Raw genomic sequence first — 72,089 nt, 5'->3', positions numbered from 1 at the left:
ATTTGAAGACGAAGAGGAAGCTGAAAGGAATAATTCCGCACAAGAGCATGCAAGGGATGAAATAGAAAGACGCAAGAGAAGAAGAGAGGACCCTGAAGAGAGAGAGAGAGAGAGAGAGAGAGAGAGAGAGAGAGATAGATAGATACAAGAAGCTATGCGTCAAAATAACCATGTGTTGATGGTGGTTTTTAGCTTAGGGTTAAAATCGTATAACCCTAGTCAGACAGTGACGTCACAGAACTTGAGTAATAATGTCTCCACCAAGCGCATTTATTGAATCCTTTAATATGTCTGCGAGAAAATTACCAGGGTACCTTTTTTAATGCTAATTAGGGTTTCGATAGGCCAAACCCTAATTTCCACACTACATGTTCCAATGGCATGACGTGCCAGCCACATCTCCTCGCCAAGGCATGCCAACCATGCCAGCCGCACCACATGTTCCAATGGCATGCCGTTCCAGCCACATATCCGCGCCAAACCATGCCAGACGCACCACATGTGCCAATGGCATGCTGCGCCAGCCACATCTCCGCGCCAAGGCATGCCAACCATGCCAGCAGCACCACATGTGCCAATGGCATGCCAAACCAGCCACATCTCCGCGCCAAGGAATGTAAACCATGCCAGCCGCACCACATCTCTGCGCCAAGGCATGCCAACCATGCAAGCCGCACCACATGTGCCAATGGCATACCACGCCAGACACATCTCTGCGCCAAGGCATGCCAACCATGCCAGCCGCACTACAGCGCCAATGGCATACCATCCAGCCACATCTCCGCCCAAGGCATGCCAACCATGACAGCCACACCACAGTGACAATGACATACCATGCCAGCCACATCTCCGCGCTAAGGCATGCCAACCATGCCAGCCGCATCACAGTGCCAATGGCATGTCGTGCTAGCCACATCTCCGTGCCAAAGCCATGCCATCCCCACCACATGCCTCTGGATGCCAAACGAAGGGTTGCAACAATCAACGACTACCCTTCCATATGAGATGCAGATCTCAACCGTCCAAGTTCGCCACCTAACGCATGGCAACTTCCGGACCAAGGCCAAACATTACGGTTTATGCCAAAACCCTAATTTTGGCCGCGCCTAAGACAGGCCAAAGCCATGCGGCCCTACCACCATATCGTTGGCTGCCAAACGAAGGGTTACAACAATCAATGGATACCCTTCCATCTGAGATGCGATCTCAGCCGCCAAAGTTCGCCACGTAACGCATGACAACTTCCGGCCCGAGGCCAAACATCATAAGTTATGCCAAAACCCTAATTTTGGCCGCGCCTAAAACAGACCAAAGCCATGCGGCCCTACCACCATGCCGCTGACTGCCAAACGAAGGGTTGCAACAATCAACAACTACCCTTCCATCTGAGATGCAGATCTCAGCCGTCCAATTTCGCCACCTAATGCATGGAAACTTCCGGACCAAGGCCAAATATCACGGTTTATGCCCAAACCCTAATTTTTGCCGCGCCTAAAACAGGCCAAAGCCATGCGGCCCTACCACCATGACGCTGGCTGCTAAACGGAAGGTTGCAACAATCAACGGCTACCCTTCCATCTGAGATGCAAGTCTCAGCCGTCCAAGTTCGCCACCTAACGCATGGAAACTTCCGGCCCAAGGCCAAACATCACGGTTTATGCCAAAACCCTAGTTTTGGCCTTGCCAAGAGCATGCAAGCGCTGCAACCATGTCGTTGGTTGCCAAACGAAGGGTTGAAACAATCTACGGCTACCCTTCCTCCTGAGATGCAGATCTAATCCGTACAAACCTGCCACCGAACGACTCGTGGAAATGTCTTCGCTGCGATGCTAACTCTCTGGTCACTTCACCAACTTGACTACAAACGCAAAATCCTTTGGCCACGCCACACGTAGAAACATGCTACACGTTTTCCACGAAAACATTTGAGACATCAAAACATGTTACAAACTGGGGGATGCTCATCAGGGTATTGGTCTGGCGGTTTACAGCGTGCAGTGTACACTACGCCCATTACATGAAAGTGTCATAAGAGTGAGGCGGTTAGTAAATACAAGAAGTAATGGTGAAACGTTTCCTTCATTATGGAAACATAAATTCCAGGCGTTACCCGTTACCTCTTTCTTCCATTTACTCAATCGTTTTCACTTCTTACGAGACCAGGGTACGTTTCGTTGCGACTTGTATAAATGGGTCTCACCTATTTCCACCAAAGGAAAAGTTTTGGTTAGTAACATACAATACTCAGAAATCACCTGTTAGCTTTCACATCTGTTAGCACTCCACTTTCTGATACAAGTCGTCAAACAACTACTCTTCCAGAATCAACTATTCTGGTCTCAACACTCTCTTCGCTTCCCTCCCCAAAACCAACCCTTCTCCTTCGTTTTGTGCCAGAAGCAAGTCTGGAACGACCATTTCTTGGTTTAGGCCGGAGTTGTACAGATTGATCTCTCGAATCAAAGTACTCCTTTGCAGTACATTGTTTAGGGTTTAGACTCGTTTCTCACCCACACACCCGAAATTACCAAAATCAGCATAAACTGTTTTCACCCTCAAACAATTGGCGACCACATTTGGAGATTAATCTCTCGGTTACAATACGAATTTCCAACTATCGATCTCATACTTCGACCCAGACATCAAGGCGGTACAAGCAAACGATTCACTCAGGGATCGACGACTCAGTTACCAGACGGCCCGATTACCAGTCATGACACGATAAGGGATGACTGGGGACTTCCGATAGGTTAAAAGCAAACGATCCGCCCAGGAATCGAAGACTCTCTTATAAGGTGACTGAGGGACGATTGGGGACTCTCCACAATCGCGGCGGCGCTTCCCACAAAACTCGGACTTACACCCGGAAGATTCATTTTTCGTTAGGAGATCCGAAAAACCGAGTAAGTCTTACCTAGAAAAAATACATGGTTTACTACTTCAAGTTTTCACGGGAATCATAAAACCGATAACCATGTCATGTTTCATCCCATGATATCTACTGACACGCAATGCTCGAGGTCTCATGGTTCTTCTGGGATGTTTGCGTCACTTGCAATAGTAACCAGGACAACATTGTTCTAAAACAATTCATTCCGAAAAGAATAATCCAAAACCCTCATAGATAACAGTTAACTATCAATTCAAACCAAACCATAAACTGGGCGTTTCATCTGCCTTTCAAAAAAAAAAATCTAAATAAAAAAGTTCAGAAGACGGGAGTGCGTTCAAGGAAAACTATCCAGAAACAATTTGCTCTTCTTGGAGAAAGCCTCCCTCGCGCTTTCGAGAGCCACTCTTTTTAGGTTCAGTTTCCTGGACAACCTTTCAATCTCAGCCTCCTGCTGTGCGATCTCGTACGCGGCCGCCTCGACCTGCAACTTTTCGATCTCGGAGAAACCTTCAACAAACCAGGGAGCATTAAACTCGTGATCTACACACACATTGTGATGAAACCTCCATCTTGAGATCACGTCCTCGGAAATGGTATGGCCAGTCACTTTGCACATGTCGTCAATCGAAGACAAAGCTTCCTCCACACGCTTGTCCAACGCAAATCGGCTAGTGACCTTCTTGGTTGTGGCGATGTGTCTGTACTTTTCCCATATTTTGGTGTATAGTACTTCATATTTAGCTGGCACACTGAAACCCCCGATCAACACGTGGTCTGGGTAAGGAACCAGGTATGGAGGAGTGAAGATAGCGCCTGCAACTGAATCAACAACCGACAAAGGATTCCCAACTACAATTGCGTCAACGATAACTGGAATGTTATCTGTTGTTTGAGTCGCGGCAACACCTCTATCCCGACCAACCTCCCTTTCGAAATCACCAGGTGCAGCTGTCATGATTAGGGACAAAGCTGTGTCGCCACAAGTATCCATCTCGGAGCCATCTTCAGGAACGACTTCTCCCCGCGATATCACGAATTAGGCGTTTCCCAAAAAAAAAGAGGGGGGGAGGGAGGGGGAAACGTCCAGGAGACTCACGGATTCACTTTCAGACCTAATAGAAGAATACTCGGCGCTGCTGTCGGAAGAACTATTCTCATCATCACGATATTCTGTGCTTTCCTCATTTTCAGGCTCTTCTTCACCATGGGAAGGTTCAACACTTCCACCCACCGCTTCAAGAGACGCCGCTTTCTAACGACGTGCAAGTTCGACAAAGGAATTCACGTTGCTGACACCCTGAACAAAATTACACAGAGACAGATGTTCATAAACGAAATGAAGATTTACACAATCCAGCTAAGCCAACGATAAGATGACGCATACGCGGATATTGGAAGAGCTGAAAGTAGCGAGAGCCGCCGGATCTTCCGGACCTGACCGAAATCCACCTGCACGATTCTTTAACCTTTGTTCCTTCGCTTGGGGACTGTCCGCATCCCGACTAGGGGACTTTCGCTTAGTTGAAGAAGGATCCCTCAGCAGTGGGTGCTTTTCCAAAACCTCATGAGAGGGTTTACCGCGGGTATTATCCACCGTATTATTCACGAAACCATGGATAGCAAGGAAATCATCTTTCCAGAACGCACTATTCTTGGAAGTCGTCGACGGGTTTCTTTCCAAGGGAAAGAAGGGGAGACTTTTACCTGACACGAGAACATTAGCGTCGAGAACGGCTGGAAACGGATTCTCTGAAGCAACCGGATGACGAGCAAGAGGAACTCCTTGGTCAAAGCCCATATATCGAGCTGCCCGATCAATATTGTAGGAGACTACCTTGAACGATCCTCGAAAGAAAGACGGTATACAACCAGGCACGCAACTTCGCATGAATACAACCTCTCCAACACTCATATTCCTTTCGTCAGAGAGCAAAGACATTTTTGGAGCAGGAGCAAAAGTGTTAACCTGAACTATGGATGCACACACCGGGATTCACGGACGAAAGTTGACCGCGTACGAATTGTCGAGAAAATCAACCAGGTTTGAACCGTCTCTTGGGAGCCTATTCGACCAGCGAAGTATCCTCGAACCTCCACAAGCCTCGGGAAGTGAAACCAACAATTTAGGAGCGTAACTCCCGAAATGCTCCCATAACCATGCCTGGAGGAAAGCGGCATGGACGTACGAGTCCACTTTCATGTAGCCATTTGAAGCGCGCATGTCTGCAACCAGATGATCCAAGTGTGTGTACATAAAACCGAGAAATAAGCCGCCAATCAGGAGAACGACGCCTTTCGCTAATTTTATGGCAACTTGATAAGTTCCGACCTTATCTCCTTCCTACCATAGCCATCATCGAAAATATCTCTGGATAACCAAAGTGCCAAGAATGTCGCGACATGAAGCGTACTATTCTTTTGATCCGACTCCAACTCATCAGGAAACCATTGAGACACCCACCAGCTGTAGAAACACCTCGTCTCGTTTTCCTTCCGAACGAACCCTTTCGACTTCGCAACCAGAGCGTCGCGCGTCTCTTCTTCATCTTCTGACAACTTGATATCGAGGATTCCTGTTATGGGATGATTCAGCAGAACGGCCACACCTTCTAAGGAGATAGTCATTTCGTCCCGCCTACATACGGCCGTGTGAGTATCTGGACACCACCTGGAGATGAAAGCAACCAAACCAGGGATATCTTTCCTGACTTGAAGCGTTGCATAGGCTACGACAGCATCAATGATTTGCGCCCCGGTCAAGCTAGATCTTACGCAGTCTTGGCTTATCATGAATCACATCCATTTGTCGAAAGAACGCAATGGAATCACACTTATTTTGAAGTCAATAGGAGAAGCAAAGTACTCTCCTCTATGGAGACATAACCGTATTACACCCTCTGGTCGAACCGATCGGGTCCTTCTTTCATCTTCTGAACCAGTCAGAAGAATCGACACATACTTGAGATGATTTCTCCTAGATGTGGCAGAAGACATCGTGAAGAATTCATCATCCATGTTTGGTTTGGATTTGCAAACGTCTTTTGGTACAACAAGACTTTTCTCAAGTGACATCCTAACGAAAATTTCTTACGTTTTCGCTATCGAAGTAACTACACTGAAAACAAAACAAAGAGAAGTTACTACAAGGTGCATGAAAGCTATTTTGTCAGCAATGGAGAATCCATTTTAGGCGTGATCCAACTTGTTTTAAGTTGCAAAGTCATAACACGCATAACCGAAGAAATGAAGACTACCAAACCCTACGAAGCCACGGAAAGCACACCCCTTGCAAAGCCGCACCTTGCAGCGAAAAGTACGCACCCCACCAAGAAAGCATGCTCCACCGCACACGCCCGCACCAAGGAAAGAGGAAACCCTAAACAACTAAGTTTTCATGGAAAAGGAATTGGTGGTAGTCACCTTCCCGTGCATACCTACTATTGCATAATAATTGAGGTGCTTAACACTATTGAGGTGTTTACGCTGAAATATTTCTACAAGTTCATAGAAGATATACCTATGGCTAGGGATTGCGCCAATAATTAAAAAAAAAAGATTGAAAGAGAAACCCTGGAGTACATACCTGGAATGCTTACTCGCTTTATTTCCACCACTCTGCCGCTAGCACAAGGACGTGAGAACAAAGGTACAAGATAAAAGGAGAGCGACCCCTTTTATAGGCATGACACTTTTAGAATTTGAACAAGGAAAGAATTCCCAATGGAAGCCGCGAATGGAAGAAAGGCAATTAGGCCCGCAAGAACAAGTATCACGGTATCCAAACAGTCTGTGCCATGCCTTGCCTACACGGTGCCAACAATACGTGCTACTCCAAGCCAATTCTGTACTAAGAAATCCGCGCCATGCTATGCCAGCACCGTGACAAGCAGTCCACGCTGCGCCAAGTATATGCCACGCCGAGCCCAAGCCAACGTCCAAGTCTAAGCCACTTCCGAGCCAATACAGCACATGTGGCTCTTTTCCAAGCCGCACGATATCTGCGGATCCCATTCCAAGCCGATCCAGTGCTAAAGGCTCCAACTCCAAGCCGACCAATGCTGACGGCTAATCCCAAGCCGATCCAATGCCAGCGTCTTTCCCTTCACACCAAATATACATTAGCGGCTCCGTCCCAGCCTAACCTGCAGTACCACGAACAGAATTTATGCAAAGCCGTAAAATACGAGGATCACGAATTCTTCTTTCTACCCGAAAAAGGTTAGACGGATTTTCCTGACCATCTTGCATAAATTACGTTTCGCTTCTGTCCTTCCCATTCACCATCTCATGCTTACCTCGCAACAATGCCCCTGTTCCGAGCTAAGCAGGAAACTTAATGTTGATGGTGGTTTTTAGCTTAGGGTTAAAATCGTAAAACCCTAGTCAGACAGTGACGTCACAAAACTTGAGTAATAATGTCTCCACCAAGCGCATTTACGGAACCCTTTAATATATCTGCGAGAAAATTACCAAGGTACCTTTTTTAATGCTAATTAGGGTTTCGATAGGCCAAACCATAATTTCCACACTACATGTGCCAATGGCATGTCGTGCCAGCCACATCTCCGCGCCAAGGCATGCCAACCATACCAGCCGCACCACATGTGCCAATGGCATGCCGTGCCAGCCACATCTCCGCGCCAAGGCATGCCAACCATACCAGCCGCACCACATGTGCCAATGGCATACCGTTCCATCCACATCTCCGCGCCAAGGCATGCCAACCATGCCAGCCGCACCACAAGTGACAATGGCATGTCTTGCCAGCCACATCTCCGCGCAAAGGCATGCCAACCATGCCAGCCGCACCACATGTGTCAACGGCATGCCGTGCCAGCCACATCTCCGCGCCAAGGCATGCCAATCATGCCAGCCGCACCACATGTGCCAATGAAATACCACTCCATACACATCTCCGCTCCAAGGCATGCCAACCATGCCAGCCGCACCACATGTGCCAATGGCATGCCGTGCCAGCCATATCTCCGCGCCAAGGCATGACAACCATGCCTGCCGCACCACAACGCCAATGGCATACTATGCCAGCCACATATTTGCGCCAAGGCATGCCAACCATGCCAGCCGCACCACATGTGTCAATGGCATACCATGCCAGCCACATCTCTGCTTCAAGGCATGCCAACCATGCCAGTCGCACCACATGTGCCAATGGCATGCCGTTCCAGCCACATCTCCGCTCCAAGGCATGCCAACCATGTCAGCCGCACCACATGTGCCAATGGCATATCCTGCCAGCTACATCTCCGGGCCAAGGCATTCCAACCATGCCAGCCGCACCACATGTGCCAATGGCATACCATGCCAGCCATATCTCCGCGCCAAGGCATGCTGGCCCCATCACATGTCGCTGGCTGCCAAACGAAGGGTTGCAACAATCAACGACTATCCTTCCATCTGAGGTGCAGATCTCAGCCATCCAAGTTCGCCACTTAACGCATGGAAACTTCCGTACCAAGGCCAAACATCACGGTTTATACGAAAATCCTAATTTTGGGCGCTCCTAAGACAGGCTAAAGCCATGCGGCCCTACAACCATGTCGCTGGATGCCAAACGAAGGGTTTCCACAATCAACGGCTACCCTTCCATCTGAGATGCAGATCTCAACCGTCCAATTTCTCCACCTAACGCATGGCAACTTCCGACCCAAGGCCAAACATCACGTTTTATGCCAAAATCCTAATTTTGGTCGTGCCTAAAACAGGCCAATGCCATGCGTCCCTACCACCATGTCGATGGCTGCCAAACGAAGGATTGCAACAATCAACGGCTACCCTTCTATGGATATCTCAGCCGTCCAAGTTCGCCACCTAACGCATGGCATCTTCCGGACCAAGGCCAAACATCACGGTTTATGCGAAAACCATAATTTTTGCCGAGCCTAAAATAGGCCAAAGCCATGCGGCCCTACCACCATGCCACTGGCTGCCAAACGAAAGGTTGCAACAATCAACGGCTACCCTTCCATCTGAGATGCAGATCTCAGCCGTACAAGTTTTCCACCTAACGCATGGAAACTTCCGGCCCAAGGCCAAACATCACAGTTTATGCCAAAACCCTAATTTTTTCCATTCCAAGAGCATGCAAGCGCTGCAACCATATCGTTGGTTTCCAAACGAAGGGTTGCAACAATCTACAGCTACTCTTCCTCCCAAGATGCAGATCTCATCCGTACAAACCTTCCACCGAATGATTCGTGGCAATGTCTTGGCTGCGATGCTAACTCTCTGGTCATGACACCAACTTGACTACAGATGCCAAATCCTTTGGCCAAGCCACACGTAGAAACATGCTACACGTTTTCCACGAAAAAAATTGAGACATCAAAACATGTCACAAACTGGGGGATGCTCATCAGGGTATTGGTCTGGCGGTTTACAGCGTGCGGCGTACACTACGCCCGTTACAAGAAAGTGTAAATAGAGTGAGGCGGTTAGTAAATACAAGAAGTAATTGTGAAACGTTTCCTTCATTATGGAAACATCAATTCCAGGCGTTACTCGTTACCGCTTTCTTCCATTTAGTCAACCGTTTTCACTTCTTACGAGACCAGGGTACGTTTCGTTGCGACTTGTATAAATAGTCTCACCTATTTCCACCAAAGGAAAAGTTTTGGTCAGGAACATACAACACTCAGCATCACATGTTATCTTTCACATCTGTTAGCTCTCCATTTTCTGATACAAGTTGTTAAACAACTACTCTTCCAGAATCAACTATTCTAGTCTCAACACTCACTTCGCTTCCCTCCCCAAGACCAACCCTTCTCCTTCACTTTGTGACTGAAACAAGTCTGGAACGGCCATTTCTTGGTTTAGGCCGGATTTGTACAAATTAATCTCTCGAATCAAAGTACTCCCTTGCAGTACATTGTTTAGGGTTTAGACACGTTTCTCACCCACACACCCGAAATTACCAAAATCAGCAAAAACTGTTTTCACCCTCAAACACCATGAAAACAGAATAAGGCAAGAAAGATTGAAAAGACCCATGCGGCAAGACATAGACCAAACCATGAGTGATGAAATCCTTAGAGAGTTGGCAGAGGTGAGAGAAATGATGAAGGCGCGAAGAGATGGTGGAAGGCGGCAATTGGATGAAGCAATAGAGAAAGCGGGAAAAACGCCATTCGTAAGACAGATACAACTCGCTGCACTACCAGCCAAATGCACCTTACTTGTGTTTACTAACATATTTGATGGGAGCACCTGTGCAATACAACATATAAGAGCTTATAATCGATCCTTATAATAGTGGGAAGAAAATGATGCAGTGTTATGTAAGTACTTCCCGGCGAGCTTGATAGGAGAAGCTTTGCAATGGGTTGAAGGATTGCCAGTAGGAACCATCCGATCATTTCATCACTTACAAAATATTTTCTTAGGGCAATAAATCAGTAATAACATGCTAAGACCAGGTATTGAAAAAGTGTTCATCTTACGCAGAAGGATCAATGAGAGCTTGCGCAGTTTAACCACGCGTTGGAGAAGAATCTGTAGAGAAATGGCCGGACGAGTTGATGAGAAAAACCTTATACTAGCTTTCATCAATGTACTTTTTCCCACATATTTATTGTATACGCAGATCTTCAGGATAAAAAATACAATAACCATGTCGGAGTTACACGAGTTCCAAGAAGAATACATAGCTCTTGAAGAAAAACAAAGATAAATGGAGTCTTACCCAGTTGCGGTAAAAAACGAAAATGAGGAGAATGCAAGCCTACTTCCAAGGACAAGAAATGTTGTTGCAAGTACATCCCAAGGGAGTCAAGGAAAGAAAGTATTGGAAGAAGGGCAAAAGCTGGTATCCATGGGAAGTAGAGACCAAGAAGAGGTTCGAAAGAGAATACGGAGAAAAGCAATTCAACAATCATGGAGGAAATAACAAGATTTAAAGGCTTTATTACCAACCATAAGGTTATGGAGGGCAAAATCAATATCACAACCAAGGCCCAGGAGGTAGTATAGTAGTTTGGGAGCACATAGGGATGCCACATCTAAATACCGCGATAGACAAAATCTGGGAAGCTGTAATTTTAATGGAAAACATCCCAGAACCACCAAATATGGGAAATGAGCCACCACCAGGGAGAAGAAGTAGAGAATTATGTGCTTACCATCGTTTCCACGGTCACACCACCAATAATTGCATAAATGTAAAGAAAATTATACTCAGAATGATTGATCAGGGGAAGCTAAACCACTTTCTAGTGCAGCCACAAAAGAATCTACCACCACCACCGGAAGGACCTACACAAGGTATGGAGGCAGGAAGGAATACATATTTGATCGAAGTAGGAGCGAAGGCAAAGAATTTATATTGTAATTCGATAATACACTCATTCAAAAGCATAGAATATTTCCACGATAATGTCCTAAGTCGAGTTTATGTAAGAGATAGTGATGGAAAAGAGATACTCAACCTTGTGAAGATATCGCCATTGAAAGATTAGAAGAAGAAACCTATCTCATTTAACGCAGAGGAAGTACCAGGAGGAGGAGAACCACACGAGATCCTATTAGTGGTAAATCTAGAAATCAATCCAAAAACAAAAGATGATGAAGACGAAGAGGATGACGCGAACACATGGGCTATAAACAGAATTCTTATAGATCATGGCAGTTCAGTTGATATTTTGTTTTATCACATATACAAGACTATGGGTGGTAGAGATGAGGAGCTCGTTCCCTCAACTTAATTACAAAATTTATGGTTTCAGCGGAACATCCAACAAGCCAAAGGAAGAGATAACGATGGGAATTCCTCTGAAGAGCATATCAACAGAAATCCTATTTTGCGTTGTTGACGTAGAATCACCATATAATGCTCTGATAGGAAGACCCTGGTTACATGGTATTCTATGAGTGGCATCCACCTTCCACCAGTGCATCAAGTTACCTCTACCTCAAGGTGCTGGATAAATAAGAGGAGATCCGAATGAAGGAAAAACCTGGCACGAGATTGATGTTGACAAATGCGAAGAATGCGCAAGCAAACGAAGACATTGGAAAAAGCAGATACAAGAAAGTCAGCAAGGTTAAAGATTAATGATAGATGATGTACACAAGTAAAGTGAAATACAAAGAACTTATGTAAAAGAGACAACAGCCTCGCAAGAGAACAAATACAACAAGTACTTTAGCAAGAGAGAATTCCAGGAAGGAGACTTGGTATTGAGGCAGAAACCGCACTATCATAAAAATGGTAAAGGAATCATGGAGAACATATGGGATGGTACGTATCGGGTCAAGAAGGTCGTTGGGAATAGAATGTATGAGTTGGAAGATGAAAAATAAGAAAAGTCGTCTACTGAACTCTGGAACCAAATATATCTGAGGAAATATGCTCCATGCGGCAATCATAGCACACCAGAAGAAATGAAACGCATGCGAGCACAGATATTGGAAAACATATGCGAACTCAATGAGTAATGTTAAACCCCTCACAGATATTGGAAAGCACAGAAGGCGAAAGAAATAATCAAGATATCTCAGAAGTGAAGTCGTTTAAGTAGTTATCATGTGGGAAAATAAGCAAAAAAAGAAGATATCAACATTGTATTAATCAAGAGTATCAATGCAAATGAAATTTTTTATTTCTTTATGATAACAAACATACCAGAAAAAGGCAAAAATATGACCTTAATAGAAGGCAACAGAAGTAAAGACTCCAATTAGGGAGGCTAGGCATCCAATTGTGGAGTGCACCCTAGATAGTTCGCATACAGCAAGAGGAAATAATAAGACCTACCGCGCTTCATTATTGGGGAAAACCTGGTTAGCATGGCTCAGGTGAAAGCTACACCGACCCTGGAGCCTGAGTCATGGAGATTTAGGGTGAAACGAAAACCCATCCAGGAGAGGCACCTAAATCGAAATATTAAGGTGACAAGGTCTCTCCTAAGGAGTACAGAAACTCGATCAGGGCACCGAGGTACACGGTTGAGTCAAGAGTGCCTGGGGTGTCTGGAGCGTAATGGACGCTCTTGACAAGTCTTGACTATGATGCACTCGGTCCGAAGAAACCCCACTTAGGGTGCGGTCTCAAAACCACAAGCCATATCGGTGGAGGGATAAGAGGTCGCGAAAACAAATGATTGTTGCATCACTGGATGGGAGGAGACCACCCTAACCCGGTAGGGGTAAGCTTCCTTGAAGGGACAATCAGGGGAATATAAGGACGAAACCCTCCCTTAGGGAGCTTAATTGTGTCAAAAGACGCAAATATCATGAGGCTTTTTACTCAAGGGAGTATTAAAGCTTGTCATATTTGCGCATCAATAAAACCTGCAGAGGCAATAATACAAGAATATGATAAGGCGAGATCAATGGGTCGTTACACTAAAATGTAAAGACCGCTTGCGATCTTGTCGCACAGAAACAAAGTCATATACCAAGAAAAATAAGACCTTTAATTAGGAAGGCCAAATAAGGCCTCATCAGAAAAATAGAATAGAAGATAATATTGTTTTGCAGGAAATAATGAGAGACCAAATAGCTTGCGAATATAATCGCACAATGAAAATACAAAGGGTATTTCTCACAAGGAGAAATAAGTAGATGAATAGAAGCGAAACAATAAAAAATGAACATAGCTGAGGCAGAAAACAAAGACAGATTCATAAGGTAAGATAAGCAACTCGGACGTGATGTTAACATGATTGAGTTATATAATAGACGCATGTGAATAAATACATAATAGATCATCGTATAAGGAAATACCTCATATAATACTACATAATATCTGCATAACTCAATCATCTTGTGGCGACTAACAGAGGCAAGAATGGGAATGCAAGCATGTAAAAAAGTGTTACTCGCCCCCATATGATAGACTAACGCACATGTTATATTATCACTAAATGGTGTTATATATGTTATTACCATTAGATTGACTCCAACTGTTGGAAAGAACAATACTTTGTCTTTTATAAATACTGATGCAATCCAAAGAGAATTTATATTAAAGGATCATCAAATGCTTAAGAATTCACATTGAAGAAAAAGTCTCAAGATAAGGAAACATTTGATATAGAAAGAACTTGCAAAGAATTTACAAGTGCGAAAAGGGAGAAAAGGTCTTCAGAAGGAATAGATACTTCCCACCCATATCATCTTCATTATCCTCCTTAGCCTCAGAATTACCGCCCTCTTCATTGTCCTCCTCAGCTTCACTAGAACCACTAACATCTCCAGCTTCAACCTTCACACACAGATAAAGATAAGAAACATAGACAACAAGATTTGTTAAAATATGAGAGGAAGTATCTCTTACTTCATCAGTGATCGAACGTAGCGCCTCCAATGTGCTTTGTCTCCCATGAGTCTTCAGATCCTTCTTCAGCTTGGCAATCTGAAATCAAGAAAGTTAGCAAAGCGAGGAATAGGGTGTACAATGAAAAGTAAAAAAGCGAAGTTATGAATGACATACCACAATCTCTCTCTCTCAGTCCATTTGAACTCCCAAGGATTGTACGCAGGAAAATCCTCAGGTTGAGGGTTCATTGATCTGTCAGGATCAAGACCAATAATGTAAGGACCTTCCAGAATGACAGGGAAAGCATACCAACGGTCGTCCTTTGATTTGCGTGCGGTATTATTAGTAGAATCATGGAAATCAACATCCCGCATGATCCTATTCTCTTCTGCGATGTCGTCCTTCCTCTGCAGGCGTACACCCCAACGAGATGACTCATTCTTCATGATAACAACATTATAGTGGGCGAAGAAATTCTCTAACGTATATTCCCCAGGGTTGATCTTTATATTCACATACTCCGGTTTCCTAACTTTTTTGGGATAGAGGGACTCTAACCCAGCCACACGTCGAGCGTACTCTTCCATAATCCTGATGCTATCACCGCTAAGCTGGAAGACCGCACGCGAAAATCTCGCATCCGAAAGAATTCTATAAAACAAATAAATCTGAGGGTTGTAAAGAGGAATAAGAAGGCCAGCGAGAATTTTCCCAACTGAAATGATGATCTTTTGGTCATTCCATTGATCGAGTGAAAACCACCTAGGATTAAGAGTAGAAGTGGATTTTGATTCGGGAAGAACAGATAATGTAAAACCTTTATATTTAAGTTCTTCCTGAATCTTCTCGAATTCTCTTTGAACTTTTCATCCTGCCTGGAGAACCATTTTTATAAGAATGGGAATGAGGATAATCGAAGATGATCAAATCAATCAAGATCAGGATGAGAAAGAGTGGAATAAGCCACGAAAATGAAGAGAGAAAAGAAAAACATAAAATATGGTGATCAACTCAAGGTTTTGACCAAAAGAACAACAGCAGAAGAAAGTAACAGTTGCAGAGAAAAATAGGAGAGAGTAAAAAAGAGGAAAGAAGAAGAAGAATGAGAGTAAATAAAAGATTTACTCCCGATTCCCAAGAAGTTTTCTATCATCAATGAGTTGATTGAAAGTGGACGGATAAGAAGAGGCGGTTATTAGAAGATGTGTCAAATAACTGGTGGTTGAAAGGACAGCGTAGACTATCATGCCGAAATCACGCTGAAAAAGCGGGGGTCTAACAACAACACCCAATATTTCGCTTAGCAATCTGTATGGACTAACTCCGAAGTACTTTCTAGAGAATCAACTAGACAGTCAGACTCAATATAGGTAAAAGTATCTCAAGGAGTTAATATCTCTCTCTTGTTTTGATTTACTCGAGCCAATAGAAATCAGCGAGTCTTTAATCAAACACAAGGAATAACTTGGATGGTACCAAAGACCAATATCCAAGGATCAATCAATGACAATCAAAACCAAAGGTTGGATTACTCTAATTGATGATCTAACACACAACCTGTATTATCTCAATTATAAAGATAAAACAATATAATGCGGAAACTGAAATAACACAGACACTAGAAGTTTTGTTAACGAGGAAACCGCAAATGCAGAAAACCCCCGAGACTAGTCCATATTGAACACACACTGTATTAAGCCGCTACAGACACTAGCCTACTCCAATCTAACTTCGGACTGGACTGTAGTTGAACCCTAATCAGTCTCCCACTGATCCAAGGCACAGTTGTACTCCCTACGCCTCTGATCCCAGCAGGATACTGCGCACCTGGTTCCCTTAGATGATCTCACCCACAACTAAGAGTTTCTACGATAAAAAATCACAGGCTTTGACAATAAACAAATATGTCTCACACAGACAAGTCTATCAAAGGATCAATCTGTCTCCCACAGAAAAATCCTAAAGTTTTTGTTCCATCTTTTGATAATAATCAAGGTGAACAGGAACCAATTGATAATCCGGTCTTGTATTCCCGAAGAAAAACCTAGATAAATCAATCACCTCACAAAAATCTTAATCGTATGGTAGCGAAACAAGATGTTGCGGAATCACAAACAATGAGACGAAGATGTTTGTGACTACTTTTTATATCTTGCCTATCGAAGATATTGATCTCAAGCCGATCAATATGATTGTACTCGTACGATAGAAGATACAAGATCATATCACACAACTACGATAAAAGTAGTATCTGTCTGGCTTCACAATCCCAATGAAGTCTTTAAGTCGTTAACCTGGTTTTAGAAGAAGAAAACCAAAGGTTAAAGGAGAAATTACTCTAACACGCAAACTAGTATCACACATGAGGTGTGGGGATTAGTTTTGCAGAGTTGCTAGATGTCCCCTTATATAGTCTTTCAAATCAGGGTTTCGCCTTGGTCACAAAGCAAACAATATCTACCGTTAAATGAAAACCTGATTTAGATTCAAGCTAATATTTATCAACCGTTAGATCGAAAACTTAGCTTGTTATACACAATAAAATGTATGCTTCTAGGTTTGTTAACTGTACCCAAACGTGTACATTGTTGGTTCAACAATAGTTAACCAAAAGGTTAGCCATATGAGCATTTCATACCAACCATTGATAGACGCATTTATGTGTCTATTTTCATCTCTTTTGTGTATTTTGTTAGTACTCGTTTTCGTCCTTATTATGGTGTTTTGTGTGTTTGTAGGTATTTTTTTTGGAAATAAATAATTTTGGAAAAATCGGCTCGAAAAATTATGCGGAGCATCCCCGGAGGACATTTGTTATTCGGACTCTCTGCTTTGGATAAGGGGCACCCACTTGATAAGGGGTGACCACTTGCTATTCGCACCACTGAACTGGATAGGGGGAGGTCATCTTCTTTGTTTGAATTTGGTATTGGCGGGAATACTTAATGCAGACGCTGCAGATTTTGGAGTTGAATTCTCGGGCTGTTTTAACGAGATTCAATCGCTGTAAATGATTGGGCTGGACTTGTATTGATCAAACAAAGTTAGTTTGGGCAGTTTAACTAATCAAAATGGGCTGGATAATCTGTTGGAGGAAGACAGCGTCAACAGCAGGAGCGTGAACATATTTCGAAGATATGGTGATTAATCAGTAGAAGATATCATAAGATTTGCTTCTATCCTATCTTAACAAAGTTTGGAAAGTTATTAAAAACCAAATATCTGCTATTAACGAGAAATCAGAGTCCACAGGGAAAGAAATAACGGACGAGGCCGTGAAGAATAATAGAAGATATTCGGGATTAAACCAAGATATTTTTGGGCCGAGTATAAAAAGTTTTGTGGGAGTTCAGAGAAGCTTTATCAAGAGTTTGGAGAGCTTTGGGACGCAGCAGGAGCAAAGAAGAAGAACCAGCAGCAATGTCCACCTGCTGTTGTTGAAGAGGAAGAAGGAGCTGAAGAACACGAAGAAAGGACCAGCCAGGTCCGTCGTTCTTCAGCAGCGTCAACAGCACAGCGGAAGTGTCGTTGTTTACAGCGCTGAGGTGGTATCGTTCATTTGCTACACATCAGTTTTGTTTTATACAGCGAACTGTAACGCTTATAACTGTTGCGAATCTCTGTTTTAGCATTTTCTCATCTTTTAATCAACTTTTTGAGCTATAAAAATGTATTTTGAGAACATGATTAATATGAGTAGCTAAATCCCAACACTGGGATGATGGAGGAAGCCGTTCTTTACGCATACAATAATTATATTTAATTCTTTTTTGACTACTTGCACTTTTTATAAATTTTTTTATGATTTTTCTTAATTGGTTGTGATATCGTATGACGATGTATGCTTGGTCTTAGTGCTTTTGATGCGTCATGCTAGTGATATATAATAAATCTTCTAAAAATCTACTTTGGCAAGAATAAGAGTCGATATCATTTGAGCTATAATTGTTTGGAATAAATATATGAATTGTGTGAATGATTAATGGTGGAATCCTGAGTCCTAGTGTCTCTTGATCCTATGACAAATATTGTGTATATATTTTTATTTATAAATCTTTTCAAGTCCGAGCAACGAACTCTTATTTACCGCACGAAAAATACTACAACAACCATATTCTTCTTCACCATAACTAGTTCAAGTGACTCAAATGAACTAGTTAGAGAGTTGTTCAATTGTAAGGAAATCTTATGTACTACACAAGACACAATTGAAGCAAAGATGATTTGATTCACTTGAATCGGTTCATGAACTTTATAGCCACGATTTGCAATTTACATTCTTTAGTCATTATAAGTTTAAGTTCAGAAATCATCTTCAGATATATAACCTTCTTAAGTTCGCACACTAGGTTCGCGGACTTAAGCAACCGAGCAGAGTTTACAAACTCCAGCAGAAAATCTCGGCAAAGACTTTCCGCCGGTTCGCGGACTGGGTTCGTGGACTGGTACTCACGTAACAAGTTTGTCAACTCCAGCAGAATTTCTCGGGATGAGAAGTTCGGCAGTTCGCGGACTGAGTTCGCGGACTTGGAAACAAGCCATTCTTCTAGTTTCTCTTGATCAACAAAGTTCGCAGACTTTGGTTCAAGTAATAGGACTTATGCACATATGTGTGACTTATGTCTATCATTGGTTATGTAATCTAAACTCTCATTCCAACCATTGAAACATTCTTAGAGGACGTTATATAGTTGTTACACCTTTTCTCGTCAAAGCAATTTCCAAAGTGATTTAAACATTTCATGACTTTCTTCACTAGGTAAAGATAAACATGATCGAATCCACACGCTTACCAACACATATTTCGAGATATATATAGGCGAGGTATACTCGGTTCGATATACCAAATGTGTATAATCTAAGTCTATATATAGCATACGACTTTTTGTCTCAAGAAGTAGGAGATAGAGTAGATAGACTTTTGACTGATAAATAAGTTCAAGTCTTCACATACCTTTTTGTCGAGAAGTTCCACCGGTTCCTTGAGTAGTTCTTCTTCTTGCATGATGAATCCCCATGAAGTCCTTGAGCTCAACTACACTTTCTATCCTAATCCGAGACTTAGCTATAGTAAACTAGAAATCAGGACTTATAGTTTTGATCACTAACATTGACAAACATGCTTGAGATAGCAACGCATGGGAGTTCGACTGAGCAATGCTCTAACAGTATCCCCCTTTGTCAATTTTAGTAACAAAACTATCAATACATATGGAATACAAAAAGATAAAGAAACTTTAGTAGCTCCTATTCCACATGTCTAATCTTCAACATTCCTCGAAATCTTCGTCACTTCCAAGTACTCCAATGATCCCAAAGGTTGTAAGTTTAGCATCACCGTTGTTGAAAATCCGTAGCTATAACAATGAGAAAGCATCGGTCTCGATCATTGTTATACAGTGTCATAGTATTATTATATAGTGTCAAAGTCCAATTGTATTAAGACTTCAACAATAATATTATGGTGATATGTATCACTCCCCCGTAGTCAATACTCCATCTCACATGGAAACCACTCCCCCTTACACAATGATCCAAAAACCATATGTATTTGTAGTGTGAACTACATATTAATTCTCCCCCTTTTTGTCAATAAAATTGGCAAAGGTACAAGAACGGGATCATAATGAAATTTCCGTAAGAGACATTTCATGACTCAAATAAAAAATACATACCATCATGAAGCTAATAGCATTCATCAAGGAGTTTTAAAAGATACAAGATAACCCCTTTAAAATTCCAAAGCCGCACACCCCTCAAGATATGACCATTAAGCACAAGTTCAAAAGAACTCTCACCCGTTTGATGTCATTCCCAAAAATCATGAGAATGATTTTCTATATCCAAAATCTCAATCAAATTAATCACAAGTAAACCCATGATTAACTTAATCGGAATATGTAATCAAATTAAACACAAAAGTGATCAACTTAATTGATTGTGCTCGACATAAGAGAATTTATGGAGCATACGACTAACATACCCATCAAAAAATGAATAGCATAATCGTTCATATACTCAACATATTAGGAATCTTACGGCGTATGAAAATACTCAACTAGATTAATTATAAAAGAAGCCATAATTAATCTAATTGGAATACACAATCAAACTAATTACAAAAATAATCAATTTTGCTCGACATAAAAAAATTTACGGGGCAATGACTAAATAACCGAAAAAGATGATTAATTTTAATATATTATCCCTTTAATAAAAAAAAATAGTAGTGCGGAAAAACCAGATGTTTAATTTAACATGGCATAAAGGACAAACAAAAGGATCCTGACCTTTGCCAAACGCAATAGAGTAAAATAGGGTGGACCTCTCATTTTCCCAGTGTTACCTCATTTTTGGACTTCATAATGATTTATGTAATGTCCATGTCTCATTGGTTGTCCCTACCATGTAGACCTAGTACCTAGATTATCTAACCGGTGGTGCAAGTAAATAGACTGTCGCCCACCCCCTAGAGTAGGCAGGCAAGTCAATGAATTACAGGAAGCAAGATAGTTTTATTTCACATTAATAGAGATGATTATTACATTAGAATAACAAAGAAAAAGGAGTACAAATTTAATTATTTCAATCAATAACAATGCTAAAATGAATTAGCACATCCAGACTCCTAAAAATTAAGAATCTGACTAACCAGTTTGTCTAAATTGACAAAAGAAGACCCATTTAGTGAACTAATTGCATCTTCAGCACTGGATTTCCATTCCATTACTCTCTTTTTCAACTCCTTACCCTTTTCACCGTCCATCAATTCTCTAACTAGCTTCTCAACTTCATTTCTTTTCACGTTGTTATCAATCTCCATTCCGATACCCCAATCAACACAGGAGTACTTGCAGTTCGTCTGTTGTTCGGCAAAAAATGGCCAACAGATTATAGGAACACCACCAATCACAGTATCTAGAATTGAATTCCAACCACTGTGAGTTAAGAAGCCACCAATTGATGGATGTTTTAGCACATGTTCTTGTGGACACCAACTTGCTATCATACTTCTATCTTTGGTCTCAGTTGTAAACTCCGGTGGTAATATGGCCGAATCTCCTCGGACTAAATCCGGTCGAATTATCCACAAGAACGTATGCTTGCTGTTAGCTAACCCGAAAGCGAATTCAATCATTTGCTGAGCAGTCATGACAGTGATGCTTCCAAAGTTAACGTAAACAACCGAATTGGGTTCTTTAGTGTCAAGCCATTTTATGCATTCAGTCTCCTCTGCCCACAAATTTGATCCAAGAGATTGAACTTCACTTTCTTGAGGTACTAGATTGAGGAGAAGTGATGATAGAGGACCGATACTATAAACTGGTGGTAAAATAGATTTCATTCCATCTAAAACGTCGCATTCGAACGCATCAAATGTGTTAAGAACAATCGCGGATGCTCTTTTAGATCTTTGTGCTTCGCTTGTTAAGAAGTTAAGCATGATGTCGTCCGGGTCTGTTGTTCGAACAAAACTTGGCAAATCTGTAAGTCGCAGTTCTTTCATTCCTGGGATCCAGTCGATCTTCGTCTCGTCAAGATAACCATTTGTAAGTTGACTTTCCTCTGCACACAAAGAAAAAGTTGACAAAATGATTTAGTTCTTGGATCTTAACGATTAGCAATTAAATGTTAAATATATAATTTGTACTTACCTTTTAAGGGAGTAACGCCTCTTTCAATGAGATCTTTGTAATGAAAATAAGCCATGAAACCACAACTACTAGGTGTCCAGAGCAATATTTCCGGGATGTTGAGTTGTTCAGCAGCATCAAGAGTGAAACCCATACAACCATCAGCAATAATACACTTAACCTGAGACGAGGACGAACCATTGAGTTTTTCGAGGAGGTTGCGGAACGGGACTAAGCAAGTTTTGCTAGTGGAGTCGCACAAGGCAGTGATATCTTGAGTAGCGTTGATATTATCAGTTGCTGGAAGACCATCTGGAATGGTTTCGAACTTGAAATCCGATAAACCGTTAAGTGCATCGGGATCTTGTGAATTAAGCAAACGTTGATGATTGTATTCTGTGTTGACAAAAGTTATGTAAAAACCTTTGTGATGAAGAAGTTTTGCTAGTTTTAGCATAGGATTTACATGACCTTGTGCTGGGTATGGTATGCAAACAACATGAGGCTTAAGATCACTCATCTCTTTCTATCTAGAATGATTATCAATTCTCACTCTTAGATCTCTCAATTTCCTAGCTTCAGATTTCTAGACCAAGCTATGTTTTTATAAGTGAAGAAGCGAGTGCAAGACTGTACTATCTCATTAAATTAGTGAGAACTGTGTACTGGATCTGGATGGAAAGAACGGTTATTTAGGTAAATATTTCCTTGCATTTGGGAGTGTGTTATTGGTGGCAATAGTGGAGTTGTTGGTTGGTCTTCTTTCCCCATCGTTGTGGGGAGTGTGTTATCGGTGGGCAATTTGAGAAAAAATTGGTGGTCAATGGATGGTTGCATAGTTACTGTTAGGCAACAAAATGTTTTTAATATTTTTCTTTTCACTGTATTTTTGATACCCGGCCTAATTGGGGTATATCATAATTTAAATGGACCTAGAACTTTGGCTAAGGGGTGACTAAAAAGAGTAAAGTTACGAAATTGCCCTTGTCAATTCTAATTAAATTAACCCTTTTGTAAAGTCAATTTCATTTATTCTTTTACTTCTCCTTCTCCATCAATCTAGTGATTAATTCTATTCAAATTCAAATTCAAATTCAAATGAAAAAGATTTATCGATTAGAGTTTTTCTATTATTGATTAATATTTGCAAACCCTATCTAGGATTGTAGTTTGTTGTTTGAATAGCGTATTAGGTCGAAAAATCAAAATTATTGAATTTCATTTGTGGGTCGGCAAAGTACCTATTTATCGACCCTGCCGACTAGTAATACTCGTGATGACTTTTCAATTCTGAAAGTAACACTTTACAGGGTCGTCGCGGTATTCAACCTTATACTTTGTCGACTATAATTTAGTCGGCAGGTTATGAAATTAATACCCTGCCGATTAATCATGCATTTGTAAACACCTTTCTTTGTATGTCAAATATCCTATAGTCGGCATTATGATTTATTATTATCATGCCGGCTATGATTTCACATTTTTATCAAAAGTCGGTAGGGTATTTTTTGTCGACTTTGCCGACTGGTATCTCTGTATGTCAAAATCATACAGCCGGCAGGGTATTTTTTGTCGACCTTGCCCACTATTATCTTTATATGTCAAAAATCACATAATCAGCAGGATATATTTTTGTCAATCTTGCCGACTTTTCATACTTTTAGAATTGATAGTGTTGATTCTTTCTTTAATTTTGAATATGAAATCACTCAGCAACTTTGCAATCCTCTTTATAGAAGTGTTTGGCTAGTGTGGTTTCATTTCTGTTGCAAAAAATATTCTCAAAACAAAAAAAAAATCATCAAAAATCTTCCCACATAAGTTCAATCAAAAACAAAATTGCATAACTTAAATTCATAATTTCAGAAGTTTTAATCTACTCAATTAATTAATCTAAATTCAATTAATTAACCTAATTTGATTTTTAAATGTTAATTAAACAAGGATATATTAGCCATTTAGAAAATAAATAGTTAAGATGTCATGTTTTACTTCAAAATTACTTAGACTTTGTCTCATTAGATATAGTCCAATTAATCTGGATGTACCCCAATCTCGTTAAATTTTGAAAAATCCATTGTATATAGTATAATGATAAAGTTATGGTGACTATAGTTCCAAACTCGCCAATCTCAAATTTATTACTAACAAAAAAGAATTCTTTATAAAAGATTTACCTATAGCTCTAATGCATTCATGGGAAATTATATGTTTTCACATGTAGTGTCCGAAAAAAAAATTGAAAAAAAGAAGTATTTTAAAGGCCAAGATTTTGCTTTGAAAGGCTTTGTACTTGGTTGTCACTCTCCCATGTGCATCATGCATGTGGTGAGTATAATAATAATTCTGACATGGCTCCAAATTCCCGGATGGTTGAGGATCTCAAGAAATTTTAAAGACTTGGGTGACTCAACTACAACTGTTTTGATGTGACAGCTCATTTGGTTCTAGGCATATTGTTTGTTTATGAAGATTTTGATTTCGTACATAGTGGTCCCAGGACTGTTTGAACACATGAGTGTCAAAGTGGGAATCACCGGTCCCAATGGTCCACTTCATACTTAATGAAACTTCCCAGGTAAGTGCCTTTATAGCCTGGTTGGATCCTAGTTAGCAATTCGGTATTCGGCAAACGTATGAATGTTATTTGGATTTGTAAAAGCCAGATTCACTTAATAATCTGGTCAACGGTTCGGGATTAGGCTATGAATCGAAATGGTATACGTGTGTATAAATCGTCTTAGAGATATGAGTTCGGAACACAAGATTCGGCGTATGTTAAATGATAAGAAAACACATTTTAGTGGAAAAATATGTGTGGTGACGCGATTTTGCAATATTTTTGAATATATATACTCTATTTTCACTAATATACATTAACAAGGTCGTGGAACAGTGGTGTGGATGTTATCTAATGAGCTTGGAGGCTATGGTTCGGATCCCCTTGGAAGTAGGTTTTTGGGAAAAATTGGAATAAAGAGTGTTTGGGCTGATTATAGTTGGGTAGCTTGTTGAAGTTGATAAAATACACGTATGGGAGAAGAACATGCTAGAGTTTTTGGGTTGTTAATAATTGTTCTGATTATGATATATCTCAATTTGATTTTAAAAAAAAAATGTAAGTTTTTTTTTCCCGATTCTGTATTAGGGTTTAGTCGATTCTCTGTTAGGGTTTGTTTGATGTTGGGTTTTTTGTTACTTGGGTGGTTAATAATGGCTATGATCATGATAGATTCGAATTTATTTTTAATTTTTGTTGTTACTCTGTTTTCTGAAAAATTAGGGTTTCAATTTTTTTTACTCTGTTGATTTTGTGCTCCTATTATGATTAGTTTACTTTGGATTGATGTTTAGTTAGTTATTAGACTTAAAAAAAAATTCTTTTTGATGTTATTGTTCTGATAATGAAACTGAAATTTTGCATCTTGTGTTTATGTTTGTAGTGTTAGCAAAGAGTATGGGTTGAAAGATCTGGTGATTCATTATTGTGGACGTTGGCCACCTGACTAACCAATTGGGGGTTTGCACTTCTTTGACTATACGAATGGCAGTGAATTTCGTTATAAGAATTTTGATAGGGACTGTTTGAGTATGATTGATCTTATTGTTGGTATGGGAGACAGGTTGAATGGTTTGGGTGAGGTGATTACTTTTCAGTATTTGGATGGGGTTTTTTATTGGACATAGATGATGAACAAGACTTGTTGAGGTTTTGGACTGATTCAGATCAAGATGAAGGAATTTCTGAGGTACCTTTGTTCATGATTCATGCTGATCCTATAAACGTAGATGCTGGGGTAGGTGTTCAGCAGTATATTCCAAGAGTTGTGTCTGAAGTTGATGTTGCTGGTCCCTCAACACAGTCTTAGAGGGAAGGACCAGTATTTATTGATATTGATGACTATGATGATGTGGTAGTCCCTGAGCAGCCATATGAGCATATGAGTCAGCAGCCAAATGATCAGATGTGTCAGCAGAGCTATACACCTAGAAGGAAGTTTTTTGCTTCAAAGAATGTGGCTTCTAAGAAAAGAGCTACTGTGAATGATAACACAACAGCTGAACCTGCAAGTAAGAAGAAGACATTAAGTGGTGATGATTCGGATGAATTAAATGAAGAAGGGTTTCATGAAGAATAGTTGGATGTACTTCCTGAGAGCACTAATCTGGATTATTATGACATTGATGATCTACCAATTGAAGATGATTACCACATTAGTCAGTCGCTTAGTTCAGAGAGTGAACCAGATGAAGAATCTGACCGTGATACTAACTTGGGGGAAGAAGAAGAGACAGCTGAGCCATATAGATATGGAGAGTACAGGAAGGTTGCAGACAAGTATGATGATATGTATGCAAATAAAGAAAGTGAATACCATGTGCCATGGACATGTGAAACAGATGAACTTGAAATTGGTATGACTTGGTCAACTATGAAAGAGTACAAGGCATTTGTGACAAGGTTTTATATATCCAATACCATGGCAATTACAAAGACAAGGATGACAAGGACAGATTAAGGTGCAGGTGCAAAGACCTTAAATATTCATTCAGACTTAATGGGAATCTGTAAGTGAACTTAAAATATGTGTGTATGCCTCCAACATGTGTTATTGTCTTGTGTTTTTATATGAATGCTTTAGTATGTGTTTCTAATATATGTTGTTAATGTGTCCAGCCAAAAAGATGGAAGAATAATCAAGGTCACTAAGTATGTGCCTAAACACACTTGTGTAAACAGGGACATGTCTAAGAAGAACAAATTGGCCAATTCATCTTGGATTCCTTCAGTAATAGAACAGGATGTAAGAAATTATGGTTATAATTTGAAGCCAAGGAATATAAAGGAAAAGATTATGGAGTTGCATGGAGTGCCTATGAAGTATTAGGTGTGTTGGAAGGCTCGTGGCAAGGCACTAAGCAATGTGTATGGTTCATATGAAGATGATTATAAGTTCTCACCTGAAGTGTGCATGCAGATTGTGTCCAAGAATCCAAACAGTATTGGAGAGGTTACTGTTGATGCTGATAATGACTTTAAATCATGTTGCCTTGCATTTGATGCATACCTGACAGGCTTCAAAGATGGATGCAGACCTTTTTTAGTTTTGATGGGTGTCATCTTAAAGGAAAGTGTGGTGGTGTCATGCTCTCAGCAGTTGCACTTGATGGTAATAATGGTATGTACCCTTTAGCTATTCACATTTGTGATGTAGAGAATAAGGCCAATTGGATTGCATTTCTAGAAATCATTGCAGCAATATTGGTTGCACATCCTATGCACTTGACTTTCATTTCAGACAGACAAAAGGGTCTTATACCAGCAATACAACAAGTTTTTCCCACACTTAGACATAGGTTTTGCTTTAGACACATCTTTGATAACTTTAAGATGACACAAAAAGGCAAACACATGAAAAGACTAGCTTGGGGAGAATAAAAATATTACAGAGCTGTTGACCACAAGAAAGCAATGGATCAAATGGAGAAGGATAACAAGAGGGCACATGACTGGTTTAACGATATGCCGACACATACTTGGGCTAGGTCAACATTTGATCTGACTTCCAAATGTGAGCATGTAACAAATAACTTCACTGAAGCATTTAACAGTTGGATGCTAGATGTCAGGTGTCAACTTTTGCACAGATTGTTGGAATGATTCAATTTAAAGGTCATGGGATTGATGTTTGAAAGGAAGATGAAATGTTTGCAGTGGGAGAGAGTGGGCAAGATATTGGTGCCAAGGGCAGAGAGAATTATGAATAATAGAATTTCTAATAAGAATAGATACAAACTGTTTGGACAAAATGAGTTTGAATGGTGTGTCCAAATCCGAATGAGTGGAAGTAGGTGGGATGTTACCTTAACTGAGAAATCATGCAGTTGTTGTGTTTGGGACATCACTGGAATTCCATGTGTCCATGCAGTTGCAGTAGGAATACATTTGAGGGATGATCTGAATAGGTAATATTCTACCATTATTATTTCCTTTGTCTTTCTTATTTGTTTCATTTGTGAAAAGTAACCTTATGACATACATTTCATTTTTGCAGTATGGTTGATGACTTGCACAAGGTTTCCGGCTATAAAAAAGCTTATGCTGGTAAGGCATGTGCAAGTGAAGAGAATTGGCTTGAGGTAATATTATACATCTCTTTACTATTTTTAGTATGTGGCAAATGCTTGTGTTCTAATATATCTTTCTACGCAGCATGAAATGAGGCCCAACAAACCTAAATACAAGAGAAAGGTTGGTAGACCACAACTGAATAGGATTAGGTCTGACGTTGAAGGGAGACCAAACCCTGAAAAAGGAAAGAGAAGCTGTAGTGGTTGTGGTTCAAGTTCCCACAATGTCAGAAGATGCCCTACAAAGAATGTACCATCTACAAGTGCTAGAGGAAGGGGCAGGGGCAGAGGTAGGGGCCAAGGAATAGGCAGAGGCGATACTGAACCTGCTGGAAGGTATATTTTTCTTCTCTATCTATACTTGCATTCTGAAAAACTTCTTGTTAGATTATTGATGTTGCTGTGGGATCTTTAGGGGCAGTGGAGCAGGATCTTCACAAGGAACAGGAAGAGGCACGCCACCTGCTCAACAAAATGGAAGAGGTGCAGCTGCAGCAAGATCTGTCCCTCCTCCTTACACACGTATTGGTGGAGATGGAAGAGCATCAACAACATCAAATTTCCACAGCCAGAATGGATTTAGAGCAGATGGAATGAGGGCAGCTTTTAGACCCCCATCTCAGACCTTTAAACCAGCTTGGAGACGTTAAGTGTGTATACATGTTTGTGTGTGTGCTCTCTTTTTTGATGTGCATGCAGGCAACATTTTGTACAGAGATTATACTCTAATCTAGCTTAGCATTGTGCAGGGCAGTTGCCATTTTTTTGTACAGAGATGTTACTCTATGAAGGCTATGTGTAGGGAAAACTATTTTAATACCCTGTTATGTGTTATGGCCATATATGGTCTTTGTTAGGCTCAGTTAGCCACTTTACTTTCTTGTTTGGACATGATGCTACTTTGGTTCCAGAAATCAGTTTATTACATTTCAGTTTTACTTGTTACTAACATAGAATTTCTTTTCTTCTGCCTAATGCTTACCTGAAAAATCATAGTTTAAATTTGTAATACACCCTCATTATAAATATTGTAATTTGCATTACTCCCTTTAATGATGTAGATACAGGAGGGAGATGTCCGGTGAACGGTCAAATTTTTTTAGGGGCTAAGAATGCACCACGTGTCCAGGAGTAAGTATGCCTTTTTTGGGGCTAATAATGCACCACGTGTCCAGGGGCAAGTATGTCTTTGATATTTTTAGATATTTTTTTGACACGCATGTGAACTGCACGCGCTGCACTTAACTGCCCAGATACGACACATCCAAGTTAAAAGGGATTTTATCTATTACAAATCTTCAGGGGGTAATGCAAATTAGATATCTTTAATGAGGGGGAAACGCAAAATCCCCCATTATATAAGCTCCAGAAACTTAAAAAGTAATTAAATCTGGAGAAAATGAAATGAAATAAATTCAAATCAATCGATCAACTTGGAATAAGTATTATGGGAATTGAAGATGTTGCACTACAAGCCCGTAAATGTTATACTACAAACTAACAAATTATTTATAATTTTTTTCCATTGCTCTGATTTTTTATTAGTTTTTGAATTTGTCATTGGTTTTTAGGGTTGTGAACTTCATTATTTCTTTAACAATATTGTCCCCTTCTAATAAAATTAATTAAACCACATATCAATAACTCATAAGAGAGGAATAGTCCCGTGCATCGCACGGGTGCAAAATTAGTTCACCTAGGATTTGACTATTGGAAAATAATACACCCAAGATGATGGTGCCACGTCACGTTTACTATGTTCTCCCAAACCTTGCACAGAAATGAAAAAAAATCCTAGATAGCTATAAGAGCAATTGCAGTGGTGCGATCAAAACCAAAGATCAAAGATCAAAAAAAAAGACCAAAATTTGGGTTTAGTCCGTGTTGTGACGCAACGGTACATGATTAAAATTTCGTCAGGCGGACTTTAAAAGTCCGCCCCATTTTTTTTAAATTTCATCAGGCGGACTTTAAAAGTCCGCCCCATTAAAATTCCATCAGGCGGACTTTAAAAGTCCGCCCCATTCTTTGTAAATTTTAACAGGCGGACTTTAAAAGTCCGCCTCATTCTTTTTTTTTTATTTAATTAAAATTTCATCGGGCGTAATTTAAATCTCCGCCCGTTAACAAGCGTACTTTAAATTTACGCCCAGCAACAAGCGTACTTTAAATTTACGCCCGACTATATTAGAATTTGGGATTTGGTCGCGACCATATTTGGTCTGGAATTTGATCTTTGGTTGGGATTTGATCTTTACTCCGTCCCATTGTGTTACGATCTCATCCCAAATTTTTTGTTATACTCGCCCACTGTGGATGCTCTAACAGCCGTAATTTTCATTTTTGATTCCCATCATTCCAGAGATTTTATATATGTTCCGTAATAAGCTTTTGTGAAACGAAGACTATAGATATTACATACTGATTTAGATCTTTGCCTTTGGTCTTGAAAATTAAGCACCCACACGTGAATATGGACATAGGTTAAAGACAATACGGTTATCACATATCGTTATCGGACGATCATGAGTTCCAAAGACATACTCTGACGCCGATTATAAGATTTTGATTTTTAGATCGTGAACTTCATGATTATCACACAATATTATACAATTAGAATTTATAAAAAATGCTTGATAGCGCTAATCCATAACGTATCACCGATGATCTTACTGTAGTCGTAATACCTTGTGGAGGAATTCTTAGTTTCTCCTTCTTGACCTTTTGTGTAATGAATCAATAAAAATTCTCGAACCAATACCGATGGTTATTGAGTTCCTTTTATAGATAGAAGGGGGACCAAGGCTCATAAAATTTAGAATTAACATTCAATCTCGACCATCCATCAAGGAAGAGGTAATATGAAAGGATCCCAAAATTGTAAGCAACATATATAACAATATTCATAATTACCCAAGTTATTACAACACCCAACTGGATATTTCTATGTGTAGAAATATTCTTACATTTACTTGTGTATTACAAAAAGAAAAATTAAAAGCAGTACCATTAAGAATAGATCTAAAGATTTTAAACTGTTTAGATGAACAATGAAAGTATTCAGTAAATAGTTTGTGCAGTTAGTTATCTGAAATTAGTTTGTTTAGGTTCATCTTCGGTGTGTTCTAAATTGTGAAGGCTAGCTCTAGCCAAATTTGATTTTGTTTAAATTTCTAATTTGATATTTCCAATTGTGTGTTTGCAATGAGATCTCAACCTTTACCGTGTTTGTTGGGACAACCTTTATACCAGGTAGAAACAAACATATACTGCAAGTAGAATCACTATATTGATACCTTTTCAGTATCCTTTTGATAACGTCTATTTTTATTCTCTTTAGTCTTTGTCTTATGAATCTGTATACAGTGATGCGTCAACTTTAGAGCATAAAACCCTTTGTCTTATATTTGAAGTGTTCCTTGTTACTGCATTTGTGTACACATATATCTCACTATCAGACACGTGTATATAAAAAGATACGTGGAAAGCATGCAGACCAAAACATCAAAACATGATGCGTCACGAAACACCAAATAAACCCCGAGGAGTTACTTTATCTCATCCCCAAAAGAGAAGCTAAGATCAACGGTGGAGAGAAAGTTAGCTGACACGGACTGACAGGGGAAGAAGACACTTGTCTGACACGAACAGACCCCTTCACTACCCGCATTAAACACTCTGAGCAGTGTACGTGTCGACCAACCTGTGGAACGAGCGAGGATGCTTCTGCGGGATCAAGGGGCAAACGCAGACCTCCGCGTGATGGACGCAAGGACACAAGAAGATAAGGTTCCAACGGTCTTCAGAGATGGGTCCCACGTTCTAACCTTATAAATACCCAATCTCCACCAAGAGGAAAGGGGATCGGAAAAATCAGGGAGAGAAGGAGAGAGAGAGAGAGAGATTGCAAGGGTAAGTTAATCACTTAGAAGAGAGAAACATGTAAACCCAAAAGTCATTCGACTATTCATGTAACCGTGAAGAACATAGTAAAACAACAAACCCCGTGGATGTAGGCCTTAGTGCTGAACCACGTAAACCTTGGTCTTATTTATATTTCAACACTTTACATTTATTTAGCTCCATGGATGTTTACTTATATGTTTTGTTTTCCGTAATACTTATATCCCATGCGCAAACGCCTCGCATGGAGTTGTTAGATGAGGCCATGATAAACCCGAAGTTTTTGAGCCAATGAATCAACACCAGGATATCGTCATCACAATCTCTTTAGATGATAATGATTGATTGCGAGCGTTCGGACCCCCTCGCAGGTTTTTGTGCTCACAATTTGGCGCTAGAAACAGGGACTTCGTCCCGGTAAAAGATTTATCTTGTCCTGTGATTTCATTTTAAATTGGCATATGATTGCTCTGATTTATCAGCTCGGACCGTGTAGATCATTCGTTAACTGTATTATGTTCAAAAACCCACCTTTTATCTTCGATAAGAGTTATTGTTCTAATCCGTCGGATTTACAATTTTCGTAGTTTTTATACTAAGGATCTCCTTTAATAAGACTTTAACCCGTATATTATAACTTGCGTGTATTAATTCTCTCTTGGAAGATTGTATTTCGCCAACTAACCCGCTTCACGCGGATATTCCCGTTTTTGTTGTTTGAAATAACTTATGCAGAAAGAACGTATTGTGAGTAAAGAAGGCAAGTTTCGGCGAGATTTCATTATCAACAAAAGGGCACGTGATGGAAAAGACGCAGGAAGCAGGAAAATCCAAAGCTTTGTCAAAAGAAACACCCAGGACAACCCCGGTCATCACCCGAAGCAAGCAGAAAGGAGATAAAGCTAAAATGACCAATCGAAGGCAAGATACCGCGGAAATCACTTCACCTATGAACGCTAATTCAGTTGCAGCGGCGGCTCTCAGAGCAGCAACGACAAAGTATGGGGAGGCTGCGGTAGTCCCGAAGGCTGCGGAGGCTAGCAATACCTTCGCCATGAGTCAACTTAATCAACCAAGAGAAAGGGTGGATGAATCCAGAACTTTCGAACCCATGCACCTTCTAACTTTTGGAATGCCACTAACAAATGATCAGAATCAAACCATACCGGCGGCTCTAGCACCACAGAGGGGCGCTCACCCCAATTTGGAAATACCAGCAACCGAAGCTGAACCCCTGCCACCTTTAGTACAGACCATGGAGGAGGGCGGCACCATGGCTGTAGCAGCACGCGCTGGGACTCCCAATCAGGGGTCCAACCAATCACACCGACTAATGGCTGAGCTTGAGGAACTGAGGAAGAGCCAGCAGGTTTACGCAGAGGCTGTAGCTCTGTTGGCCAGAGAAAATCAAGATTTAAAGGAGCGGATTGCTCTAAGCACGAAGACCAGCCAACAACTTGATGAAGCAAGCTCCAAAGCACCAGAGCCAAACCGAGACTGTAGAGTCGTCATAGCGGCTAATGAATACGCGACAAGGAGACGTAGCGTATCCGACCCGGATTATGACGATGGAGAGTCAGACGGTAATGAGCCGAAGAATTTAGAGCACCAACGCGCAATGGAGGAACTACGAGATGAGATGATGGCCGAGATCAGGCAATTAAAAAATAAACAAGGCGGGGGAAGGTTAGAAGAGGTCATGAGAGAAGCTAACTCCACGCCCTTAACTCATCGCTTGGCCAACACCCCTATTCCACTGAAATGCCTTGTCCCAACGTTCGAATGCTATGATGGATCCAGCGACCCTGCTGCACATATTCGGTACTACAACCGTGTCTTAGCTAGATGGGGTCAGAACGACGCCGTACTCTGCAGATACTTCCCGTCAAGCCTGAAGGGATCGGCGTTATCATGGTTTGATAATCTGCCACCAAACTCCATCCACTCATACGACCAACTCGCAGAGACATTCTTAAGAACGTACATGTACAACAAGACTGTAAACACCGGGATGGATAAGCTCTTTTCACTAGAAATTGGCTACAAGGAAACCACGAGGGAGTACACTAACATATGGCACAAGATCTGCCAAGCCATAGGGAGCGTGGACCCAGTGGTAAGCATCAACTGCTACAAATGGGTCTTAGACGAATGAGTCCCCTATTTGTTAAAATTCATGGGAGCGTGCCCAAGACAGAGGGAGATCTTCGAATAATTATCGAAAAGCACGCTCGACTTGAAGAAATTCAACGGGAAAACCCGAGGGCATATCCGCAGAGGTCTCACCGCACCAATTCAGCGGAACAAACCAATGGGGCCAAAAGGAGTTGCTCAGGGGAGAGACCTCACGAACATAGGAAGGAACGGAGGGATGAACGAAGAACAGGCGACCGAAAATTCGAAGATCAAGTTTACACGAAACTCAACGCTAGCTATGCTCGTATCCTACGAGAGATCAAAGGGAGGGAAAACTTAGAGTGGCCATGGTCTAAGGTAAAGCACCCCCGAGATCCGAGAAGTCTAAAGATTACTGTGAATATCACTGTTTCAACGGACACCAGACCGAAAAGTGCAAGAACCTTAAAATAATGATCCAAAAATTAATTGATGCGGGAGAGCTCAAACATTACATACGAAAGGATGTTACCGAGGACAGATCCAAGCGAACCAAACCAGTCCAACTTCCGGAAGGAAACCGAACAATCAACACCATCTCATGTTCCGAAGCCACAGGACCCTCACTCACAGCGCAGATTGGAAAAAGGTTACGGAAGCAATTCGAAGATCGCTGCGAGTTATATAAGGTCGATGGGATAGCGGTGGACGAACATGAAGAATGGATGGAATCTCCTATCATCTTCGATGCCGAGGATATCGAAGAAGATATGGAAGACCATAACGATCCCTTGGTCCTAACATTACCAATAGCTGGATGTAACCTCAAAAAGATCCTCACAGACGGGGGAAGCTCTGTAAACGTCCTATTCTATGATGCATTCAAACGGATGAAGCTCCATGATGAACAGTTAATGACCTCTTATCACACCATTTACGGATTCAATGGAGCAGCCACGAAGCCCTTGGGAGACATCGTGTTACAGGTTAACGCAGGGCCCATGAAACTGGAAACCCGATTCAGTGTGGTGGACACCCCTTCCCCCTACAACGCTATTATTGGACGAAAATGGGCACATAAGCTCAAAGGAGTTGCGGCAACATACCACCAATATCTCAGATTTCCAACACCAGAGGGAATAATGGAGATCAAGGGAGATCGGATCATTACGCGAGAGTGCCAGGCCACTCAGGATCATATCAACAATGAGCAAGAAGAACAGCAAAAAATCCGAAGAGTAAAAAATAAAGAAACCGCGAAAGAGAAGGCAGTAGACCTGTTCCTTAAGGAAACTACAGGAAAGGGCTTGACGAAAGATGGTAATGTCCAAAGCACGGAAACAGGTACCTCAACAACCAGGGAAGAACAGAAACACTAAATAGCAATTAAAGAGCGTCCCAGTCCTCGGAAACCCGAAGCCTGTGTTCACACCAGTAGAACCCGTAAAGGAAATCAACATAGGAACGGAAGAAGACCCGAAGATGATCAAAATCGGGACTATCATGGACGAAGGAAGAGAACATTCCTTATCCAAATTACTTAAGGAATATGCGGATGTGTTCGCCTGGAAGTTAGGAGATATGCCGGGGATTGACCCAAAAGTAATCCAACATGAACTACGCATCAAACCGGGCACGCCCCCGTTCAGGCAGAAAATACGAAAAGTGGCTCCAGAGTATCATGAGGCAGTAGAAACAGAACTTCGGAAGCTACTAGACGCAGGATTTATCAAGGAAGTCAAGTACCCTACCTGGATCTCCAACATGGTCATTGTTCCTAAGAAAAATGGAGGGGTTAGAATATGCATCGACTTTACTAATCTCAACAAGGCATGTCCAAAGGACAGCTATACCCAACCGAGCATAGACCAGCTGGTAGAAGCAGTAGAAGGATACGAAGAACTATCATTCATGGATGGACATTCTGGCTACAACCAAGTAGCCCTGGCAGAAGAAGATCAGCCACACACAGCGTTCTATACCCCACATGACCTTTATTGCTATACCAGAATGCCTTTCGGACTTCGAAACGCAGGGGCAACATACCAAAGGATGGTCGATGCTATCTTCAAGCCATGGATTGGAGGAACCCTAGAAGTCTACGTGGACGACATGCTCGTCAAAAGCAAGCTGCGTAAAAATCACCACCAGGACCTGAGGAATATCTTCGATGCAATGAGAAAGCATCACATGAAAGTGAATCCGGAGAAATGTACTTTCGGTGTCACCTCGGGGAAGTTCCTCGGGTATCTGGTAACAAAAAGGGGCATCGAGGTAGACCCAGCAAAGATTCAAGCCATAGTAGAGATGCCGTCCCCAAAGAATCTAAAGGAAGTGCAGAAGCTCAATGGGTCTATAGCAGCGTTGGGCAGATTTATTGCACGGTCTTCGGATAAATGCAAACATTTCTTCAATATTCTCAAAAAAGGGAGCAGGTTCGAATGGACCGCTGAATGCGAGGAAGCATTCCAAAAAATTAAAGAACATCTAGCCTCAATCCCGATCCTGCAGAAGCCAGACCCTGATGAGGTTTTGGCACTGTACATAGCAGCAACGGAGGACGCAGTCAGCGCGATATTAGTCAAAACCAATACAAAGGTAGAGAAGCCTATCTATTACGTCAGCAAGACACTCAATTCCGCGGAAAGAAATTATACTAAGATTGAACAACTCATCCTCGCACTGGTATGGGCTACCCAAAAACTGAGAACCTACTTCCTAACTCACCTCGTCAGGGTACCATGCAAAGCACCATTGGAAGCAGTCCTCAAAAGCACAGGAAAAGTGGGCCGAATAGCCAAATGGAACACCCATCTGGACCAATTCAACATCATTCATGAAATTCAACATTCTCAGAAGTCCCAAGTTCTGGAAGATTTCTTAGCAGACCTCCCCCTTGACAACGACGAAAAGATTAAGGGAATACCAGAAGCCGAGGAAGAAATCAAGGATCCAATGGATATCCTCGAACCTGCGAGTCAAAGACAACGGGAAGTCTTTGTCGACGAATCTAAAAATAAGGAAGGAGCAGGAATAGGCATTGTCATTATCACCTCAACTGGAGAAAGGATTATACATGCACTTAGATTGGAATTCAAAGAGCATACCAACAACATTGTTGAATACGAAGCTGTCGTACATGCCCTACGTATAATAATAGAGATGGGGGTAACCGATGTAAGGCTGACAAGTGATTCGCAGCTTGTCATACGGCAAATAGGGCTCGAGTATAATGTGTACGATGACACCCTTTCAGCTTACATGGCCTTGGTCCAAACATTGGCATCACAAATCCCGAACATTAAGTTCCGGCATTTATGCAAAAGGGACCTCAGGCACGCGGATGCCCTAGCATATATATCATCCATGCTGAGGGATAAAAATGCCGAAGCTATTAAAATAACAAGGGTATACAAGCCTTCGATTGCACCTCAATTCTCCTTCGCTACCAATCAAGATACGGTGGAAGAAAATGTCGAAGACCAGGTAGGAGAAGACATCCATAATGACTTTGACGAAGAGGATATCCTGTCAAGAGCAAATCAAGACGAAGACTTTAGCAACGGAGATGACTGGAGGGTGACAATACATGCCTTTCTCGAAAAAAGAAGCTTACCTGCGGATCAGAAACAAGCTAGGAAGATACTCTCCAAAGTGGGAAGATATGATCTTCGAGATGGGGTCCTGTATAGGAAATCCTTCCTTGGACCATTACTACGCTGCTTGTCCCGGAAAGAGGGGCATCGAATTCTAAATGATATCCATTATGGTGACGCGGGGAATCATAGCGGCATGAGATCACTAGCTGACAAAGCAAAAACGCAAGGATATTACTGGCCGACAATGATACAAGATGCCGCGAGGATGTACCGACGATGTGAAGAATGTCATCGCTTCACAAAAAAGATGCACGCGCCGGCAACAATGTTAAACTCCGTCGATAGCCCGTGGCCATTTTCAAAATGGGGCATAGACATCGTCGGGCCTTTCATCGAAGGATCAGGGAAGAGACGATTTTTGATAGTAGCCACAGACTACTTCAGTAAATGGGTGGAGGCTAAGGCCTTGGGCAGGATCAGAGACGCGGATGTGTTCACTTTCATATTCCAGAACATCATTTGCAGATTTGGTATACCTGCTGAAATTGTATCTGATAACGGCAAGCAATTACAGGGGAAAAATATAGACATGCTCTTCGATACTTTCAAAATAAGAAAGAACAAGTCCACCCCCATATACCCTCAAAGCAACGGACAAGCGGAAGCTACCAACAAGACCCTCGCCCTTATACTCAAAAAACAATTAGACGAGCATAAGGGAAGATGGTGCGAACAACTGCACAATGTGTTATGGGCATACAGGACAACACGAAGATCCGCCACCGGGGAATCCCCGTTTCTTCTAACTTATGGAGCTGAAGCAGTCATACCTACGGAAATACTCATGCCAACCACGAAGACCGAAGCTTGGGAGAAAAACCTCACAACAGATATGATGTTAGAAAGGTTGGACGACTTGGAAGGAAGAAGGGAAGTAGCATTGCAAAAGATGGAAAATTATCAACGAAGACTAGCAAGGGAGTACAACAAAAAGGTAAAGCTACGGAATTTTGTAGAGGGACAGTATGTGTTATGAACAATCCCACGGTATCAGCAAGAAAAGAAATGGGAAAAGTTAGCACCTACATGGGGATGACCTTTTATAATACACGACGTTGCGGGTAACGGTTCCTACTACCTTCGTAATCTAAAAGGAGAGGTCCTCTGGCATCCTTGGAATGCTAAGTGGCTCAAACCATACTTCACATAGGAGCAACGCAGAATTGAATCTGCTTGGAGTGTACCAGAAGAAGAAGGGAGCCTGACCGTTCCACATGTTTCTATCTCTGGAAGAGGAATTGCAGGCCTCAACTTATCAATCAAACAAGCTTTCAAATTATCAAGTCAGTGGAATCTACCGACAATATTGGGGAAAGTAGTTAATCTACAATCTCTCAGGGCTCCCCCATCAGTGTCCATAAGTGTAGGACCAGGGGGAAGGCACCCAGCATAAAGATATACCCAACCAATCTTAAGGCAACGGGTCGACGGAATGGGTGTGTAAATATTTTAATCCCATATCCTAGAATGTTGCCCCGGCCCCCACCGTCTGGGAATCCTCTGGCCCAGGATTCGCCAGCGGGGTGACAGGTCTCAAGACGATCACGAAGGTACCGTCCTTCAGTATCGCACCCAAACACTTAAAAACTTTTGTTTTGTTTTTTCACAAATGCTTAAAATAAAAACAAACCAACATTGCAGGTATATCAAGTAGAGGATTCATTTCATAAAGGATGATTACAAGAAGTGAAAGGCCAAATTCAAGGATACACAATCAAAAAATATTCCTTTTACAGGATATCAGCAAAAAATATCCTTGTTACATGATTACAAAAAGTGAAAGGATAAGGATGCCGCGGACCCTACAGAATGCTGCGGTCTCTACCTAGATGGCGGCCCCATCGGCAGGATTATTTCGAAGACTTGATGGGACGCTCCCACCAGAAGAGGGGCCCGAGGAGCTGGGCAAGGCAGAAGGAACGGGACGACGAGGATAGTTCTTCACGAGACCATGTTCGTTCCTTAGGCCAAGTTCTATCCGCTCCAGCATCTTGTTCGTCTCCTCAGCCAATTGACAACGAGCCTTGTGCTTAATAACTGTTGTCCGCTGTTGGGCTTGGGATAATAACGAAGATAGCCGATTCAATTCTCTAGAAGCAGCACCAACGGCCTCCTCGCGGGTTGCTGCTAAATTCTTGAAGTGATTGGTCCGTTCTTCCTGCTGCGCTAAGGAAGATTGAGCCTTTTCAAGTTTTTCATTTGTGACGCCAAGGCGCCCCTCAAGCTCTGAAAAAGACAACACCACGGAGTTAGCGTAGAAAAAAAACATGGTCACACTCGATGAAATGGGATTATACCTTCGACACAAGCCGAAGCCTCTTCATACTCATTAACAACCGCATGTCGCGCTTCATCAAGATGGTCATATTCCGCGGATAATTTCTTATAGTCTAGTTGAAGGTTGGTGAGAGTAAATTGACAGGCATCTAATTCTACCTGCTTCATCGAGTCCATATGACGAAGGTGGTCGACCTCTTTATTTATCTCTGAGACCCCTTTGCTGAGTCTGTACATGCACACTTCAAGATTCCTCTCAGACTCGGCATGACGAGCTACGTCGGCACGGGACGCGGAAAGAGCATTGCTGAGAGCGTAGACTTCAGCACGAGCATCATCTCTTTCTCTGGCAAGACAGAGCATATTATCCTGGACCCCTGAAAGAGGAAGGGATCGAGCCGTCTGTAATTCTTCTTCTAGCAGCTGAATCCTAGATTCCAACAAGGAAGTACGCTCACGGGCTTCCCGCAGATTATCACGGGTCCACAGCAGTGTGCCATTAAATAAAGCACGATCATGGTTGTACAGATTTTGCATGTCGACAATCTGAACATGCCGCGCGCGCCATACCTCAGCCCGAGCATCCCATTTCTTAGCTTCACTCTTAATTTTCTCAACCAAATCTCTAATACGAGATTTTTGCCGAGCTCTTTCGTTTCGAAGCCATATCAGCTCGGGGACGCCACCCACTGGAGATAGGGTGGGGATACTCAGACAGAACAACTAATAAATAGAAGAATGACGACATACTGCGAGGGAAAAGAACCAAACCTGTGAAAGTGGAAACTTGGCTGCGAGTTTGCTCTAACTCAGAGCGCACAGCAACAAGTTCTGAACGAAGACCGGCCTCTGCTTCACCCATCTTTTCTTTCTCCTTAAGGCTTTTCTTCAGTTCTTCTATTTCCACCTCAGCCGCAGATAATTCCTTTTCTCGGTGACGAAGCTTAGCCTCGAGCTTCAGAGATTTCTCTTTGAAGAACTGATACATCACGTGGTTACAATGCTCACTCCTCATCATCTACACATCAAGATGACAAAACATTATTTCACCGAAGCATTTGATCGTCACGTAGAAGTAGGTACGAAAATTTACCTCCAGCACACGCTGCTGCGGAAAGCCATATTGATACCCGTCGGCGATGGCCATCATATCGGCAACGGAAGTAGGAGGCTCCGGCACAAGGGTAGCTTCGGGAACAGTCAACCTTTTTCCCCAGGCTTCAGACACCCGCGCCTTAGAAGACATCTCCATCATGCGACGGGTATACGCGGTTGATTCCTTTTCCCCAGCAACAACAGGAGCGGGATGAGAGACAAATAGAAGATTCTTTTCCTTGAACCAATCCATGATGGCGTCCTCACCCTCAGACGTCGGCGACTGGGGAAGATTATCAGCAGGCGCATCAATGACAGATTTTCCCTTCTCTGACACGACCCCCTCAGCACAAATGTTGGCATGCTCCTCCGCGCCTACATGCACAGCAGGCTCCTCCGCACCAACATCTTCTACAGTAGCATCTCCATTACCATCACCACCAAGCACATCCCAATCATCATTGGGGGAAAGTAAAGAGAAATCCTCGGGAAAATCGAGGGCTTCGTCAAAGAACTCCCCCGTGGAGTACATCCGATCAAAAGAAAATTCTTGAGAAGCGGGAAGGGTATCCGCGGCATCACCAGCAGGGACGGAAACATCCCCGATAACAACGTCATCAGCCACCACGGCTTCGTTCCTTCCTTCATCACCAGCATGGCCAGCGAAGACCTCTTCTTCGACATTGATAGGGGAGGTACCAGTACGTTCCTCCCCATCTGTAATCTCATCCTCAGCAAACTCTTCGTTCACTGGACTAGTAACTTCTTCTTGGGCTTCAACCTCGCCCATCACAGTAGTAGAAGACTGCTTCGGCCTAATCTTTTTCTTCTTCAACACCTGAAACCAACACCACAAAAAAAATTATTTTTCCCGACTGATGGAAGTTCTAAAAAAGAAGCGCAGCTAGAATCCGCGTACCTGAGCAGCTGAGGTATTCTTCGGTGGGAGTATAGCACCGGAACCTTCCTCCTCGTCTCCCTCTACGACGTCAAGGGCATAAGGAAAATTCATACCCGCAAAGTTCAGACGCCAGGGAAAGAAATCTCCATAGCGAACAGGAGGAGACTCGCGCGGCTTACTATTCTCGGTAGGCCGCCAACCGCGGGGACCAGGAATCCGACCGTAAGCCCACGGACCAACTATCTCGATAACGGTGGCATGCCACTCGTAGTCATGATCGCGCTTGATCCTCTCTCGCGCGGGGAAGAGTTTCCGACGACTAGACGCCTCCGTGCCAGGAACATACTTCAGCTTGACATCGCTGACCTCATTTAACAGACGAATCTCGCCCCGAGGAGCAGGGAGATTCCGAAGGCTGACACTCCACGGCTTGCGATTCCTACTATTGACGTAATCACCGAAGGAGTTATTGAAATTCTCAGGAGTATACCATTCCTTCTCCATGGTATTGGGGACGTAACAAGTCATCGACGTTTCCCCCTTACTCCGCAGATAGCATTCCTTCAGGGCGCGGAGATAATTCCCCGATAGTTGGGATACGGAACGGCTGTGAGTATTGGTGGAAGAGCCTTCACGACTAGCGAGCACGTCATAGTAGAAGGAATCACCTGATTTGTACAACGGCAGCATAAGACCAGCTTCGAATGCTCCAACCGTCGTTAACAAATGAAATTCATCGACCTCATACTTGGAGATAAGCTCATACGTAATATCATCCTCAGGGGCATAGAAACGAACCCCGGAGGCTTGAAGCTCATGCTTTTCCTTGAATATTTCGAGATCGATATGCTTGAAGGTTACTTTTTTCCTACTAACAGAGACACTGCGTATCAAGGGAGCAGCCTCATCCTCCTCGGCGGGGCCGGATGAACTAACGAACGCTTCCGAAGCTTTTCTCTTCACGGGGGGATTCTTTGAAGATTCAGCCCTAGGAGCTACACCCTTCGTATTCTTCCATTTAAAAGTTGGAGAAGACCGCAGATGATGCTCGGGCACAAACGAACGTAGAGGAGGAATGTCAAAAGCAACAGCGCGGGGCGGAGCCTGCGTACTCCTAGTATCATCACGAGGACGAGCCGCTGAGCGATCAAAGACTCTTCGGGAACCAGACGGAATTGTCGGAGGAATCTCTTCCCTAGAGGACGAGGCTTTCGCTCCAGAAGAAACTCGACTCCGACGAACATCATCTTGAGACTCTCGACGCGGAGGAGATCTCGATAGCCCAGAATCAGGAGTCTGATAAGTAAGTCGCGGACGGTCAGACATGGTTGCGAAAAGAATAAAATCAAGAACAAGTTACACACAATCAAAAAACATTACCAAAGACCAAAAAACCACATCCATAGCAATACACACACGATAACGCAGAAACCCTAAAAGTAGTATACATGCTCAAAATTTCATAAAATTCACACCCTCGAAGTAGTGGCTTCCTTAATTTAAGATGAAGAACAGGGGAAAACTAGTATGCAAGCATCAGAAGAAGTTCTTCATCACAAACAAGGAACAACAGTAGCAGAGAATTCACAAATCAACACAGCGTGAAACAGTGGAAATAAAGAAAAGAAAAACTTACCGGCAAAAACAGCAGTAGAAGAAACAAACAGGGAAGCGGGCGTGATTAATGCTAAGGTGAGAGAATTTAAGATCACAGGTCCAGTGAAGACTGACAGAGAATTTAAGATCACAGGTCCAGTGAAGACTGACAGAGAATTTAAGATCACAGGTGCAATGAAGACTGACAGAGAATTTAAGGTCACAGGTTCAATGAAGACAGACAGAAAATTTAAGGGTTGAAAAAAAGAATGAAAACTGAGAGAGCGTTTAGGAAGAATGAAATTAAATTTTCTTTCTATCCTTAAAATACCCGAAAGAAAAAGAAGGAAATTAAGGGAGGGATGGGAAACGTGCCCGTTACATAAGCAGTTAATGCACGAATAAAAGACGTGCCCAAGTATCTAGGAGAAGTTATTAGGAGTGAGAAGAATATGCGACGATAGTTTTTCTTCAAGGCACCCATTAGTCATTCAAGCCCGAAGAAAAGGGGCAAATTGTGTACACATATATCTCACTATCATACACGTGTATATAAAAAGATACGTGGAAAGCATGCAGACCAAAACATCAAAACATGATGCGTCACGAAACACCAAATAAACCCCGAGGAGTTACTTTATCTCATCCCCAAAAGAGAAGCTAAGATCAACGGTGGAGAGAAAGTTAGCTGACACGGACTGACAGGGGCAGAAGACACTTGTCTTACACGAGCAGACCCCTCCACTACCCGCATTAAACACTCTGAGCAGTGTACGTGTCGACCAACCTGTGGAACGAGCGAGGATGCTTCTGCGGGATCAAGGGGAAAACGCAGACCTCCGCGTGATGGACGCAAGGACACAAGAAGATAAGGTTCCAACGGTCTTCAGAGATGGGTCCCACGTTCTAACCTTATAAATACCCAATCTCCACCAAGAGGAAAGGGGATCGGAAAAATCAGGGAGAGAAGGAGAGAGAGAGAGATTGCAAGGGTAAGTTAATCACTTAGAAGATAGAAACATGTAAACCCAAAAGTCATTCGACTATTCATGTAACCGTGAAGAACATAGTAAAACAACAAACCCCGTGGGTGTAGGCCTTAGTGCTGAACCACGTAAACCTTGGTCTTATTTATATTTCAGCACTTTACATTTATTTAGCTCCATGGATGTTTACTTATATGTTTTGTTTTCCGTAATACTTATATCCCATGCGCAAACGCCTCGCATGGAGTTGTTAGATGAGGCCATGATAAAACCGAAGGTTTTGAGCCAATGAATCAACACCAGGATATCGTCATCACAATCTCTTTAGATGATAATGATTAATTGTGAGCGTTCGAACCCCCTCGCAGGTTTGTGTGCTCACAGCATTTGCAATGGATATTATTTCAACTGAGATATAAAAAGAGTCTATGGCATGGAGTGTGACTGCTTCGTTGATCAATCCCTCTAACTCATGGGTATAACATAGCTTCGCCATCATGAATGGTGATTTTTTTTATTGGTTTACTTAGTTTTCTCGTGCTTTTTTTTTTCAAATACACTGTCCAGATAGCAACTGACACGAATAAACACATATTGGTTTTCTTAAGGGCATGAAATAAATTGGGTACCCGTTTGAAAAGGTCGTATAAAATAAATTGCTAACCCCTTTAAGAAGATCATACAAATGTTTTCTTGGGTAATTTGGTCTGTTGGTCGTATAAATTAAATTGGGTAATTGATTCCGTAAGAGAGAGTTGAAACTTAAAACACCAGAACCTTTACGATATACAAACGTCCTTTACGATATACAAACGAAGAGCATGTATGTCAATAGTTTTAACGTTTCATATGTATCTGTTTGTAAGCAATCATGGTTTCATAAAACAGTGGGTATAAATTGGGTTCCCACCCATATTAGATTCGGGTTATAAAAAACAAACCATATTTCAATAATCGGCTGCTACTCCTATTAACTATGGGTGAGGGCTATATTTGGAATAAAAAAGCGAAACTTAAATATCATGGACGGACAACCGATTTTGTCCATCTACTTAGGCAAGTTTCAAATCTTGTCTGTCTATAAGGGAAAAAAGAACAAGCTTATTATAGGGGCGACATCGTGATAGTAATGTCCCTTTAGTTGGTTAGGGATGTCCTAAAGGGGACGTAAATTGACTAGATTACTCTTTTCACCTTAAATCAACCAAAATCAAATCATTTTTTTTAAACCTAATGAATCAGAAAAAATCAAATCAATTTTTTTTTTCATCTTCTTCTTCATCTTCTCTTCTCCTCCATCAACCGTAACCTCCATTAAAACTGAAAATTTCATCGTCCTCGATTAATCGGCGATTTGAAAAATGTTTGGAAAAACCCAGTTAGGGTTCAGTTTATCGTGTTGGATTTAAGTTAGTTTTGCATCGAAAATTAGGGTTTTGTATGAAAATTGAAATTGAAAATTCTGGTTGCATGTGAGTTACGGTTATATAGTCTAAGTTCTTAGTTTTGAGAAATATGTTCAGTTACGGTTTGTATTTGCATCAAATTTACACTACGCCAGATTTAACGTTTAATTTAGCAACATATTTCGGTTGCGAAACAACCTGTCGCAGTTTTTCGCAACATCTCTAGCTCTGTTGCGAAATTTGGTCAGCAACGTAAATGGCAACAGAAACAAGCTGTTGCGAAACTCTAAATTGGCGACAAGAATAAGCTGTTGCTTCTCTTTTGCTAATACTAGAGCTATTCCGGGATATTTTAATTAGAACCGAATATAACTGTTTTGGTTCAGACTTAGCAACAGCTTTCTGCCGCTGCTGAAGTTTTGCAACTAGAAAAAAAGGTCAAGTCTTCGTTAACCTAGTCAAAATCGATATCCCCCAATTTATCCTGCAACACCCTGATTCTTCCCATTCTGGTAATTCAATTCATCAAATCCAACATTTGATTATAATTTATTCATCAGTTGTAATTGTGCAATCTAATTACCCACAGATTCATTTGGATTTATATTTTAAAAAAAAAAAGATTCACAATGTGAAGTTTTGAGTATCACAGTTGGAGACATACAATGTTACAGAGATGATGAAGTGAATTAAATATTGTACTTGACATACAATGTTTTATGTTGAAGTGACCTAGTTTATCATAACTCAAAGAATAATCATACAAATATGGCAACATATTGATACATATGCTAACCTGAATCCGTTTTAGAAGACCAACCTCATCGAAGGCAAAGCCGAAATTGCTTCTCATCATTGGTAGGACATGCCAGTCTAGGTTACCTGGTTCAATCTCCAACTTCCCTTCTTGTATTTGGCAGTCTGAAAGAAAACAAAGTATTTTCAAGATACATCAAATACCTAAGCTCAACTCTGTAAGACAATTATTTGAAGCGAAAACAGAAGACAGTGCCAGCTATATAAAGCTTAGAATCTTCAATATTACATAAAGCAATACAACTTCAACAGTTTAAAAATTAAAAGTAACTGAAGTATCACGACATGGATAACAGTCCTTTTGACATATAATGCTACTGAGTCAGACAACGCTAAATAAATATCTGTACAAGTTAGATATATAGAGCTTAAAAAAATTTGAAAAGGAGAAGCATGGCCGCTACCTCACCTTTTTATTTAAGATGATTCTATAATAAATCATCCAGAAGAGTTACTCTTGGAATCATACTCCTTGACCTATAATGAGCAAACAAGATATATAGTTCACTTTGCTTGAAATACAGGAGAGTTAAACCAAGATTTTTGAAGGAATAAGAAATCATACCGGAATGTAGGCTTCCGAAAAAGTATACCTGAACTCGGTCATCGAGTTTTTTGACACTGCGACCGGAAAAGAATGACATTAGTAAATTATAGAATAGCAAACGTGAGTGAATTTTGAAGTTGCCACGAAATAACAATCCACAACTCATTAAGATTTCATTAGAAACTGTACCTACAACATACTTCATCTCGTCATTGTTTGTGTAATCCACAATCCCAGTTGTGCCTATAAAAAGCGAAAAAACAACATAAAAACTTTTACTGTACCACTATTAGTCTATTACCAAACGACAGATGCTATGAATATGCTACCAACTAAATAGACAAATGGCATGCTACCAACTTAATTATTTTCAGACCAACTATCACCAGGCAATCAAGCTTCTTATAAAATGCTATTCCCTTTTATAATTTAAGGCAAAAAAATAAAATATATAGTACTAATAAAAGAAAGAAAGAAATAAATAAACAGAATGAAAAGAACATATGATTTGCTATCAGAGAGTAATGATGAGAACTCCATGAGATAACTAAGTAATAGTAGAAAATCCATACGTTTTAGTTTGGGACGAGGAATTTCTAAAGCAACAACCTGAAAGAAAAAATGCTTACCTTCAAACCCGTTGTTCGAGCATGGCTAATAGCTCCAGCAAGGTCACTATCAGTTGTAAGTAAAACTTTATTCCCTTCATCATCTTCACATTGAAAATTAATGTGCCCCCAAACAAAGTTGAGAAAGAAAGGAAACATAAAACATCAAGCATACCAAAAACTGTGGATGATCTTGATCACTGTCAGTTCATATCCTCTGCATAACGGTAGATACAAGCTTCTCCAAATTCACAGTACCTGTGAAACTCAAAAACAAGAATTTTGTTATTCTATTGCTGAGCAAGCTATGGTTTCCACATGTATACAGTCAGGGAGAACACATACAGCGATTGAGCAGATGTACACAACCCTTATGATCCTCAAATTTGAAGGCAAATGAATTTCCTAAACCAAGAAACGGATAAGACTTGCCTGGTTCTATACTATCTGACGCCATAAATGCGGATTCACTGCAGGAGATTGCAGCAGCATTAGCGCCTGAAATAACCTACAGACACTATAAAAGTAGATAGTATTAAATGATACCTTTGCGTGTCACAATCATCTTCAAGTGGGTCTAAACGAGGGCAGAATCCCAGAACTTCTGCACCATTATGGTTTCCATGTCATTGACAGCTCCAGAGCTACCCTCAACCTTCAAGAGAGAAATACAGCTTAATCATGAAAGGTAGATTACACAACCTTTAAGCTACTTGAGTATTTTCACATAAATTATACACTGCGTACTCTTCACTGACTCAGCCTACTAGTATCATGACCACTGTAACACATGGACATCTTACATGAGTACATGATTAATTGCTACAGGGCTTACCATCTTAGAGTGATTCCCAGTCAGTTGCCTCAGTTTTTATCATATAACCCTGTAGTCAAATGAGTTTGAATTTAGTTAAAAGATAGTCATACACAAGACAGTTTCAAAACTTATTTATTTGGAACCATAGAAAATCATACCTCGAAGTTCAGTACAGGCTTTATACCGGCTGCAAGACTTGAAAAAGATCCCATTTTTTCTAAGATTTTGCTTTTAGTTTTTCAAGTATAAGTCACAGTTCATCGGATCAGTAAGGATAGTCACCCTTCACAATTGAGAAGCCAGAGTAGTCACATATACCCCTGCATACGACTCTCCAGAGATGTACACAAGATTATTTACAAAATTACTTCATAAATATGAAATCAAACAAACACAGCTTGCAAAAAACTTAAAACAAGGATGAATAAGCTCAAATCAAAATTCATAACAAAAAATAAGTGATAGGGCTAGAGTTATACTCTATTTTTCTTGATTTGGTACCCCACTCTTCCCGGATTTATTTTCGATCTTCTTTTGCGATTTCAAAATAAAAAATCAGAAAACAATTTCTAGGGTTTATAAAATCAAAATATACAAAATTCGTAAAATAGGTTATCTTACCTGAGATTAGGTTACCCAAACTCAGTAAATGTTTATAGATTTCCTGTCAAAGGTTAGTTTTGATTTCTGGTTTTGGTATATTAGGGTTCATACCATAAACTCTGTGAAGGAAACAGGTGAATAAACGAGTTCTAAAGAGATCGGGAAATCAGAGATGAGATTCATGGGATTAAAAGAGGGATTTTTCATGATACGGATCTTTTGTGAGATTGATGAGGTTTCTGAGATATGGATTTTGCGATGATATAAAAGCAGAAGCTAAGTGAAGAAATATCTAAGAGGTCAAAAGGTCAAGGGGTGGACTTAATCCCAATACACATCTAAGCAGGTCAAAATATGGGCGGAACAAGAGCCAGAAGTGTTGCCAGGCACACATGTGACTCGCATGCCTAAACTACCCGCAGTTGCTAGTAGCGACAGGAAACAGCTGTTGCTAAACTTTAGCAGCTGCTGTTTTTCGTTGCTAATTGGCAACAGCTCTAGCGTTGTTGCAATGTAGGTTGCTAAATCCTGAATTTAGTGTAGTGTTATCAACCGTAATTGAGTTACGGTTTGTTACTCAAACAACCATACCAACCGTAAATAATCCCGTATCTTAAGAATTTATCAAATAATGATTTACGGTTCAAAAGTTAAGTTGACGCACCAACCGTAGAGTAGTTACGGTTGGGCTCGATTCATTAGTTACCAACCGTAATTTAGTTACGGTTGTTGTCCAAATTTAATTACCAACCGTAACTGATTTTACGATTGGATCTTCCCCAAATTTAACCAGTTACGGTTGATATTCGATAACTTACAAACCGTAACTAAGAGTTACGGTTGGTCACGAGCAAAATTGCAACCTAAGTTCTTTTGAAAATTTAAAAGTTTTGATTTTGTTACGTATTTTAGATAATTTTGAGCGAGAAAAAGCTAAAGGGAACTAATTTAGAAGTATACCGGGTCACTGAACTCATTTTGGTTGAGTGAATCAAAATCTAGGGTTTCACAAATATCACAAAAGTTTTTTTTTTCTTCTCCTCTGAACTTTTTTTTTAAACTCTAAATATCTGATTTTGTTTTGATTTTGAGTTAATATAAATGAAATTAATCATTAACACTAAACTTGATTATCATCACTAAACTAGGTTATCAATAATGAGGGTTAATTTGTCATTTTCAGTTTTTTTGATAAGAGACACCTTGAATGATCATGTAATGACCATTTTTGTCCTATTAGAATGTCTCCCCTATAATAAGCTTGAAAAAGAAATCTTTAGATTTTTACGAGGATTGTCCACTTTTTTTTTTAACACATAAATTCATTTATTATAGAAAATTAAAAAATATAAATTCAACGTATTTCATTTTGGAGAACATTCCCAAATATTCTTAAAAGATGACTCTAATAGACAAGTAAACAAAAAACCAACAATGAAAATGTTGCATCAATTAATCATTATCGTGATTTTTCGTTAAAACAATTTGAATGGATGACAATCCAACAATATTAGTACTAAATGACCCTTTTTCTAAATAGTATTAGCTTTCTCAGTCTTTTCCTACCCCTCTCTTGTTCCATTTATTCGGTTACGAGGCAGTCAACTCCGTTCCTCTTCACATTATTTATGTTCCAGCTCCCCGACATAAACAAGAATACTCAGACCACTGATGGGAATTCTTCCTTTAGTTTTCTCCCATTTCTCAAGCTTTTTTTCATCAGAACACAAAAACAAAGGCATTAGGGATAAATTCTGATTAGTTTCATGATGAAAGTTTCTCACTTCCGAGGAGTCTAACCTTTCAAGGGAGAGTTATAAGTAGCGAAACAATCGACGACAATGATGTATTCTTAAATTATGCACATTAATTGGATGAGTTGAATTACCATTTGATGTGATAACTCATTCATTTCTATGTTATCTGTTTGTTAAGCAGGATATATATGTTCCGCAGATGTATAGGTATAATGTATTGTCCTCATTTTGAAGTTTATGTTTGTGTATTTTTGCATAGTGGTCCTACTCCGGCAACGTATGACTTCGATAAGTATTAGGAAATAGGCTATAATTGAGATATGTATTTTAGGGAAGTCTAAGAACGTGCAGGCCACGTATTGTGTCTTGATATCCAAGACAAATGATTGTATAAACATCAAAAAGAATGAATGATAAAACCAAGACTTAACCAAAACTTGACATGGCATCGAGCCTGGTTAAGATCCTAAAACCCTAAAAATCAAACTTTTCATTAAACAGAGATGGTAGAAGAAACATTAAAATATGGAGAAAAAGGAGGAAAAACAAAAGCACCGGAATATGATCCATCGAAGAAAATCCGGTGTATCATCCGGGATCGAGTGATGGTCCTGGTATTCTGATGGTATTGTAGATAGTGATAAACGTGGTTCGATTCTCATACTTGCGAAGGATAAAATATAGACTTAAATTCTACAAACAAAAATAGAAAACTCAAACAAAGATGATGTTGTTATCAATATTAAAAGAACACTGAGGCTAAGATTCCACTATTTTCCAAGTTCAAAGTTATTTAAATCCAATATTTATATTTATTCAATTTTTTCGTTTAATTTGATTCTAAGATGTTGCAACAAGTAGATTTTTAAAATAACAAGTGTAAATCAAAAGCATGGGATATCAAAAACCTAAGTCCAAGCATATACCATCAATGGAAATCACAATTGTTGAATAAAAATCATTAAAACAATTCTCAAACAAGGCAAATAATCATATAAATAATTGTAATAAATAAGATAAATAGAAAATACCACTCTTTATTGGAAAAATAGCTTCCTCTATCGCCTCAGCAATGGGGTTTAGCTCCTCATATCAAAAACAGGTTCAAAATATTTTTCCATTGCTCAAAAGGTGTTTTCAAAGGTGAAGAGACTCAAATGGAGTAAAACAGTTCAATCGCAACGTTTATATGTGTTGCAGATCGACTGTTACAAGAGAAACAGAAGGAATAAGACTGCTACAGTAACGATAGAAGCGAAGTGTTGTAGAACAACGACAGTGTTCTGCGACAGTTGGGCGTGGGTTGATGTTCTTCGTGTTCTTCAGCAGCACCAGCAGAACAGCTTTCCTGCAACTCGTGATTTTTGTCTCCTCTGGTTCTCTAAACTACCCCAAACTGTTCGTAATCCTTCTATGACCTATCCGAACTCCTTTTATAGCCCACAGGTTGATTGAATCTCAAGAAATCCTCGGTTATTCTTATCTTTTTCTCCACCTCAAGTCTCGGGATTTCTTTCCCTTCCAAGCTTATCTACGCGTCAACTTGGTTCTCCAAACTCTCAAGTACTCCCTGTAGACTGAATAAGGACTCAATTCATAACGTAAAATACTCTGGTACTTCCATACATAAACCAAAATATCCGAGAATACACGGAACTCCATGTTTTAGCCAACTCGATGATTTCCTACTCTATTTTCGAATCTAAAGGGATTACCAACCCTGTTTCGATGAATCAAGATAATCCCAATCCATCTCCACTTCAAACTCCGACATAATCTCACCCAAAAGACGATAACAACTCTGATAAACTTCACCTCCTCTGTTTGCTTCTCCCGGCCTATCTAGCCCAATTGGTTGGGTCCAATCAATCACAACGACCCTGTTATGCTATCACAGGTCCAGTCCAATGAAAATAAGCCATTGAATCTCCTTATAAATCTCTCAAAATTCGATCTCCAGATCTGATTCGCTGCTGCAACAGCTTCCCGCCAGAGCAGGGGTGCGAATAGAAGCTTCCTTGAGGGTGTCCTGAAGGTGCCCTTTAGTAATTTGGGTACCCCTTATCTATAGTGAGAGTCCGAATAGCATGTGTCCTCCGGGCGCTTTTCGACAACTTTTCGAGCCGATTTTTCCAAAAATGTTTATTGGACAAAAATACCTACACTCACATAAAACACCATAATAAGTACAAAAATGAGCACTACCAATATATAGAATCGAGACAAATTAGACACAAAAATGTGTCTATCAAATACCCCCAGACCTATTATTTGCTAGTCCTCGAGCAAAAAATCCTAACTCACTGACGCAGGCATCGTCGATTGCATTTAGCGTATGCAATAAGCCTTTAAACCCCTAGGTGGCCTTAGTGGCCGAGTTATAGTCTCGATAGGGCTTACCAGAGGTATACCCACAAAACCTTTATACTCCAGACCCTAGCTATCTACGCAGAACCTTGGAAAACACTAAAGAATCTCCTTGGTTGGCATACTTATTGACTACAGGAAGAAGTACCCTGATGCGAAATTCCAATTGATGTACACGAGTTTGCACTCAAGCATACTAAAATTCATATAAAGTGACAGATCTCTACTCAGATAGTTGCACTATGGACATCAATATTCGGAGTCAAACCAATCACATGGATAGATTAAGAGATAGATATAGAAAAACGTAGATGGTTTTGATGTTTACTAAGTGAACGGCGTTTCCCATATCTGTCTGAAGGCCTCCGCCAAAATGAACCTATCCTAATGGATTGAGATACTAGTCTGACTAATATCAACACACTTGCATATACAAGGGAACCAGTGGTCGATAACCTAACTCTAGGTCAACACAACTGGCATATACAAGGGTATCAGTGGTCGACTTTATTGAATTTATTCCTTTTGGTCAAATGGTCTGGTCTCAATTTTTTTTTCATCTCTTTTTTTTTTTCTTTTTTTTCAACTTTTTTTTTTCCTTTCATGGTATCTCAATCACTCTAATTCACCATAGCATTGGTAACAACTTGAATCGTGAGCTCCACCTAATCAGTTAGAGTAACATAGTTTAAAAACAAAATAAAATAAAAATAGAAGTGAAAAGGACTCAACGAGATATGGTGAAACTATCATGTTATTTCTAACACCTGAGGTCTGTGTTTTTATGAATAGACTCTTCTAGATGTTTCCATCTAATCAGATTGTTTCCTCAACTCCTACAACCAAAATGCTTCCATCCACTTAGGTTGGTTAGTGTTATCCTTAATATGCATAAATTTCTAGGCTCTGGAGTTTATTTAAAACAAAAAGTTTCTACCCCACCCCCAAACTTAAATCTAACATTGTCCTCAATGTTTCGAATGAAAGAACAGTACCAAAAATATAAGTAACATGAGGAAATAGTAAAGAGAGAGTTCGGAAAGATAGTACCTGGGTGAAGTGAAACCAAAAACTGACAAAAATATTATACAACATACAAATCGCCTCGTTGGTCAATCAAGGGTAAACAGGGTCCTCTAGAGGAATCTCCTCAACATCCCCTGTAGGAAAAGGCTCTAAAAAAGGCTTCAATCTCTGACCACTAACCTTTGAAGAACTAGTACCATCTGATGTCTCAATCTCAATAGCGCCATGAGGAAAAACAGTACGGACCACAAAAGGACCGGTCCACCGAGAGCGCAATTTCCCGGGGAATAGATGCAAACGAGTGTCATACAGAAGAACTTTTTGACCTGGAGAAAATGACTTCCGTAAAATATTCTTATCATTCACAAGTTTCATTTTGTTCTTATACTCCTTAGCATTATTGTATGCATCTCTACGAATCTCGTCCAATTCATTGAGCTGGAGCTTTCTGTGAGCTCCTGCCTTGTCAAGTGAAAAGTTTAACTGCTTAATAGCCCAATAGGCTCTATTCTCTAACTCAACAGGCAAGTGACATGCCTTTCCAAATACTAAACGGTAGGGTGACATTCCAATGGGTGTCTTAAACGCGGTACGGTAAGCCCATAAGGCATCAGTAAGCCTCGACGACCAATCTTTCCTATTAGGATTAACTGTTTTCTCTAAAATACGCTTAATTTCCCTATTAGAAACCTCTACCTGACCACTAGTCTGTGGGTGATACGAGGTAGCTACTTTGTGGGTAATACCATATTGTTTCATTAATAGAGCAAACAGTCTATTACAAAAGTGTGAACCCCCATCACTATTATAGATCGCGGTGTACCAAAACGTGTAAGTATATTCTATTTCAAAAACTTAATTACGACCCTATGGTCATTTGTTTTACACGGAACCGCCTCAACCCACTTAGACACATAGTCTACAACGACAAGTATGTAAAGATAACCTAAAGAATTAGGAAATGGATCCATAAAATAAATGCCCCACGCATCAAAGACCTCAATCACTAAAATAGGGTTCAAAGGCATCATATTTCTACGAGAAATGGTTCCTAACCTCTGGCAACGATCACAAGAAACACAGTGACTATATGAGTCTTTAAACAGTGAAGGCCAGTAAAATCCACACTGCAAAATCTTAGCAGCAGTCTTCTTAGCACTATAATGACCCCCACATGCATGTTCATGACAAAAGGATAGAATACTGGACTGGTCACTCTCAGGTACACATCTCCTAATAATCTGGTCGGGACAATACTTAAACAAATAAGGATCGTCTCAAAGGAAATGCTTAACCTCAGCTAAAAACCTAGAACGATCTTGTTTACCCCAATGTTGAGGGGTACGGCCAGTAACAAGATAATTCACTATATTTGCATACCAAGTGATGAGTGCTAAATATTGTATATATTTATCCCTTTTTTTTGGCATTTTAACTCATCTTTTGTGCAGTAATTCTACATTTTATCCCATATTCTGTATTTTCATTGTTTTCAAGAATAAATATTTTTATTAATTAATTTTGCATTTTTAGGTAGTAAATAAAGTTCGGATGAGTCGCGGAGCGAAAAGAGCAGAAAAGTAGTGAAAAGCCGGGAGAAATTACGCAAGGAAGCCGCGAAGAATGGTGCGCACAACCTCATTTTCTACACACAAAAGCGCTTCCGTCCTCAGCCATCAGATCATTTCTCAGAAGCATCCGACGGTCGCTCCTTGCTGAGCATCAAAATCTGATGTCTCTGCCAAGCACCACAGCGCTGAAATTCCAAGCCTTCAGATTAGATGGTAGTTGAATCCAACGGTCGCTCCCTTGCTGTGCATCAAAGTTTGATATCTCCGTCTAACACTACAACACCTAACTCCATCTGGCATCGTTGATTTTGTTGTATCATATAATCCAACGGTCGCTCATTGCTTGCCTCCGCATCACCGTCCGATCTACCAACCATCTTCGCATCTCCCAGCTCAGAGTCACAGAACATCAAAATTAGATACACCTGCCTTACACCCTAGTGACCGAGCCACCACCCACCTAACCAAACAACCCCTTCTCCCAACCAGTCGACCTTCCCTTCCACTCAACCCCTCTGCAGAGCCACCTCCTGCAACTGCCGCACCACCATCATCACCACCAACTCCACTGCCACCACCACACCTCCACTATCATCACCCTATCACCCAACAACAAAACCCCTCTCACCCCTAGCCCTCTAGTTCCCTAATTTCTCATTTTTTCACGCTTCTCTTCCTGAAACCCTAGGCGTGAAAAAATTGATAAATTAGGTAACCTAGAGTTGCAATTAGAGCATGGGAATGGAGTAGGAGCAATTACAAAGCATGGGTCGACGATTTCAAGCATCAATTTCAAAGAAATTAGGTAAACCTAATTTAACTGATTTTTGGGGAAGAACCCTAATTTTGTAATTTAGGGAAATTATGTTGTGGGTATAAATTGGGGCTATGGGTTGTGTTAGAAAGTATGTTTGGACTAGCCTACATCCAGGACTCTCATGTCCTGTTATATTTCAATTTTCAGTTTCTTGCTCATGTTAGTTGCCTCCTGTTATGCTCATTTCAGTTCATGTTGTGCTTAATAGTGTTTTCTGTTAATTGCTGTGCTCTTGTCATGGTTGTTATATTATGTTATATCCTGTTAATGTTCTGTTTAGTTTGTCTCCTGTTAATTGTATGTATCCAGTAATGTGTTAGAAGTTTGTATGTGTACATTGTTAGTTCAGGTTATGTTAACTGTATTGTAGTGCTTAAATGTCATAGAATTGATGATATCTACTTGAATGACTGCATCTGTGATCAGTTGTGCTGTAAGAAGACAACTGATTCTAGGGGTGAAAGAATGATGGTAGAATTCAGTGTGATACATGTTCAGTTAGATGGAGTAAACCTTGCTGCATAGTGTGAATTGAGTAGTGGGAAGAAACTAGTGCTCACTAGTGACAATGAGCAAGCTAGCTCTCTTCCCACTCTAAAAGAGTGCTTTAGTTCAGCTCCATGTTAGCTTAACCTTCTTCCCCTGCCTTAGGCTAATTGCCTTTGTCTCATTTTGTTTTGCTTTTGTGCATTGTTTTGTTTTCTGCTGTTTAGTTCTTTCATTGCTTTGCATTGTTTGTTTCCCCTGCTGCTATTTCTTTTCCTGTTGTGCACTTGCCTTGCTGTGCATTTTCATCTGCTGCACTGTTGCTGCACTGCTTGTGCAGTTGCTACTGCTGCTACCACTTCCATTGCAGCTGCTGCTGCTGTTTTCTTTTACTTCCTTTGATTGCTTGTACCCTCTGCTGCCCTGCAGCACTGCTGCTGTTTCTCCCTTGCTGTGCTGCTGCAGCTGCTGCTGCTGTGCCACTATTTGCTGCTGCTTCCTGCCAAGTCATGTTCAGTTGATTAACTCAAGAGCCCAATTCACAGTTGAACTGTTGAGCCCAAAGCTCAAATCAGTTCACTGAAACAAAGCTCAGCTTGCAAAGCTCAAGCCCAGTTAAGCCCAAAACCTAGTTCATTACCAAGCCCAGGTCACACTTCAGACTGAGACCCATTTCACTAAGGCTCAAAGCCCAGTTTAGGTTAAGGTTAAAGGCCCAATCCAAATCAACTGTGGGCTTAACCCAAAGCTCAATCAAAGGCCCAAAGCCAATTTGCACTTCAAAGACCAAACTGAACCCAAGCTCAGTTCCTTTTATTGAGAACAAACCCAATAGTACATTAAGCCCAACACTTCCAAAAGGCTTCTAAGCCCAAAGCAAATCTAGGAACCCAAATAGCTAAAACACTTCCGAAACACACCCGATCTCTGTGGATCGACCCGTACTTGCACGAGCTACAACTGACGACCGTGCACTTGCGGTATTACTGTAGGCCCGTTTCCATCGCATCATTTTTCTATACCCTTTCAAAGGCCTGCCAAGTTTTTGGCGCCGCTGCCGGGGATTGGTGCTGTGTTTTATTTGTGTTTTATTAGCTATTTTGTATTTCATTTCATAGCATTTGCATCTGCATCTGCTTCATTTCATTTGCTGTTGGACCTGCTGATTCTGAACCTGTTTTTCCTCTGCTGGGACGCCACCAAGGAAAAGAACCAAAACCCAACTGGGTTTTTGCAACAATATCAGAGCAGCTGGGCTGTGCTACAAAGGTAAGCCTAAACCCATTCCATTTAAGAGAACCCAACCTGTGGGCTTCCAATTTTTTATTGTGGGCTTGTAATAATTAACCCAATTTTTTTTGGGCTTTTTATTTTCCTATTTTGGGTTTGTAATAATTTATTTTTGGGCTTGTTGTTTAATTTGTGGGCTTGTATTTATTTTGTGTGGGCTTGTTTAAATTCTTTCATTGGACTTGTATGTTGGACTCTGGGTTTAAACCCAGCTGAGCTTATAACTGATTGTGGACTTGTAAGTGGACCTCGAAACCAAAGTTTTAAAACAAACGTCGGGCCTTAACCAACTGGGCCAAATTAAACTTTCAAAAATTAAAACTTGGATTTTCGTAGGCCGCAGCCTTCCTTCCATTTCATTAGAGGCTTGCACAGTGGGCTTGCTCCCATTTCAAAAACCAAATTTTATTTTCTTATTTTCTTAATTTTATTTTCTTAAAAAAAAAAAAAAAAAAAAAAATTTCTTTTGCTCCCATTTTAAACCAAACTTTTCTTTATAGCCCATCAAAACCAAAATTTTCCCAAAAATCCAAACCCTTTAAAAACCAAATTTTGGGCTTTGTAACATAGTTGCTTAGCTTTTTGAGTCACTCATGTCTGGATTTTGGTCTGCTCCTGGAGATGGAAATAAAACTCTTAGAGAACTTGCTTATGGACAAACTTCACGTTATGAACCTTCCACGGACCATGATGTCAATAGTCATAGGAATTATGGACATTTTCAAAGTCCCGAGCCGCAATACATGAACCCTGATGACTATTCATACATGCATCATTCATCGCAACGTGAAAATGAACATTTTGCTAATGCCTCACTCACCCAATCATCACTTATGGATCAAATAGAAGCTCGAATCGCAGCTTTAGAAATGCAATCACATGAAGAATCTGTCACATCTAATTTTCTTAGGCAACCTGAAATCTATGCATGTCCCGCATGTGGTAGTTTAGACCACCCTGTTGAGCATTGTCATATTTTGCATAATTTTAGGCCATCAAGAGAAAATCCAATGTATGAAATGCCCATGAATTGTGAGAATGGTAGTCATTGGGACCATAATCAATCCTTTGAGGATTGCGACCAATATTTTGTAGACCCTAATGACCATGCACACATGTACCATTCACCACAGTTTGAACATGAAGAATTTTGTACTCCCATGAATTTAGACTCCACCACAGAAGCTTTAAGACTATGTAAGCAAGACTATGATAGATCTACAGCACGAATTCATGCCCATTTAGATCAGATTTTGCTTCACAGACAAAAGGAGGAAATTCATGAGGAAATGTATGTTGTCCCTAATGAAGTGTCTAGTCCCATTCATGTAAATAATGTTGAATATGAACCTAATTTAGAGGAACATGAATCGACTAATGACACCACCACATTTAATACGGACCAATATGCATGCTACCATGATGATGATTATGATGATATGTTAGAAGAACATGAAAATATTGTGGAACCTGTTGGTTCAATAACATATGGCTTCTCGCCCTCGACCTTCATGAATGTTGTTCTTTCTAATACTCATTGTAATTCATATGATTTTGATATTGACATGGGATTCGTACAATTATTCTGTGAAGATGAGCATGACATAGGAATAGTTGAATCTTCTGTAGACACTAATATGCATGAAGATACATTTGATGTGTCTGATTCTCTACCTAGGTCACTTTGTGATATTTCTCCTGATTTGCCAATGCATGAGAATGAATTTATTGATGATGTTGATGATTCTGAGTGTGAACTTGCTAATTTGATTGATGATTGTGAGCATGATGTGACATGTGTAGATGATTTAGGAGATTTTGATTTGATTGATAATGATATGCCTATTCTCCTGCATGAGTCACAATCTGTTGGCCTTCCACCCAACCTAGATTTGGTTTGTACCCATATTGTAAAACCAATTTTTCTGAAAATTCCTAATCTAGGATTGGAACTGTGTGCTTCCCAAGTCCTCTTGGACTATTTTGCTTCAAAATATAACACTTTTAAAGAGCCACAGTTGGAAATTGCATGTTTGCCCGTCCCTAACACAGTTCATTTCGAGCTAGACCTTTTGCATGATGAACCCCCAAAACTGCGCGATTTTGTTTTCAAAACTATATCTTCTATAAAATCCAGGTTTGGGGGTAGCTCATTTTGTTTCACAGTTTCACTTGCGTTTCTTTCCTGTTATTATTGTGTGAAGCTGTTGAAATGTCTACACTTCGTCTTTTGGGTTGATCCTCAACTCTTTAGATTGTTAGTGTATGGTGAATATTTTTGTACATAATCCAGTAGATAAAATCTTAAAAAATCTTTTGTTCCTTTTGTATATATTTTGCTAATCCAATATCATCTCGGCTGAAATATGTTGGATTTTTGCCTTGAATAACGGAGTTTTAATTCTGCTTTTGCCGAAATCGGGTATTCTCTCTCCTTTTACTCTACTCAGCATGTCCCTTTCCATATATTGTTTTATAATTCTTTCCATGTTTTGAAACATTGAGGACAATGTTTAGTTTAGGTTTGGGGGTATAGAGTAGATGCCACGATAATATGCTATAATTAAAAAACGAACTCCTTCTTCTTTTTGAAAAAATTGAAAAATTCCAAAAAAGAATTAAAAAAAATCGAAATTCAAAAAAATTAAAAAATGAAAAAATCATAAAAATGGAGCTCATTTACCTTGAAATGCTGACTCTTGTGCAAATATGTATTTTTATTAGGAGTCTTAGTCTAGATATTTAGACACCCTGATTCTAGCACAATTCACATAGTGATAAGAAATTTGCACGCGCACGATCTACCAATACATGTATGGCCTCGATCTTCAAGGTGTTGGATAGGAAGTCACGATTGCCAATCACTTTAGAATACTGAACGAAACTGGACTAGCTTGTTCTTTGGTTGGTTGGGATAGAAGATGGAGGTTACATTAAGAAAGACAACCATCGAATTTAACTGGGTGCATCAAAAAGGGCTACCTCTTGCAAAGTGTCATGTAATTTTTGTTTCCTTTTGTATGTATCAAAAGTTTCTTGTTAAAAAAAAAAAAAAAAAAAAAAAAAAAAATCATATATATATAAAAAAAAAAATATCAGAAAAATACAAAAAAATCAAGTATTTATCAATTCCATCATCTCTTGTTCCAAAAATAAAAAGAGATTTGTCAATAAATAAGAGTCATGTAAAGAGTATTTTTGTTGTTTGTTGTAATAAGCAAGGAGGGTGTATGCCATTGATGTACAACGCGAGAAATTGTGAAATACCTCCAACTCATTCACAATTCTCGTAAAGTCCGGACAGCTAGCTAGATTTCGACCTCAGTTCTTAGCCTGAGAAACTATCTCTTGGTGATTAGTAGTCATGACTTCAGATCTTTCTTTACACATGTGTAGATACACTTTACACTCTTATCACATGTCCTTATTTGTTATCAGTGCTAGGATTGTGCCTTCGATAGCTAGATTGACATCTCCATTTTGCTGTGAGCTTAACTGTTTTGCACATGTCATTTGATGGAATCTGAGCTTATTTTTGTCCTTAGGTTTTGTAGGCACACCTCTGGTAAACCTTCACGAGACTTCAACTCGTCCACTAGGGACACTTAGTGGTTTAAAAGGCTTAGTGCATACGCTAAATGCATTCGAGAGACCAGCGACAGTGGTATAGTTAGGATTTCCTTAGTTTTGTTTTACTTGAGGACAAGTAAAATTCAGGTTTGGGGGTATTTGATGAGTGCCAAATATTGTATATATTTATCCCTTTTTGTTGGCATTTTAACTCATCTTTTGTGCAGTAATTCTACATTTTATCCCATATTCTGTATTTTCATTGTTTTCAAGAATAAATATTTTTATTAATTAATTTTGCATTTTTAGGTAGTAAATAAAGTTCGGATGAGTCGCGGAGCGAAAAGAGCAGAAAAGTAGTGAAAAGCCGGGAGAAATTACGCAAGGAAGCCGCGAAGAATGGTGCGCACAACCTCATTTTCTACACACAAAAGCGCCTCCGTCTCAGCCATCAGATCATTTCTCAGAAGCATCCGACGGTCGCTCCTTGCTGAGCATCAAAATCTGATGTCTCTGCCAAGCACCACAGCGCTGAAATTCCAAGCCTTCAGATTAGATGGTAGTTGAATCCAACGGTCGCTCCCTTGCTGTGCATCAAAGTTTGATATCTCCGCTAACACTACAACACCTAACTCCATCTGGCATCGTTGATTTTGTTGTATCATATAATCCAACGGTCGCTCATCGCTTGCCTCCGCATCACCGTCCGATCTACCAACCATCTTCGCATCTCGCAGCTCAGAGTCACAGAACATCAAAATTAGATACACCTGCCTTACACCCTAGTGACCGAGCCACCACCCACCTAACCAAACAACCCCTTCTCCCAACCAGTCGACCTTCCCTTCCACTCAACCCCTCTGCAGAGCCACCTCCTGCAACTGCCGCACCACCATCATCACCACCAACTCCACTTCCACCACACACCTCCACTATCATCACCCTATCACCCAACAACAAAACCCCTCTCACCCCTAGCCCTCTAGTTCCCTAATTTCTCATTTTTTCACGCTTCTCTTCCTGAAACCCTAGGCGTGAAAAAATTGATAAATTAGGTAACCTAGAGTTGCAATTAGAGCATGGGAATGGAGTAGGAGCAATTACAAAGCATGGGTCGACGATTTCAAGCATCAATTTCAAAGAAATTAGGTAAACCTAATTTAACTAATTTTTGGGGAAGAACCCTAATTTTGTAATTTAGGGAAAATGTTGTGGGTATAAATTGGGGCTATGGGTTGTGTTAGAAAGTATGTTTGGACTAGCCTACATCCAGGACTCTCATGTCCTGTTAAATTTCAATTTTCAGTTTCTTGCTCATGTTAGTTGCCTCCTGTTATGCTCATTTCAGTTCATGTGCTTAATAGTGTTTTTCTGTTAATTGCTGCTCTTGTCATGGTGTTATGTTATGTTATATCCTGTTAATGTTCTGTTTAGTTTGTCTCCTGTTAATTGTATGTATCCAGTAATGTGTTAGAAGTTTGTATGTGTACATTGTTAGTTCAGGTTATGTTAACTGTATTGTAGTGCTTAAATGTCATAGATGATATGATGATATCTACTTGAATGACTGCTCTGTGATCAGTTGTGCTGTAAGAAGACAACTGATTCTAGGGGTGAAAGAATGATGGTAGAATTCAGTGTGATACATGTTCAGTTAGATGGAGGTAAGTAAACCTTGCTGCATAGTGTGAATTGAGTAGTGGGAAGAAACTAGTGCTCACTAGTGACAATGAGCAAGCTAGCTCTCTTCCCACTCTAAAAGAGTGCTTTAGTTCAGCTCCATGTTAGCTTAACCTTCTTCCCCTGCCTTAGGCTAATTGCCTTTGTCTCATTTTGTTTTGCTTTTGTGCATTGTTTTGTTTTCTGCTGTTTAGTTCTTTCATTGCTTTGCATTGTTGTTTCCCCTGGCTATTTCTTTTCCTGTTGTGCACTTGCCTTGCTGTGCATTTTCATCTGCTGCACTGTTGCTGCACTGCTTGTGCAGTTGCTACTGCTGCTACCACTTCCATTGCAGCTGCTGCTGCTGTTTTCTTTTACTTCCTTTGATTGCTTGTACCCTCTGCTGCCCTGCAGCACTGCTGCTGTTTCTCCCTTGCTGTGCTGCTGCAGCTGCTGCTGCTGTGCCACTATTTGCTGCTGCTTCCTGCCAAGTCATGTTCAGTTGATTAACTCAAGAGCCCAATTCACAGTTGAACTGTTGAGCCCAAAGCTCAAATCAGTTCACTGAAACAAAGCCCAGCTTGCAAAGCTCAAGCCCAGTTAAGCCCAAAACCTAGTTCATTACCAAGCCCAGGTCACACTTCAGACTGAGACCCATTTCACTAAGGCTCAAAGCCCAGTTTAGGTTAAGGTTAAAGGCCCAATCCAAATCAACTGTGGGCTTAACCCAAAGCTCAATCAAAGGCCCAAAGCCAATTTGCACTTCAAAGACCAAACTGAACCCAAGCTCAGTTCCTTTTATTGAGAACAAACCCATAGTACATTAAGCCCAACACTTCCAAAAGGCTTCTAAGCCCAAAGCAAATCTAGGAACCCAAATAGCTAAAACACTTCCGAAACACACCCGATCTCTGTGGATCGACCCGTACTTGCACGAGCTACAACTGACGACCGTGCACTTGCGGTATTACTGTAGGCCCGTTTCCATCGCATCATTTTTCTATACCCTTTCAAAGGCCTGCCACCAAGGTGATTGGGAAACAGAGAAAAATTGTTCGTCAGGAAAGTTATCCTTTATAGGAAGGGCATCACTAGGGGAACTAACAACTAACCTGGATAAGTGGTCTTCTACTACATTTTCAGCACCCTTTTTGTCTCTAATGTCTGGAGAAAATTCTTGTAGAAATAGGATCCACCTAATCAATCTAGGTTTGGTGTCCTTCTTAGACAAAAGGTATTTCAAAGCAGCATGATCGGTATAGATTACGATCTTAGAACCCAATAGGTAGGATCTAAACTTATCCAAGGCAAACATGATGGCTAGCAGTTCCTTCTCGGTAGTTGTATAGTTCAATTGGGCATCATTCAGAGTTTTGCTATCATAGTAAATCACATGAAGTAATTTGTCTACTCGTTGACCTAACACAACGCCTATAGCATAATCTGAAGCATCACACATAATCTCAAAGGGTAGGTTCCAGTTGGGTGCCTGGACTATGGGAGCGGTAGTGAGTAAATTTTTAAGCTTCTCAAAAGCCTCTAAACAAGCATCATCAAAGACAAACTTAACATCTTTTGCAAGCAAATTGCAAAGAGGTCTATAAATCAAGCTAACATCCTTAATGAATCGACGGTAAAAACCTGCATGCCCTAGGAATGACCTAATGTCTTTTACGGTTTTTGGGACCTGTAAAGTCTTAATAAGGTCAACTTTGGCTTTGTCTACCTCTATACCCTTTGAAGAAATGATGTTCCCTATAACAATTCCTGATTTAACCATGAAATGGCATTTTTCCCAATTAAGCACTAAATTCTTTTCCTTACACCTAGTCAACACTAATGTCAAATGATGCAAGCACTCATCAAAAGATGAACCAAGCACTGAAAAATCATCCATAAAGACCTCTAAAAATCGTTCTACCATATCAGAAAATATGCTCATCATACAACGCTGAAAATTCGCAGGGGCATTACACAGCCCGAAAGGCATGCGTCTATATGCGAATGTACCAAAGGGACAGGTAAAAGTGGTTTTCTCTTGGTCTTCTGGGGCAATAACGATCTGATTATATCCGGAAAAGACATCTAAAAAGCAATAAAAACTATATCCAGCTAATCTCTCTAGCATTTGGTCGATAAAAGGAAGGGGAAAGTGATCCTTCCTTGTGACCTTGTTCAATTTCCTATAGTCGATACAGACACGCCATCGCGTGGTCACTCGGGTTGGGACTAACTCATTATCCTCATTCTGGACTACAATGATACCTAATTTCTTGGGAACAACCTGAACGGGGATGACCCACTTACTGTCTGAAATTAGGTAGATAATACCCGCATCCAACAACTTAAGCACCTCTTTTCAAACTACTTCTTTCATGTTAGGGTTCAGTCGACGTTGCATCTCCCTAGACGGTTTGGAGTCTTCCTCTAAATGAATCTGATGCATACAAACGGTAGGACTAATACCCTTAATGTCTGCTATAGACCACCCTAAAGCTTCCTTATTATCTTGAAGTACTTCTACTAGCCTACTTTCCTGATCACTATCCAAGTCGGCAGCAATAATCACAGGTAAAGTCTCAGATGGGCCTAAGAACACATACTTCAGGTTATCTGGTAGTGGTTTGAGGTCCAACTTAGGGGGCTCTTCTAAGGAAGGAACTGAGGTAGCCTCAGAAGCTGGTAATGGTGCGAACCTAGCTTTCCATCTATCAGTGTCTAACACAGGGGTAGAATCTAATAGAGCATTCAATTGTTCAATGGTACTATCATCGTCAAAATCTAAACCAAAACGGGATAGACAACTCTCTAATGGGTCTTCAGACAAGATGTTTGGTAATGACTCCTGAACTAAGAATTTTATCATATTCACCTCTTTAACACATGTGTCATCTAGCTCATAAGGTAGCTTACTGATATTAAAAATGTTCATTTCGATATTCATATTACCAAAGGATAAATTCATCACACCATTTCGACAGTTTATGATCGCATTAGACGTAGCAAAGAATGGGCGACCTAAAATCACCGGTATATGGTTCTCTGGGTCAGGGACAGGTTGGGTATCTATGACCACGAAATCCACTGGATAAATAAACTTGTCGACCTCAATAAGAACATCCTCGATAACACCTCGAGGAATTTTGACAGACCTATCAACTAACTGCAGTGTTATCTAAGTAGGTTTTATTTCACCAAGTCCTAGCTGTAAGTACACATGGTACGGCAGTAAGTTCACACTGGCTCCTAAGTCAAGTAAAGTTTTTTCTACCCGGTGTTTACCTATTGTACAAGCAATGGTTGGGGAACCTGGGTCTTTGTACTTTGGAGGGGTAGTGTTCTGAATGATTGAACTTACATGACTAGCTAAAAGGGATTTCTTATGGACGCTAAGTTTTCGCTTTCGCGTACACATATCCTTAAGGAACTTGGCATAAGCAGGAATTTGCCTAATTTCATCTAATAAAGGAAGGTTTATGGTAACTTGCTTAAAAACCTCCAATATGTCATTAAAGTTCGATTCCTTCTTTGTTGATGCTAATAGCTGGGGAAATGGGGCTCTAGGCACAGAATCAGACCTCTCAGGAACCGAATTGGCATCATCGGAAATTTTATCAGTCCCCTCAGTTAGTGGTCCTGAGGGGTGAACTACAGTATGTTCACTATCGGGCATGGTTACCTGATTGTCTACTACTCTACCACTCCTAAGGGTTCTAATAGCATTCAATTGATTCGATGGTTTTGCACCTACTTCATGAACTCCTCTAGGGTTGGGTAGTTGACTAGGGAGCCTTCCGTTATATCTCTCACTTAAGGTCTTAGCTATTTGGCCGACTTGAAGTTCTAGCTTAGCAAGGCTCTGAGCATTAGTTTGAAAGTTCTGCTTGGTTTCCTGTTGAAAACTAATTTGGCTCTGTGCTAACATATCCTGAGTTTTTGCTAACATCTTAATAGATTCCTCTAAGCTAGTCGTTTTTTTTCTGGGCCTGATGAATTCTTAGTGTAACCAAAACCTGGGGGAGCATTAGAATTACTAAACTGACCTTGACTCTGGCCCTTAGACCATGAAAGGTTCGGATGGTTTCTCCAACCAGGATTATAGGTTTCTGAATATGGGTCAAACTTCTGACGGTTATCATACCTAGTGTTATTATAGAGAGCATTGGCTTGCTCTTCATTATTCTGGCCTTCCCAAAAAGGCTCCAATCTACCACTAGTGTGACCCACTTCTAAAGCTTCTAACCTTTTCGCTATAGCAGCAATTTTGGCATCTGATTCAAAGCTTCCTTCTACCCTATTAACGTTTCCTCTGCCTAGAAGAATTGTTTTCTGGGGTACCCTATTGCTTTCCCTGTTGGGTCTTTTCGGCGATTTCATGCAAATATGTCATCGCATCATCAACTGTTTGGTTTTCAAACCCACCTGTACACATGGACTCTACTGTAGTTGTGGTGGGATAATCTAAACCCTCATAAAGGATCTGAACTAACCTAACCTTTTCTAAACCATGATGAGGACATTGGGCTAATAAATCATTGAACCTTTCCAAATACCTATACAAAGATTCTCCCTCCTGTTGTGTAAACGTGCAGATTTGCGTCCTAATAGACGAGGTTTTGTGCCTAGGGAAAAACTTGTTCAAAAAGGCAGATGTAAGTTGTTCATAGGTTTCAATTGATTCGGAAGCCAAACTATACACCACGACTTGGCTTTATCTTTTAAGGAAAAGGGGAATAACCTGAGTTTTAAAGCATCATCATCAAGGTTTCTAATTTTCAGGGTACTACAAATTTCCTCAAAGTCCCTAACATGGAAATAGGGGTTTTCTTTTTTTTCCTAAAAAGATTGGGAGCAACTGTAAGGTTCCAGGCTTAAGTTCATAATTTGCTTCAGTTTCAGGTAACCTGATACACGAGGGACGAGTAGTCCTAGTAGGATTCAACAAGGCTTTCAAAGTTGCCATTTCTGGCGCTATTGGACTATCAGGGATTCTTTCCTCAAACGGACGTTCAAAAACGGAATCTTCACGAATCGGACTTTCTAAATTGAGGTAATCAAGACGCTTAGAACTACTAGGTTTCTCTTTAACAAATCTACCTAGGGCGTCTCTTTTACGTTCAGGCATGCAACAGAATAAGGTAGGGAATTCTATGCAAACACAAAACAAGGCTGACTCAACCAAATCAAACCTAAATTTCTAGCAAACAAAAAGCATGATGGCTCCACTTAGATTGTTTCTAGACCAGCTTCTATTCTTTCGAAAAGGAACTCGTTACAATCTGAGCAAACCCCTCTGGAATCAATCCGAGTCAAAGTAAGTTGAATCGAGGCGAGGGAAGCTTAGTGGAGCTTTGATACCCAAGGCCTCACCGGTTACAAGGCGGCGCAGTCACGCATTCAACTCACAGAAACCTTCAAGAACTTCGAAGTATGCTCAAAAGAGTAACCAATATTCTCCGAACAACTTTCCTATTAAGCTCGTTACCCTATAGGTCTCGTTCTAGTCAAAATTTTAGGCTTAGGTTCGCGTTTGGTTTCGTTTTCCTAAGGCAGGCAAGAAGAGAACGGTGATGAAATCCGAACCCTTATCTTGTATGGCCAGTCCTTGTCCTTTACTAGGAAATTAAAGCAGCCGTTTTTAAGTCCTCGGCATATATGCAAACGAAGGAATACAGTAAACCCGCTGACAGGGGATTCGCGGGTGTTTCGAAAAACTTACCTCCCGTACCAGACGGGCGAAGAACCGCTGAATTCGACTCGGGCCACGACTTCTATGTCATGTACGAACCAGAGGGGCCGAGGCGATATCGTAATCACCGTCCTTCTCTGCACACAGTTTATATTTAAACCAACCCTTCCTTAGGGTTTTAAAAATAATAATAATGTCCAAAGTCTAATGTCCAATTGTCCAAAAAAGAAAAGAAAAATTACAAAAATAACAAACCCTAATACAGTTCTCTCTTTTTTTTATAAAGAAAAATAAACAAACCCTAAAAAAAAAAAAAATAATAAAAAAAAAAAATCTAAAAAGAAATTGTCTTCTTCTCCGTTCTTTTCGCTTTAAGCTTTCGCTCCAAGTCTTTATGCTTTGAGTTCCAGTCTTTACGAAATCATCAAACTCCTTGGCTCAATTCGCTTTATGATCCAAAACCTGTAGACAAAAGATAAATACCCAAAAAATTAAAAAAGAACAAAAATAATAAAAACCTAAAAAAATAAAAAAAATAAAAGAAAACGAAGTCTAAAAACCCTAAAAGCAAATCCGCGTCGGCGGCGCCAAAAATTGATGTATTGTAGATAGTGATAAAAGTGGTTCGATTCTCAGACTTGCGAAGGATAAAATATAGACTTAAATTCTAAAACAGAAATAGAAAACTCAAACAAAGATGATGTTGTTATCAATATTAAAAGAACACTGAGGCTAAGATTCCACTATTTTCCAAGTTCAAAGTGATTTAAATCCAATATTTATATTTATTCAATTTTTTCGTTTAATTTGATTCTAAGATGTTGCAACAAGTAGATTTTTAAAATAACAAGTGTAAATCAAAAGCATGGGATATCAAAAACCTATGTCCAAGCATATACCATCAATGGAAATCACAATTGTTGAATAAAAATCATTAAAACAATTCTCAAACAAGGCAAATAATCATATAAATAATTGTAATAAATAAGATAAATAGAAAATACCACTCTTTATTGGGAAAAATAGCTTCCTCTATCACCTCAGCAATGGGGTTTAGATCCTCATATCAAAAACAGGTTCAAAATATTTTTCCATTGCTCAAAAGGTGTTTTCAAAGGTGAAGAGACTCAAAGGGAGTAAAACAGTTCAATTGCAACGTTTATATGTGTTGCAGATCGACTGTTACAAGAGAAACAGAAGGAATAAGACTGCTACAGTAACGATAGAAGCGAAGTGTTGTAGAAAAACGACAGTGTTCTGTGACAGTTGGGCGTGGGTTGATGTTCTTCGTGTTCTTCAGCAGCACCAGCAGAACAGCTTTCCTGCAACTCGTGATTTTTGTCTCCTCTGGTTCTCTAAACTACCCCAAACTGTTCGTAACCCTTCTATGACCTATCCGAACTCCTTTTATAGCCCACAGGTTGATTGAATCTCAAGAAATCCTCGGTTATTCTTATCTTTTTCTCCACCTCAAGTCTCGGGATTTCTTTCCCTTCCAAGCTTATTTACGCATCAACTTGGTTCTCCAAACTCTCAAGTACTCCCTGTAGACTGAATAAGGACTCAATTCATAACGTAAAATCCTCTGGTACTTCCATACATAAACCAAAATATCCGAGAATACACGGAACTCTCTGTTTTAGCCAACTCGATGATTTCCTCTTCTATTTTCGAATCTAAAGGGATTACCAACCCTGTTTCGATGAATCAAGATAATCCCAATCCATATCCACGTCAAACTCCGACATAATCTCACCCAAAAGACGATAACAACTCCGATAAACTTCAACTCCTCTGTTTGCTTCTCCCGGCCTATCTAGCCCAATTGGTTGGGTCCAATCAATCACAACGACCCTGTTATGCTATCACAGGTCCAGTCCAAGGAAAATAAGCCATTGAATCTCCTTATAAATCGCTCAAAATTCGATCTCCAGATCTGCTTCGCTGCTGCAACAGCTTCCCGCCAAAAAGCTTCATTTGAATTGTGAAGAAGAGGCGCCCCATATCCATAGCAGGGGTGCGAATAGAAGCTGCCTTGAGGGTGTCCTGAGGGTGCCCCTTAGTAATTTGGGTAACCCTTATCCATAGTGAGAGTCCGAATAGAATGTGTCCTCCGGGCGCTTTTCGACAACTTTTCGAGCCGAATTTTCCAAAAATGTTTATTGGACAAAAATACCTACACAAACATAAAACACCATAATAAGTACAAAAATGAGCACTATCAATATATAGAATCGAGACAAATTAGACACAAAAATGTGTCTATCATATTCTTATTACCCCGATTGTGTTAAGAGGAACTAACTATGATGAATGGACTAGATCCATTAGAAGGTCACTAATAGCCAAGCGAAAGTTTGGTTTTGTTGATGGCACAATAAAAGAACCTACAGATCCTGAACAGTTGGAGGAATGGATTGCGGTTCAGTCAAGCATTGTTTCATGGATTAACAACACCCTGGATTCTTCCATACGATCAACACTGGGGGATTATGATGATGCTTCTCTTCTTTGGACACACTTGCGAAAACGATTTTTTGTGGTAAGTGGTACAAGAATATGTCAAATAAAATTGTCTTTGAGTGAATGTA

General features: G+C 40.5%; 1 protein-coding gene, 1 long non-coding RNA gene and 1 pseudogene across 5 annotated transcripts; 1 reads left to right on the top strand and 2 right to left on the bottom strand.

Annotated features, from left to right (window-relative positions):
• Nucleotides 1-20,665: 20,665 nt before the first annotated feature.
• On the bottom strand, nucleotides 20,666-22,507 carry LOC113286807 (7-deoxyloganetin glucosyltransferase-like). The gene is made up of 2 exons (XM_026535423.1): nucleotides 21,827-22,507; nucleotides 20,666-21,737 (listed from the first exon to the last, which is right to left on the bottom strand). The coding sequence occupies exons 1-2, from the start codon at nucleotides 22,323-22,325 to the stop codon at nucleotides 20,800-20,802; spliced, it is 1,437 nt and encodes a 478-aa protein (XP_026391208.1). The 5' UTR covers nucleotides 22,326-22,507; the 3' UTR covers nucleotides 20,666-20,799.
• A 24,050-nt stretch (nucleotides 22,508-46,557) lies between these two features.
• On the bottom strand, nucleotides 46,558-49,480 carry LOC113285377. 4 transcript variants are annotated; one of them, XR_003328624.1, is made up of 12 exons: nucleotides 49,285-49,480; nucleotides 49,143-49,194; nucleotides 48,822-48,983; nucleotides 48,682-48,730; nucleotides 48,393-48,501; nucleotides 48,192-48,316; nucleotides 48,022-48,104; nucleotides 47,868-47,913; nucleotides 47,428-47,481; nucleotides 47,257-47,312; nucleotides 47,101-47,168; nucleotides 46,558-46,796 (listed from the first exon to the last, which is right to left on the bottom strand). It is a non-coding gene; the product is annotated as an uncharacterized LOC113285377 (long non-coding RNA). The 4 variants fall into 4 exon arrangements; XR_003328621.1 differs by having other exon boundaries at nucleotides 47,868-48,104; XR_003328623.1 differs by having other exon boundaries at nucleotides 47,868-48,104; nucleotides 49,143-49,191.
• An 18,831-nt stretch (nucleotides 49,481-68,311) lies between these two features.
• LOC113292062 lies at nucleotides 68,312-68,411 on the top strand (annotated as a pseudogene).
• Nucleotides 68,412-72,089: the final 3,678 nt, after the last annotated feature.

Source organism: Papaver somniferum, chromosome 6, assembly GCF_003573695.1.
Source record: "Papaver somniferum cultivar HN1 chromosome 6, ASM357369v1, whole genome shotgun sequence".
NCBI lineage: Eukaryota > Viridiplantae > Streptophyta > Magnoliopsida > Ranunculales > Papaveraceae > Papaver > Papaver somniferum.
The sequence above is the reverse complement of the archived record's forward strand: the minus strand, read 5'-3'. Positions and strand labels throughout refer to the sequence as shown.

Excerpts from the sequence above, each read along its gene's own strand:
- LOC113286807 (XM_026535423.1), bottom strand. The coding sequence starts at position 22,325 with ATGAGTGATCTTAAGCCTCATGTTGTTTGCATACCATACCCAGCACAA. Across the intron at positions 21,738-21,826 it reads AGGCGTTACTCCCTTAAAAG|AGGAAAGTCAACTTACAAAT; the intron begins GTAAGTACAAAT and ends CTTTGTGTGCAG.